Genomic DNA, 72,089 nt, shown 5'->3' with positions numbered 1-72,089 from the left:
GAAATATAATCCAAAGCTGTAAGCCCAACGCTTACTGAATTCCCCTAAAAAAACCGATACATAACAATTAGCACAAATATAATAACAGCATGCAACGGGTCCACAACTAACAGACTGGATTACCTATGAGCGCACACCATAAGTCTGGCTTGCCCTATGGGCCCACAACTTATGTCTGGCTTGCTCCCCGACCTGATCAGTCATCGGAATGAATGCCACTAAGCCCTCAGTACGAGTCTGGCATGCCCTCCCCGGCCCTCAACTTGTATCAGGAATGCTCATGAGTCCTCAATATGATTCTGGCATGCCCTCCCTGGCCCTCAGCTTATATATGGCATACTCCAGGGATTGTTGGCTACAACACAAAGTAGTACAACCTCAGCCCAACCCACACTATATGTCAACATATAACAGATAATATCACATACATATAAACAAAGAGTATCACAGGTAGTCCTACAGATCTACCATACTAGCATATCAAACCAACATGCATATCTAATCCATACTCAACATATCAACAAATATTAGGTTATCAAACCAATGGGCCGACCTTCGTGCCATCGACCCCTAAGTATAATGAGGAAAACTCACCTCACAATGTCAAACCACACTGAAACCTCCAGCTTCCAGCTCACGAAAATCCCGAACTACCAGAACAAAAAAAATGTCCAATTAAAGATTGGATTACCATCCTTGACGAAGGATCTATGCTTAGGATAAATGTCCACTTTACCCATTCCCCAATTGGGCCAAGGCCCAAGTCCAAATTTTGATCCAAAAAGTCCCAAATTACTTCAAGACCCAGAATTCGCCCAATTTTCGAAATTGGGCCCAACTCGTTATTGGGCCTTATCCTAAGGTCCAACTCTCCAATCAGTCTAAAACACTCATTCTCAGATGTCCAATGAGGGGCCAAGCATTCAAGCCCAAAAGGTGGCCCGAAACTCGAAGCCCAAAAAGAAGGCGTACGCGGGGTGTAATCCTTTGGTACGTTGGTCGTACTCCGCCTCGCATTGACCACCATCGGGGTGGTTGACTCAGTACGCGGGGTGTACGTCTCCTTACGCGGGGCTTACCCTTGCATTCTCAAAATCCCAATAGGTGCTTAATTTCTTAAGAACTTAAGCCCAAACTTTAGATCCATCGTCCAAATGCATCTTAGAGTCATAAATCTCCAACTTTATGACTCTAGACGTCCAAAAGCTCTTAATACAAGGTCTTAATCCATTAAGATCCTTCTACCAAATGCATGGGACAATTCTAGCCATTGGGAACTCCATTTTATGATTAAGGACCCCTCCAAGGTTCTGAAAGGACCACTCAAAACATCCAGAACATGCCATGCTCAAGATGTAGAATTTGGGACCAAAAAGAAGTATAAAAAGAACCCAACAAGAGATCTATCAATTCATTCATAAAGGTATGAAACTTATACCTTTAGATGATGGAGAAGGAAGCCAAATTCCCATATCCAAGCCTTGCTTCACGTTCTCAAGCTTCTTGATGCACCGCGTTTGACTCTAAATCACCAAGAACACACTTTAAGGCTGTCACTCACTCTCAAGGGAGCTAGGGTTTTTGTAAGGACAACTTAAGGACTTGGAGGCTATAATGACAAAGGCAAATGGTCCATAATGAGGTTTAAATACTACTTAGACCCTAAAATTTAGGATTTCACCCGGACACTAGTACGCCCAGCGTACATACGTGTACGCCCAACGTACTCACATGTACACTCAGCATACACCTCCTGCCCCAAAATTTACCAATTTGCCACTAGGGCTTATTAGGGCTAATACCAACCAACTACAAGGACTAAAATGACATATTTAAATACCAAAGGAAGGATTTGAAAATACTTAAAAGCCCGGGAATGTTACATTGTCTGTTGACTGGCTATATTTTTATCTATTATGTATATGTTGACATGTTATGTTTGGTTAGGTTGAGGCGGTCTTGCTTTGTGCTAAAGGCCAAGATACCCTGGGCGGTCCGGATAGACTGTAGGCCTTGTGAGGTGCTCGATTCAGGACGAAGGACCGAAGAGCGGTTTGGATGTGTTGTAGGCCCTACGAGGAGGTCCAGTCATGCCGAAGGCTCTAAGAGCGGTCCAGATAGGCTGTCGGCCCAGCGAGGTGGTCCAGTTAGGCTAAAGACTCAGTTATTCATGTTTTTGTTTGTTATGTTATGTGGTGGTACTTTGAGTTTATTGTTTCAGGTACTTCTGGTGATCGCGGGAAAGAGAAGGCGTGACCATAAACATCCTTTGTTTTATGTACTTATGATCCTTGGAATACTCTGATCTGAAATAACACTTTGAAAAAATATTATTTTCTAAACATTCTATGAATTGGGGTTGTTTTTAAGAAGTTTAAATTTGTGGATGTTACAATTCAAGTGTATTACCTAAAATATAATAGACTCACATCTCACGGTCATCGCTTAGCATTCTAAGTTTAAGTCTAGAAATCCTCCGAATTCCTAGTTCGCTTGAACTAATGCTCTGATACCAACTGTGACGACCACATTTCTTATCATCATTCTAGAAGTTGTTATTGTGGAATTGGTCCCAAAATATCCTTGACAAGATATAATATCAACAGTAAGGCATCTTAGAAGATTTTGCATTTTTTAAATTCTAGGATGTCATAACTGATACAGGAAACATAAGCATAAACGGAGGCTTACAATGTCTCAATATATTTACAGACAACATCTGTAACATCCCAATTTTCAAGGCCAAAAATTTCATTCTTAATTAAGTAATTTATAAAATAGTTTACCAAAACATTGCCAATGTTACATCACTTTATAAAAACATAATATCGTGTCTCAAAACCATGTCATCAAAAGTAATGAAAATCATAGTACAATCCCAGAAAACCCCATGTGGAAATCATGTGTGTGTGTGTGTGATGCGCTGCTACACCGTCGGCTCCTTCCCCTTGGACAAAGAGGTACCTGAAACCAAAACTGAAATTGTAAGAAAAAAGCTTAGTGAGTTCCCCCATCATACCACATACCAAACATCATACATATTGTCGGGCAGTTCTGGGGTGCCCGACCTACCCATGTTAAGCCATTCTAGGGTGCTGACCTACCCATGTTAGGCTGTTCTGGGGTGCCGATCTACCCTCCGGCCTATCTCATCCGGACACAGGGACTATTTCACCCCCTACAACTAGCATATAACGTCATATCATAATCATATTGTCAGATATTTCTGGGATGTCCGACCTACCCTTCGATCCTAGCGACCGAATCGGGGGACTAGTCCCCTCCTACCACTACTAGCACATATAACACATCATGCTGGCATATAACATATCAGACAATAGCAACCAGACAATTATCACAAAGACAATTGTCTCAACTAACAACTATTAGTGGGTCGGCCTTGGTGCATTAGACCCACTTCTACTGGAAGGTAACTCACCTCAATGTCGCGTAGTGTCTGAACTGTCCTCGGTGTGAAAAGCGACCTTCCTCGACTCCTCAATCCCTACACGAAAACTATTTTAAGTTATCAATTTGTACTTGTAACCCTAACCAGGGTCACTCAAATCCAGTCAAATTCAACCTCCAGTTGACTTGACTCGCCGAGTTGGTCGACCAACTCGTCGAGTCCCTATTCCTCCAAAACAATACTACACCTCGTCGAGCCTAGCAAGAACTCGACGAGTTCTCCTTCAAGCATAACATCGGGACCATCTTCAACCGACTCGCCGAGTTCATCCTTGAACTCGTCGAGTTCATCTCCCTCATATGAATCTGTCTAGTCTATGACTCGCCGAGTTGTATGAACAACTCGTCGAGTCCATCTTCATGGGTTGGGAGATTGCCTTGGACTCCCCGAGTTTGCTCAAACACTCGTCGAGTCCTATGATTACCATGTCTAAAATCTCGTTCATCTTTGTTGAGTCCTTCTCTAGACTCAACCAGATACCCCAAAACAGCAAAGGTCGGGGAACCACTACCCGACTCGCCGAGTCCCAAGAACAACTCGTCGAGTCCACTAAAGTCCATGTCCATAAACCTGATTTCCTGTTAAGCTCATCTCATCCAAAGGGTAGATCTGACCTCCTAGGGTCGATATAGCACGTAAAGTCACGAACTTTACGTCCATGCATGGGTCTTTAAGCTCTAAAGGACCACAAATGATGTCTACAAGATGCATGGGGCTCTCATGGCTATAAAGTTGGCACCTTTATGCCATGAGACCCCTCCAAAGTCCAAGATCTGAAGCCATAACTCCATATTACACCCCACAAATCGAAAATGGCTTAGAATGCCCTAAATATACCAAAATCCAAGCCCTAAAGATGATTAAACACATGGGAGGTCAAGATAGAAGATTTTTACCTTAAATGAGCTGGAAATGGAACACAATCTTTGGCTCTTCTAGCTTCAACTTGAACTCCCAAGCTCCTTTCCTCTTCTCAAGCTTCACAATCCACCAAAATGCACAAAATGGCTTTAGAACACTCAAACAAGGCTAGGGTTTCAAGTTAAGGCCTTCTCGAAGTATAAGGGACGATGGAGGCTGAGATGGGAAGAGATAAGTTGTTTAAATAGGGTGCAAACCCTAAAATTTAGGGTTTCACTCAAACAGCACCTACTCGCCGAGTCGGTCTCCCAACTCGTCGAGTAGATCACTTAAACTTCCTGCAGATCACGAGTCTACTCGACGAGTCGGGCCCCTAAGTCGTCGAGTCCCAGAGAAAGATATATGAATTTCTTGAATTAAATGCATACCAGGAATTGGGTGTTACAAATATCCCCCACTTATTTTAGACTTCGTCCTCGAAGTCTGCTCCTGGGTCCTGAAAAAGCTCGGGGTAATGCTCCCTCATCTCGTCCTCCGGCTCCCAGTTCCATTCCGAGCCCTTGCGATGCTGCCACTGCACCTTTACCAGCTCCACTCTCTTGTTCCTCAGATCCGTCGACTTCCTGTCAAGGATCGCCACTGGCCGCTCGATGTAGTTCAGGCTCTCATCCACCTGAATATCCTCTAATGGCACTACTGCCGAATCGTCCACCAGACACTTCCGCAACTGGGAGACGTGGAAAGTGCTATGAATCTGCCTGAGTTCGGCTGGCAGGTCCAACCTATACGCCACCTTACCCACCCGGGCTACAACCCTGAAACGTCGAATGACGCCCTTCCACTGTGACACTTTCAGGAGTACCATATCCCCGACCTGGAACTCCAGGTCCGATCGACGCTTGTCGGCATAACTTTTCTGCTGACTCTGAGCAATCTGAAGCCTGCTCCAAACCTGTTGGATCCTCTCTGTAGTCTTGAGTACCACCTCGGTACTCCCCATGACCCTCTGACCAACCTTACCCCAGCATATCGGGGTCCTGCACTTCCTCCCATACAACATATCGAAAGGAGGACGGTCGATACTCGCATGATAGTTGTTGTTATAGGAAAACTCTGCCAAAGGAAGGTAAGTATCCCAACTACCTCTGAAGTCTAAAACACACGCCCACAGCATATCCTCCAGAGTCTGGATGGTCCGCTCGCTCTGACCATCGGTTTGCGGGAGAAAGGCGGTGCTAAAGTGCAGACGAGTACCCAGCTCGTCATGAAACTTCCTCCAGAACCTAGAAGTGAACCGCACATCCCTGTCGGAAATCACTAAAACTGGCACCCCGTGCCGTGCCACTACCTCCCTGATATAGATGCCGGCCAACTTTTCGGCCGAACTGCTCTCCTGAATCGGAATAAAATGGGCGTTCTAGGTCAATCGATCAACGATGACCCAAATCGAATCCACTCCTCGTGCGGTCCTGGGACGCTTCGTGATGAAATCCATAGTAATATCCTCCCATTTCCATAGCGGGATATCCAGCGGTTGGACCTTGCCGTGAGGCCTCTGGTGCTTAGCCTTGACCTTCCTGCAGTTCATGCATCTCTTCATAAACCAAGCTACATCCCTCTTCATACAGGGCCACCAATAATTAAGACGAAGATCCCTGTACATCTTTGTTGCCCCGGGATGGATAGAGAACCTGGATTTGTGCGCCTCCTCCATCAATACCTGGCACACACCTCCATGATATGGGACCCACACCCTACGATGAAGAGTCAACAATCCACGACTGTCATAGTCGAAGGAGGAAACCTGACCCACGATACGCTCGATCTTCCGATGTTCCTCCTTCATGGCCTCCTGTTGGGCCTCTCAAATATGCTCCAACAGTAGAGTCACAACTGTCATCCTCATACAGATATCCCTGATTGGTGCTGCCTTGCGGCTAAGCGCGTTGACCACAACATTGGCCTTCCCCGGGTGGTAGAGGATCTCACAATCATAATCCTTTACCACATCAAGCCACTGACGCTGCCTCATATTCAGATTTGGCTGATCCGTGAGATACCTCGGGCTCTTGTGGTCCGTGTAAATGGTACAACGAACCCCATAGAGGTAATGACGCCAAATCTTGAGGGCGAAAACAACAGCCCCCAGCTCCAAATCGTGCGTCAAATAGTTCGCCTCGTGAGGCTTCAGCTGCCTCGAAGCGTAAGTGATAACATGCCCTCTCTGCATTAATACTGTGCCCAAACCCGAGATGGACGCATCGTAATATACCACAAAATCCTCCATGCCCTCCGGCAGGGCTAAGATTGGCGCATCTCACAATCTCTGCCTCAATGTCTCAAATGCGGCCTGCTGCTCAGGCCCCCAGCGAAAGACCACGGCTTTCCTCGTCAATCGGGTCAGGGGCACGGCTATCTTGGAGAAGTCATGAATGAATCTCTGATAATAGCCTACTAGCCCCAAAAAGCTCCGAATCTTAGATGGAGACCTCGGAACCTCCCACCTCATCACCGCCTCCACCTTGGCCAGGTCAACTGAAATCCCGTTCTGGTTTACAAAGTGCCCAAGAAACTACACCACGCGCAACCAGAACTCGCACTTGGAGAACTTAGGATACAAGCTCTCCCTCCTCAAAGTATCCAGAACCTCCCGCAAATGCTCCTCATGTTGCTCATGCGTCTTGGAATAAACCAAGACGACATCGATGAAAACTATCACAGACCGATCCAACATCGGCCGGCACACGCGGTTCATGAGATCCATGAATGCGGCAGGAACATTGGTGAGCCCGAAAGGCATCACCACGAACTCATAGTGACCATAACGCATCCAAAAAGCAGTCTTCTGCACATCCTCCTCTCTGACCCTCATCTAATGATAACTGGAACGCAAATCAATCTTGGAGAACTAAGATGCTCCCTGTAGCTAGTCAAAGAGGTCATAAATCCTCGGGAGTAGGTAATGGTTCTTCTCCATTACCTTATTCAGCTCCCGATAATCTATACACATCCGATGTGACCGGTCCTTCTTCTTCACAAATAAAATCGGGGCTCCCCAGGGCAAACTGCTCGGTCTAATGAATCCCTTGTCTAACAGCTCCTGCAGCTGTGTAGACAACTCCTGCATCTCAGGAGGAGCCAACTGATACGGTGCCTTGGCTATCAGAGCCGCACCAGGTACTAAGTCGATCCTGAACTCTACCTACCTCTCCGGAGGTATCCCATGCAACTCCACGGGGAATACATCCGTGAACTCTCGTACCACTGGCACATCGCCCACCGTCGCCTTACCCGCCTCCCGGGTATCCATAACATAGGCGACATATCCTGCACAACCCTGCTGGAGGTAGCGCCTATCCCTCGCGGTTGAACATAAGGTTGGTCCTGTTGGATTAGTGTCTAAGTCCATAACTATAATTGGTATGTACTTGACCCGACTCGGCATGGTCCATTTGGGTTGCATGGCATCGGAACATTTGGATAGACCGTTTATGAGGAAAAGACATTTTGTGACATATTAATATATTATAAGTTCTAATATATTAATATGAAATCATGTTATTTAATTAGTATTGATCAAGAATTAATTTGGACTTAATTTAGTGATCAAAAAGAGACTAATTAAATATATGGGGATTGATTGTGTAAATCATTCATTCTTATATATGTGGGCTTATGATCCAAGATTCCTTATATTGGGTTTAACCCATGTGGTGATCCATGGATACTCCATGGAGGTTAAAACCCATGGAGCATAAGGAATGGGTAAAGTCATGAGTTACATGGTGTAACCCTAATAGCCACACTATATAAGAACCCCTTTAGTTCAAGAAATTGGCACTAGTGATATATATGTGAGAGGGCTAGCCGATTTGAACATGTATGTCTTCTTCTCTTGGTTATTCCATGTGTTGGTGATGTTATGTGAACCATTTGAGGTGTCACACTTGGGGCACTAGGCTCTCGAGCTACATGGAGTCAAGCAACAACAACAAGGTATGTATTCTATCTATTTTATTATCCTAGTATCGGTGTTTTGGTATGCTAGTTAGGATAATACCTTGGATATTCATATTTGCATGTATAATAGAGAAAACATAGATCCAAGGTATTTAGGGTTGCATGTACACTTAGGAGTGTTAGAATGCTCAAAACCCAACAGTGGTATCAGAGCCAAGGCTTGTTTTCTTGTTATACTTGCAAAATTAGCTGAAAAATCGAATTGTATTAGTTTAAAATTTATGCTAATTACTTGAAAAAAATTTGATGTGAATTATCTTTGTTCATATGAGTTTATTAGATTAATAGAAAAGTTAATTGATTATGTGTTTTCAATCCATTTTAATCTAAGAGTTGATTCTAAAATGTGTTTTTGTAACTTGTCCTCAAGTTATATGAAAAGTCACATTTAAGTTTCATAAAACTCATAAAAAGTTGGCAATGGTTACAAAAATGAAGAGTCTTGTCCTCATTAAATGGTTTTATGACTCCATAACTTGTCCTCAAGTTATGGAGTTTCAAGAGTCACTTCATTAAATGATAAAATGTGTAACCTTAATTAGTTCCATAAGTTACAAAAATAAAGAAAAGTTACATTCTTTTATTAGTTTAAAGTCTTCCATAACTTGTCCTCAAGTTATGGAACTTGAAGAGTTTTTTTTTTAATTAAAACTACTTTAAACACATAAGTTATGGAATTAATTAGTTTTGAATATTTTCAAAACTTGCCCTCAAGTTTTGGAATTTGTAAAGTTTTCCCCATGGATACTTTAATTCCAAGTTAGCCCTTAGAATTTTAAAAGTTAAAATTCAACCCTTATACTTTATAGTATTATAAGTTAATAATAAATATATGTATAAGAGCAAGTCAGTCTTACCGTTAGTAGGCCTCATTCACGAAGCCGGTCTATAAGGGGGGTATAAGGTTACTGCCTATAAAATGGCAATTTAATGGGTGTCCACTCTCACCCACCGCTTCCTTGACTGGTGGAGGGTCGTTAGCCGAACGGGTAGGACAAGGACTATAATTCTCCCTTCATTAAAAGTATTAATGATAAATACTAAGTAACTAAACACTTATAAATTCCCAATCTTAGTTACTTAGTAAAATGTGAATAAGGTGCTAATCCATGAAATTACACTTTGCACTTTGTTTAAACCGTTAGTGGATCGTGTGTGGTTAACCGGCACACTAACCTGGATTTAACAAAGTAGGCAAAGGGTAACTTAATATTTATCATAGTATCGATGGAGCGTGTGTGGTTAACCGGCACATCGATTGAGGGGTAAACACTTAAGGGTACCAAGTAATTTGCATGGTTACTTCACACCTTGTTTTGTGATCCTCGGCATCCCAGTCACAAAACCTTAAGGGCATACTCGAGATTGAAACATGCCATTGAATAGTTCAATGAATCTCAAAGATCTAGGAGTTTCAAAAACCAATTAAAACCTAATAATATATATTTCGTTTTCATGGTGGAAATTGGTGAATCGTCATTCGCCTACCTTCAAATATTTTATAGCTTGGATTACGGCATCCCTCTTCCAAGTTATAAAAGTATTGTGTTGGATCCTAGCCTTAATATTTCATATTGGGTGTTATATTAAGGACTTTAAATCAACTATCTTGAGTATCTCCCAAAAGATGTCTGGTTTAGACATTTATGATCTTCCCAAATCTCTTGAAACAAGCTTTCCTAAATGAAGATGATGTCCCATGGAAATCATACTTCTTTCACCTCCTCCAATTATTCTCCCTAAACCACAAGTTCCTGAAAAGTTTAAGGTCACTCAAGCCCTATTGGCAAGCAAAGGTCTATGTGTGATCACATCTTGGAGATGTAGTCACATATTGACAAGCCGTGAGAGTTGGGTGTCAAAGTCTTGAGAAAGTTGGTGGCTCAACTACTTTCTAAGTCACATAGTGAGTTCTTTTGGAACACCTATGAAACAGACTATGACAAGACCCTTAATGATCTTATCTATTTGCTAAGATCAACTTCCTAAAAACTTTATGGACATTGACAATGATGACACTGGGAATCCAAAAAAGCATTCTCTTCCCAATGGAAATGGATCGGCCATAGTCAACTCGGTTGACCAAATGGTAAAGAGAAAAGCTAAGTCTGAGATAGTCCCATTACCAAAGGGTCCATATGTTTATATTGCCAAAGAAAGGGGCATTGGTTGCGAAGCTGCCAAATTTACCTAAGGATGTTAAAGTCAATAAGTTTGACTCTACTTCAGGTAAAGTCCACTTTCTAACTCTGCTAAGTTTCTATTCTGAGATTCTTGATACATGATGTGACTGGGTCACATGTTGATGTTTTAAGAATCAAAGAAAAAGTGAAGAAACTTAAAGAAAGAATATGCTGAATCTGATCGCGTAGATGGATTTCTATCACATAGTTTGAAGATCGGATTCTTGAGCTACTTCTTAGGAGTTATGATATTTTGCTTAGGAATAGATAACAACAAGTTTTCATATGGATTGTAAGGATGAGTTTTTCCGCAAAGTTTTAAAATAAAAAAAATTTGATTTTATTTATTTTAAAATATCCTTACAATGGCATTAGTGAAAATTTTTGTTGCTTATAAGATTCCATTAAGAGCAAGAGTGGAAATATGAATTTGATTCTTTCATTTGTGGTAGTGTCTAAATTTACCAAATAAGGAAAGATTCTCATCACCCAAGTTTCAGTTGGATAGAAACTTGGAATCATGCAAGTTGTATAGCATGATGAATGAGAATTTTCAAGCATTGGAAAAAATTAAGACTAACTACTTGTTCACATGGATGTGTGAGTCAAGTAAAGGACTAAGTGATCGAGTACACATTCTTGTGCACTGGTTATGTCCACCACAAAAGATCGATAAGACTATTCGTCATGATTTACTATAGCTCATTAAATATGGTTATACTTACAAGCTTAAGTGTAATTCTGAGACATTGGAAAAGGTTCCAATGTATGGCAGAGCGAATAAGAAGAATCAACTTAGGCAGAAAGATAAAAGTTTCTCAAATCTGAAAAGATGGGAGAGTACTTTAGTATCATGTTTTAAGATCATCTTAATGATTTTGAGACCTTATCACAATTCATCCTCTAAGTGCATTCTGATAGTTAAGAAGAGGAGTTATGAATTGTTGAAGTGGTTAAATCAAGAAGATGATTCATACTTCGTTCCAAAAACAATTCTTAGCGTTATACTCTAAGATTGTAACTTGAGTGACATGTCTTAAAGAAGGTTTAAAACACTTGTCAAATGTAAGAGTAAAAGTGTCCTACTCTTGTACATTTGAAATTGGTAAGTTGTGATGTTTTGGATAAAACAAAGACCAACTAAGGCCAATTGTGTGAAGTGTTTGTCTTGAATATTTGACAAGAGAGTCTTATATGTCAAGAGGACAGTGGGAGTCTTAAAATGTCTTGAAAGTCTCAAGAACTAATCAAGAATCAAAACCTGAGGTTCTTCACTAGCACACAACTTGAGGTTTATAACCTATCGTGTTGACATATTTTGTGCCCATTCCAGTTAAAGTTGTCTTTGCATAGGAGTTCTGGAAGTTCTCAATTGGTTGCATAACAACTTGGAAGCAATGGCAGACCCTTGAGCTGCCACATGGCAAGAAATTAAGATTGAGTTCAGTCCATATGAGTTTGAATTTGTCATTATCCTTGTCTTGTGACTATGGTTTTGACAATTCACATGGATAAGAACACATACACCATTAAATCTAAGTGTCATAAGGTTTCTCTCCGATTCATGAAAATGATGGTGAGGAAACACTTTCACTAAGTAGATTTTAGCTAGATAGCAATTATGATATTTGCATTCTCAAAGTCGTTAGTGGAGCATGTGTGGTTAACCGGCACACTAACATGGACTTGTGAGAAGTGGCAAAGGTCTAAACAATTGAGACTATGATTACGGCATCCCTTTTCATAGTTCTTAAAATTGTTTAGACACACAAGTGTGCTATCTAAGGCAAGGTGTATGATTTTGATAAAGTTTTATCAAAGCAATCTAGTATCAGAAATCTAAACTTTGGTAAGAAAGTCAATAAAGTTCTAGAAGTTCAGTTGATTTCTGAGTACATGTCAAAGCTAGTGGGAGCATAAGTGTTATGCTAATAATCATCGTGTTAGTGGGAGCATGATAATTATGATAAAGGTTGCAAGTTAGCAATGTTAATTATAGAAAACAAAAGGTTTCAATTGGGAAAAAGTTGTTTTGCTATAATTAAGGGAGAGGAAATTATACTTCATCTCAAATCTAAAAGTTTAGATTGAGGTTTTAAATCGTATTTAGTCAAGGATATATATATATATGAATTTCATGTTGGAATGGCTCAACATAAGGAAATTCTATATATGGGTCCATTATTTGCGTTCTAAAATTCGATTATGATTACAGCATCCCTTTTCATAATCTGAATTATGAGAACTTGGCAAATTGAAATGGAAATATTATAGCAAAAGACTGGTTTAGTCTTTATCTGAGACATCATGAATCGTGTCCCATATGCTTCGGATATAGGATCGATTACATGTGCTATATTCATCCTTTCTAAAATTTTCCAAATGTCTGGGGCATTAAGAAGGGAAAAGGTCTAGAACTGGATATGACTAAAAGGATTAAGCAATTGTCGAGGACAATCTAAGGTTTACCAAAGATTGGTTGCTCAAGGACAGTTGGAAGTATAGTGTTAATTCTGGAAGGACCATATTGACATAATCTGTAAGGAGGCAACTCTTGTTCAGAAGTGATAGTCAAAATGTAATATGGAAATGTTTCAAAGTTAGAAATTATTCAATCTGTGTAAGATTAGGAAACTTAATGCAAGAAGGATGTTTCCAAGGAGTTGATCTCCTTGGAATGCTCTGTAATGTTTGTTGTCAAGTCCTTGTGACTTTGTGCATAATCATTACAAGAGGATCAATGCATATAAGTTTAGAATCTAACAGATTTCAGTAAATGGCATGAATTTGGAATTCTTGCATTTGCAGTAAGGATTTAGGACTGTGAAAAGAGAATCATTGAAGTTATGTTCAATTGATCTATTTCACAAAGTAAAGATCATAGACAAACATAGTATGCATACTTGGTGTATGGCATGACTAGTGTTTAGAAAACATAGTGTACATGCTTGGAGCATGGGACAACGATTGTTTTAATTCAAGTATAAAGTTGATAGTTTGAAACAGTATACAATGAATAATGTGTAATCATATGGTGATAAATAAAAGGTGTTTTATTTATATTCATAAGTTCTGAGACCATATTGGATTCGATTATTATTGTGTTTCACTTTGCATGTTTTGACTTCCAGAATAACTAGGTCATTCTTCCTGAATGATTAAGTTATTCAAACTATCCACAATCGGTTATATGTTGGAAGTAGATATGAATCAAGACTGTCATGGGTGGGGCTTGTAGAGGTCTAAGATGTGGGACAAGGTGGTGCTACAACACTCATGAGTGCTCATAAGTTCTGAGTATTGGATTCAACCCGCGCTCATTGGAATCACTTCATGGATTTTATCACGAGTGATCATGAGACGATAATATCTTATATTCTTCAAACCTAGAGATATGAGTTGTTACTATGAGTTGGTTGTACATTGATTGCACGAAAACGCATTCGGTAACTCGATGTTATAAAACGTGCCTTTGTGTATGATTCAACAAGTAGTAGACACAAGCCATATGAGTCGAAGTTTATCCATTCCATTTACCTTCGGGATAAAAGCGATGTCTATGGGCCCCTCGATGATTTGGTGATGACAAATGTAAGTGCTCGGTCGGGCCTGGACTGATTTGATTTGTTCAATTAGTCAGTCGTCATAAATCGAAAATCGAGAAACAACAAATGGAAAGAGAGAATGATTATAATCCATGTCTCAGTCCATATGATATCTAGAATGGAGGAATATATGATCCCTTATCTAATGGACAAGTCATTGACAAAGGTCAGAGTTCATCTACAAGGTCAGAGTTCGACAGCGGCTTTTGAGAGCTACGATTGCCAGTTGGTTCCTGAAGTCATACGCAATAATAGTTTTAGACTTATCCAAGTGGGAGAATGTTGGATTAGTGTCTAAGTCCATAACTATAATTGGTATGTACTTGACCCGACTCGGCATGGTCCATTTGGGTTGCATGGCATCGGAACATTTAGATAGACCGTTTATGAGGAAAAGACATTTTGTGACATATTAATATATTATAAGTTCTAATATATTAATATGAAATCATGTTATTTAATTAGTATTGATCAGGAATTAATTTGGACTTAATTTAGTGATCAAACAGAGACTAATTAAATATATGGGGATTGATTGTGTAAATCATTCATTCTTATATATGTGGGCTTATGATCCAAGATTCCTTATATTGGGTTTAACCCATGTGGTGATCCATGGATACTCCATGGAGGTTAAAACCCATGGAGCATAAGGAATGGGTAAAGTCATGAGTTACATGGTGTAACCCTAATAGCCACACTATATAAGAACCCCTTTAGTTCAAGAAATTGGCACTAGTGATATATATGTGAGAGGGCTAGCCGATTTGAACATGTATGTCTTCTTCTCTTGGTTATTCCATGTGTTGGTGATGTTGTGTGAACCATTTGAGGTGTCACACTTGGGGCACTAGGCTCTCGAGCTACATGGAGTCAAGCAACAACAACAAGGTATGTATTCTATCTATTTTATTATCCTAGTATCGGTGTTTTGGTATGCTAGTTAGGATAATAACTTGGATATTCATATTTGCATGTATAATAGAGAAAACATAGATCCAAGGTATTTAGGGTTGCATGTACACTTAGGAGTGTTAGAATGCTCAAAACCCAACAGGTCCTTGTTGTGGCCTCTCGCCCTGAATCACCAGCTCTCCCCCACTTGGGGTCCTGATCCGCACCAACTGCTGCGCGCAGTCAATCACCGCTCCATTGGGGCTTAGCCAATCCATGCCTATAATAACCTTGTTCCCCCGCAAAGGTATGGGAACCAAGTCTACCAGGTAGCGATCCTCGAACAATCTCAAAACTAGGGATGCAAACGGGTGCGGATATTGGCGGATACTGTCATACCCGTCCCCGAACCCGACCTCCGATACCCACACCCATCCCCGCCCCAACCCCGCCAAATGCCCTACGGATTCGGGTGAATAAATCCCCGCCGGATTCGGGGAACCCGATGGATACCCGTTTAGTAATAAGTATTATTTTTAAAAAAAACATAAAATATAAAAAAACAACAATATTTATAACAATCACTTTATTCTGGTATATGAAAATATAAAATTGTTTAAAATATGAAAATATGAACTTTTTTAGTAAATAAACAATTAAAAAAACGGATTCTTAAGTAAAAGTTTTGACACATAACTTTCGCCATTTGAAATTGATGTATAGTAATTTCATTATTTGTTGCAGTTTGCTTACTAAATCGAAGAGTCACACTTCCACACGCATGCTAAACTCATCAATACCCTATGCCTCGGTTACTTAAGATGCATTTAATAAAAGCGATTTTTGGTAATTTTATTATTATTATTATTATTATTATTATTATTATATATATATATATATATATATATATATATATATATATATATATATATATCGGGTCTTTAACGGGTCGGATAATAGTACATCCGTCCCTGCCCCGTCCCCGCTTCGGGTAAGAAATCGAATACCCATCCCCGACCCGTTACTCGATAAGACGGGGAATACCCTATCTGTTAGGGTCGGGTCCCCACGGGTAGCGGGGAATACCTGATCCGCTTGCATCCCTACTCAAAACACAATCTCTGAAAACCTCTGATGCTCGCACTGACCGGTCGTCCGCAATCTCGACCTCTAGAGGGCATTCCAACATGCCCGGGGACTCAGGAAACCTCTTGCTAAGCGCAAGAGAGACAAACGATCAGGTAGTACCCAAATCAAACAGAACCTGAACTGGGATACCGTTCACATGGAACGATCCTAAACAGAGCGCATATATAACATATCAAAATCATAGCGACATAACATAAAAGATCAGAGAGAAGAAATCATACCTGTCACCACATCGGGTGCGGCACGTGCCTCCTCGGCTATCAAATGAAACGCTCGGCTCTGTACCACTTGAGCCTCTGTCTTGACCTTCCGGCCATCCGCCACTCGGGCTGTTGCTGAAGTCGGCACCACCACCGGCGCTGCTGCTGATGCTGCTAACAATATTGGGCAGTTGGCCTTTTTATGGCCCCTTTGATTGCAATGGAAGCAAATCAGATCTGATGTCTGAACTGTGGGGGCGGGGGCAGTACAATTCCTGCCAAAATGCCCCGTCTTACCGCACTTGTAGCAGCCTGACGATCCCGCTCTACAAGTTCCCTCATGCGGTCTGCCGCATTTCCTGCAGCGGCTCTGGCCCGGCTGGCCCTTCGACCTGATGTCGGATCCCTTGGGTTTCTTCCCCGAAACCCCCGTAACCTGCTCAGTCTCTACCTTCCTCTTCCTGAGGTGCTCCAAATCTATCTCCCTATCCCGCACCCTGGCAATCATGGACTCCAGGGTCGCGCAAGCTGAATAGCTGACATGCTCTCGGATATCAGCCCTCAACATATCATGGTAGCGGGTCTTCCACATCTCCTCATCCCCCGCATACTGGGGTACCAACAAAGCCCTCTTTCTGAACTTGGTGGTGATCTCCGCTACCGGCTCGGTCGTCTGTCTCATGTCAAGAAACTCCCTGGCCAGCTGCTGAAGTTCCACAGCTGGCACAAACTCAGCCCTGAACCTGGTCACGAAATCTGACCAAGTCATAGCCTCGATGGTTGGGGCTCCCAGTGAGTCACCGACTGACTCCTACCAATCCCTAGCTCTATCCCTCAAACAACCCGCAGCAAAGCGGACCTTAGACCCCTCCGGGCAGAAGCTCGTCAACTGCGTAGACTCAATGTCTGTGATCCATCTCCTGGCAGCGATGGGGTCCTTCACCCCGTGAAAGTCTGGCGCACCACTCCCCCTGAAATCCTTGAAGGGCAGGGTGCGCGTATCCGATTGGCTGGACGTCGAGTCCCTCCTGAATGCCTGGAGGCGATCCTCCATCAACTTGATAATCCCCTCTTTGATCGACCCGAAGATGATAGGGGTCGACTCAAGGATACCTCTAGTGATCTCAGACGCGATGAACTCGCATAAACCGTCATCAACCTGCTCGGATCCCGCACCCGAGCCTGATCCTGATCCTGACCCAGATCCTGAACCTCCTGCTCCACGTTGCATAATCGCCATACTGAAAATAAACACATAAACGTCAAGATCATACATACTCTCGAGAGGTCTCGCACACTCTCCAAGTTTCCTTGTTCCATCTTGGCCCTCCTTGACTCGAGTACGGATCCTCTGCTTCCAGTAGTATGGGCCCATAATACCTTCCACATCTATCCGTACTTTCCTCAAGGATTGCTTCAACTTCACCAAGTCCCTTTACCGATACTGCTTTCAACTAATATCATCCTAGGCTTTCCTAGGGCACCCTCAGACCTACTCTCCTCCATCAGCTGCACTAGGAGTCCCTACCAGCTTTCCCTAGCTATCTTGCGAATACTGTTACATATTCGCTTACTAGTTAGTTAAAGCTAGCCAGAACCCCTATAACATAAAGCAAGCAGCATTCGTGCATTGAGTAACCAAATCAAGCATAATCTAATCAGGCTATCATACTTCTGACTAACAACTCTAACATATGGCTCAATAAACTCCTACAACTGGCATACAAAGCATCCTTCCTAGATCCTTAGCCCTATTCTAGCATGCAGTTCTCATAATCCTTTAACAGGCATACAAGGCATCCTCCTACATCCTTAGCCCTAATCTAGCATGTAGTTCTCACAATCATATCATATAACATAACATAACAAGTATGGGTATCTTAAGGAAAACTTACTTGACCTCGGCCGGTCGCACGCATCACACACCTCATTCTTTCTCAAAATTCTTTAACTTAGATTTTAGAAACTATTTTCTTGTTAAAATCTTTCAAGCCCTCGATTTGAGTCCAGACACCCCCGAGGGTGTGTCCGAATCCCTCAAACCAAGGCTCTGATACCAACTTGTAACATCCCAATTTTCAAGGCCAAAAATTTCATTCTTAATTAAGTAATTTATAAAATAGTTTACCAAAACATTGCCAATGTTACATCAATTTATAAAACCATAATATCGTGTCTCAAAACCATATCATCAAAAGTAATGAAAATCAGAGTACAATCCCAGAAAACTCCATGCAGAAATCATGTGTGTGTGTGTGATGCGCTGCTACACCGCCGGCTCCTTCCCCTTAGACAAAGAGGTACCTGAAACCAAAACTGAAACTGTAAGCACAAAGCTTAGTGAGTTCCCCCATCATACCATATACCAAACATCATACATATTGTCGGGCAGTTCTGGGGTGCCCGACCTACCCATGTCAAGCCATTTTGGGGTGCTGACCTACCCATGTCAGGCTGTTCTGGGGTGCCGACCGACCCTCCAGCCTATCTCATCCGGACACGGGGACTATTTCACCCCCTACAAAGCATATAACGTCATATCATAATCATACTGTCAGACATTTCTGGGATGTCCGACCTACCCTTCGATCCTAGCGACTGAATCGGGGGACTAGTCCCTTCCTACCACTACTAGCACATATAACACATCATGTTGGCATATAACATATCAGACAATGGCAACCAGACAATTATCACAAAGACAATTGTCTCAACTAACAACTACTAGTGGGCCGGCCTTGGTGCCTTAGACCTACTTCTACTAGAAGGTAACTCACCTCAATGCTGCGTAGTGTCTGAACTGTCCTCGGTGTGAAAATCGACCCTCCTCGACTCCTCAATCCCTACACGACAACTCTTTTAAGTTATCAATTTGTACTTGTAACCCTAACTAGGGTCACTCAAATCTGGTCAAAGTCAACTTTGGTCAAAGTCAACCTCCAGTTGACTTGACTCGCCGAGTTGGTCGACCAACTCGTCGAGTCCCTATTCCTCCAAAACGATACAACCCCCACTCTATGGCTCGACGAGTTCTCCTTAAACCATAACATCGGGACCATCTTCAACCGACTCGCCGAGTTCATCCTTGAACTCGTCGAGTTCATCTACCTCATATGAATGTGTCCAGTCTATAACTCCCCGAGTTGTATGAATAACTCGTCGAGTCCATCTTCATGGGTTGGGAGATTGCCTTGGACTCGCCGAGTCCTATGATTCCCAGGTCAAAAATCTCGTCCATCTTTGTTGAGTCCTTCTCTAGACTCAACCAGATCCCCCAAAACAGCAAAGGTCAGGGAACCACTACCCGACTCGCCGAGTCCCAAGAAAAACTCGCTGAGTCCACTAAATTCCATGTCTATAAACTCGATTTCTGTTAAGCTCATATCATCCAAAGGGTAGATCTGACCTCCTAGGGTCGATATAGCACGAAAAGTCACAAACTTTACGTCCATGCATGGGTCTTTAAGCTCTAAAGGACCACAAATGATGTCTACAAGATGCATGGGGCTCTCATGGCCATAAAGTTGGCACCTTTATGCCATGAGACCCCTCCAAAGTCCAAGATCTGAAGCCATAACTCCATATTACACCCCACAAATCGAAAATGGCTTAGAATGCCCTAAATATACCAAAATCCAAGCCCTAAAGATGATTAAACACATGGGAGGTCAAGATAGAAGCTTTTTACCTTAAATGAGCTGGAAATGGAACACAATATCTGGATCTTCTAGCTTCAACTTGAACTCCCAAGCTCCTTTCCTCTTCTCAAGCTTCACAATCCACCAAAATGCACAAAATGGCTTTAGAACACTCAAACAAGGCTAGGGTTTCAAGTTAAGGCCTTCAGGAAGTATAAGGGACGATGGAGGATGAGATGGGAAGAGATAAGTTCTTTAAATAGGGTGAAAACCCTCAAATTTAGGGTTTCACTCAAACAGCACCTACTCGCCGAGTCGGTCTCCCGACTCGTCGAGTAGATCACTTAAACTTCCCGCGTATCATGAGTCTACTCGACGAGTCGGGCCCCCAACTCGTCGAGTCCCAGAGAAAGATATATGAATTTCTTGAATTAAATGCATACTAGGAATCGAGTGATACAACATCTCCTTGAATCTCTTAGAATATACACACATCATTATCCAATTATCTTTATTTAAAAACCTATGATTCAAATAAACTGAGTGGGTACATAGGGTTTTCAACCCATAATGTTATATTCTTTAATTATCTATTTTCCAACAAACAAATAACCCAGTTACCCATTCCCGCAATCCTCACTTCCTAGTCCTTTAAATAATGATCTCAAGGGATCTTTCCTAAAGGATCTTTATCAGCAACGATTGTTATATATCCTTCTTTAAACATCTAGACACAACAGTACAATAGTACTTTGGGCACAACAGTAAAATAGTGCATTGGTCATAACAAAAAATGTCACAACTTATTATTTTTCACATCATTTTACTAACTATTATATTCCTAGGTGAGTAGGCGCAACAGTGCAATAGTACTTTAGTTATAGCACAACATGCCACAACTTGTTATTTCGCTCAGTCCTTACCTTAGCCTCTCATTTATTATTTTACTCAGCCCTTTACTAACCTATCACAACCTCTTATCGTTTATTTCACACAACCCTTCACTACCCAGTCATATTTATATATGGTTTAATCAAGTAATAACTATATCATATAACATAAATATATTAATCACATCTAAAGAACACACATATAAATTAAGACTTTTGAATACTTGTATTTACGTGTAAACAGAAAGTAACTATGCACTCACTTGTTAAAGTGACGAATTGGAAATCAAACAAGGCTTCGCTCTAGGACTTAACTTTTCCTTTGATGTGACCTAGTATAATTATCATTATGTCTTAGTCTAATACTCCTTATGATTAATGATAATATAGATTCCTCCATAATCTCAATATATATTGATCTATAGATGATAAGAGACTACTAAGTAGGATCATATCAGAGGTAGGGTCCATTTGGTATACAGAGTATACTATTTGGAAATCCCACTTTAATACACTTATCCAGCCTAGATATCATCCCCATAAGTAGATCAATCAGTAATACGGCGTTGGATTTATTGACAAATCTTATTTATAAATTCATAACAACGACTATGAATTTAAATATAAATTACAATAAAATAACATAGAGTGTAATTTAACTTATTGAGATTCCCTAGACAAAAGTCCGGAAATTGCACTGACAGAGCTTCTACTCGAAGGCTACTACTTGTCGGGCACTTACCAATCACAAGGCTTGGCCTGTACACTAGAAACTAAAGAAATTTGGATTTAATACAAAGAGAACTCGATGGATTAAACTATAGGGTTGGGATATTAGAAGCATATACACTCTGTCGGGGCGTGCTGTGCAAATGTTCAGGGTTCTAACGTGTGGTTCTCTGAGTGTTGCCACGTGCCGTGATTTGGGTGGATATCATATACGTCGCTCAGCTTGTGAAGATATCTACAACTTTTATTTATACTTCGTCGACTAATTTTGATGTTATTTTAAAAAGTTATGTATTTAACATGCTTTAACTGTTAAATTCCGTTAATAATTCATAATTCTCTCATCTGACGTCCGTTCTCGACTGTCTTTATATCAGCGGACTCCTATTAACATGATCTTCGATTCTGATTTAGATTGTTTTGGCTAAAAATCAACTGATTTGTGTCCGCACTGTTGCGCTTACACTTCGAAAAATCATAACTTCCTCATACATAGTCAAATTTAGGCATTCTCTATATGCACCCTCTCGGTTTTACGATTACTACAACTTTCGTTTTGATTGCTTAGGGCGTGTTTGGCACGGAGCTTTTGGAAGAGTTTGGGAGCTTCTAGCTTTTATCTTTTGACAAAACGCTCCGGTTTAAATAAAAAGTTTCGTTTGGCAATGCGAGCGTTTAGCTTTTAGTTTAAACAAAACGCTCCAATTCTAAAAGCTACTTCATGTAGCGTTTAACAAAACGCTACTGAGCTTTTGAAATCAATTTCCATAATTACCCTTAAAAATATATTTATATATTTATTTATTTTTAATCAATTGTCCTTTTATGTAATTTTATATATTTCAAAGGCTTCCAGCTACTTTTGCCAAACATTCATATAACAAATAAAAGCTACAGCTTCCCGCTACCAGCTACCCGCTACACGCTACCAGCTACCCGCTACCAGCTAACCGCTACCCGCTTCCAGCTAACTGCTACTTTTGCCAAACACACCCTTACGCAAATAAGCAAATAATCAAAAAAATAATTTTTTTACGATACTCGTTCCCGTATTATGTAATCGCGAATCTTCGAAGAAGAATAACTTATTCATGCGAAGTTGGATTTCAGCGATTTTTATACGTATGAAATCATTGTCACATACACTATAACTTTAGTTAAGGTTATTTATCCTAAACAACCTTCTATAAAAAAACCATTTTTAACGTTATTATATCTTAATTGACTAACCAAATCGCCATGACTTGAATGATTCCTTCGAGATGAAGAACGAAGTTCGATTTCTTGAAAGTAGATTGGAGTTTGATTGCACAGTAGATGCTTTTTTTTTGGTATTCGACCACAATAGGAACGAACGAGGAGTAGGAGAAGGTTTTTTTTTTTGCGTAGCAAAGCCGATTAATCAACGGAATCGAATAATCGAATTTCTTATCACAGTAGGAAGCGAGGATGCTAGGGAGACGAATTCAACTTAAGTGTTTTTTTTTTAAACTTTGATGGTTGATATTGGGTTATAGGTGGATACGTCAATACGCAAGACTAGAGTGGGTGGATACGATCATCGATCAAGTGACTATTCACTTTTGGGGTCGGTCTTTTTGGACCGGTTAAACCTTTATTTGAGTAACCCGGACCAATAAACCGAGAACCGAATTCGGTCCTCGGTCCAAATGCACATCCGTAGCGAAAACGATGGAAATACACATGAAAAATGATTAAAAAAAATCCAAATTGAGAAGCATCAAAGAAGAAGTGAGGACCGAGCTAAATGATGATGAATGTTGATGAGGATTTTAAATGTCGGAGGTTGAAGAATGCAAGCACGTTAGATGAAAAAAGCAAGATAATGAGCAAAAAGATGTTGCCGGACAAATTGACTAAGCTTAAGTGTTTTGATCATATCCGACTTCTCGAACCTTTGATTAATGTGATTCAAGTTGATGCAGAATATAAAAAAGATTATCTACAACTTTTGTGATAAATGTTTTTGTCTTCTCTGTTGTTATCATAGCAGAAAATTACATGGTTGTTGAACCAAAAACACCATAGAAAACCAAATATTTATTTAACCAAGATCTTGGAACAACCATCCCACATAGAATAAAATATTAAACCTTCACCCTCTTAGCCTCCATACACACTAAACCCACATCGGCACTAGCCTAAAGCCCTAAACACTCCACCAAGCATTCTCCTAGCCCTTCCCATGCACACGTTATTCTTCCATACACTCTTAACTTTAATGTTTTTTTCTCCATAAGTTCCACGTCCACACCATCTCATAATCACGCAATCCTAATTAGCCAAGGAAACCTTACAATCCATTTGTCAATTCCCACGTTAATCAAACAACACTACCACACCAACTTCCTTTTATTCCCTTGTCTCACGCCTTTTACTTGTTGCTCACGAATCAACCACATTCCTAATTCCATTACAACACCTCTATAAGTGCATCCCACATCACCAATAACATAAACTCAACCCCGCCAATTAAGCTATAAATAGCGCAACAATTCATCACTTTCTAGGAATCTCTCGGTCAATCTCTCAACAAGCTGTTCAATGAAGTTAGCATCTGAAATCACACACAGGTAATTATGTTTTTAGGATAAAAACATTTTGTTGTTTATTTTTTCTTTTTGTAACGGGATAATTATTTTTTAATTACTTTACGAATGCATAGTTTTAATTTATATTTATATAAGACTTCATATAATTTTCATGTACATGGATTTGACCCGATCCCCAATAGACTTTGCATCTTTAGTTAGATAATTGATTATTTGTAAACACATAATTTAACCGTGACGTCCCTATGGATTTGACCCGATTCCCTACTAATCTTTTATAGGTTTATTTTTTATAGAGTCAACAATGCTCGATCGCAACCCGTGGATTTAGAAACAAAATTGTGTCCGACTATGTATATGCGTAGTACAGCGATGTTTTCATGGCCTTAAACATGCCCTCGAGCATCATGCCATCAAGTTTCTCAATATACATACAACCTTGGTTTTGCTAACACTTGCGAACCCTCTCTTTTTGTATCCTGATGCAGCCCTCATACAACTTATATTCTTTTGTATGTTGATGACATTAATGTGTTTACAACATCTTCAAATGATTTTTTTTAACATATCATGACCAGACTTGGCATCAAATTTTCCATGTTGACATTGGAGATTTTAACTATTTAGTATTTTTTGAGTATTTTGGTTTTTAGTGACTAGAAGGGCTTGTTTCTATCACAAGAAAAATAGATCCTTTCTAGTGCTGCTATGTTAAACTACAATGCAACTCCGACCCCGACCAACACATCCGCCAAGCTAGATGAGTTCATTTTAATTATCATGGATTAAACTCTCTATATAGAAGTATTACACAGCGCACTCCAATACCTCATGTTTATTTTGTAGGACATCCATTTTTTATTCAACAAATTTTCTTTTCATGCATGATCCACAAGATCCATACTTTATGTCTCTCAAGCATATACTTAAATATGTACCTGATACAATAGACTATGGAACGTATCCATTTGTATGTATCTATAACACATAGTCTTAATACATACTCATATGTTGTAGATGATGTTGACCGGACAAGCTTCCGAAATATCCAACAATCTACTTCAGGCCATTGTGTCTCTCACAGCTAAAACATTCTCTTTTGGTCCTTAAAATGCCAAGGACCATCTCTAGATCTAATGCATAAGAAGGGTATCATGGTGTTGTAATGTTATACCTGCAATTTATTTGATCCGCACTCTACTTCAATAACTTCATCAAATGACAACTACTACTAATTTTGTATATTGTGGCAATACTAGTGTCATGTACCTTGGATCAAATCTGGTGCAACATAAACATAAAAATAATATTGATATTGGCAATCACAAGTTCGAGACAATAAAAAATTAGGTCAATTTCATGTGGTACATGTTTCATCCTGGGTGTCTCAAAATGGTGATATATTCACCGAAGGTTGATTGATACACACTTAACTTCTCGATTTTCGGTTTGGTTTAAACATTTCAAATCACAATCATGTTCAAACTTTCAACGAGGTTTCGGGAAAGGGAGGGGGTAGTTTATATATAGAGGATTCATATTTGTTTGTGCACGTCTATTTGTTGTATCTGACCCATATTGGTTTAGGTCACAAAATCATTCATCTAATTGAGTATATATATTTTGGATGAATGAGAAAAAGAAATGAAATTATCCAAATAACAATTGTTGAATTTATCATGGTACATGAAAGACAAAAGGTAAAGCAATTTACATTCCCTCTTCCTATCTCCTTTCTCTTACAAAGCAACATTTCCGGTCTTCCGAAAAAAAAAATACAATTTGAGTTTTAAAGTCCTGAACAACTTACATTTTATACCAATACATTGCCAAGACCATTATCCCTCTTATAATTCCAAAACAAGTGTGAACATGTTATTGGATACCACCTTTTATACAAACCTTTAATTTAAACAAGTAAATAACATATAATGCAATGATCGTTCCTTTAAATAAAATGGTAATTAACATGTATATTTAGACATAAAAGCATAAATCGTTATTTTGTTCTTCTTGAAGTATTTATCTAAACTTTTCTTGGGCTACAAAGGAGACACGTTGATGCAAATTGAAGCACAATATGGTAATTGTTTATCGTATTTTTATTACTATTATCTCATCCATGAAAAAAATTAAATCATACTCTTGATCAACCCATAATTTGATATAATTCTTTTATCGTGTATGTGTTTGTGTATCATAGTCAAGGAAATTATCAATCTCCCATGAGACACATCACATCCTCCACTAGATGAAAACCATGGGACAGTGTAGTCCAACATGTATGGTCAATGGTTGCAAATATGTATGGTCAGGGGTTGCAAATTTCTAATGCACTCAATATTACTAACAAAAGCCTCTCAGTGACAGTGACAACTTTAGCTTTGTCATTGTACTCATCCTGCTTGAGTCCAATAAGCTTTATTGCCCAAAATGATTTCTTTCTAATTTCTTTTTACGCAATGCATATTCATGCACAAGAATTTCCAAATCTATTTTAAAAGTACATACAAGCTAATATTTCTATACTATTTCATTTTTCCACCTAATAATTTATTTTGTGACATGCATGAATCATGATAATGCTTCTCCCATAAACTTACAAAATTAGTTTCACTTCTCTTTTAACAATAGAAGGTCTCTGATCACCTCATTTACATTAACCCAAACACACATAGCTTTCCATATCCAATCCATTTTCAAATTTCTTTAACAAATTCTTTAATTCCAATTTACATGTGTAGAGCATTTTCAATGTAATGATCATCATCTTCTTCTTCTTCATGTTGAGAATTCTTCAGAGAATTACTCCTCCGGTAACCAGATTCTTCAACAGATGCAATAACTTCTTCTTCATCAACTTTGTGTTTCGGTTTGACAGATTCCTCATACCGAAAAGGAAACAATGCCTAAAAATCCTCAAAAAATTGTTTCATGGATCAAGGTGACGAATGAGCAACTAAAATGACAAAGCTACCTAAGATCAACCTCAGAGAGTCGTTCCTTAATAATTTTGATTGCATTAGTTAGCTGTAATCCTGGACCATATATGTTGACCACTCTGACACATGTTTTCCTATCCCGCTAATCAAATGTATCTAGCTGGAAATCGACAATGTTGCTAATCAAATCACATGTTTCATATATGTTTGATCAAGATTACGACATATTTGGAGACAAGTAGTAATAATTAACAAACCACTATCCAACAACATTTGTGTCTATATGTAAGATGTACCTTTATTGGGCTTTTATGGAACCAATATGTAGAAAATGGAATCCCAAGTTTGTGCTTGGATAGTGGTTTGTTAATAATTACTACTTGTCTATAAATATGTCATGATCTTGATCAAACAGGTGTCAATCGATTTCATGTGTTGCTATCAGCAACATTGTCGATTTCCAGCTAGATACATTTGATTAGCGGGATAGGAAAACATGTGTCAGAGTGGTCAACATATATGGTCTAGGATTACAGCTAACTAATGCAATCAAAATTATTAAGGAACGACTCTCTGAGGTTGATCTTAGGTAGCTTTGTCATTTTAGTTGCTCATTCGTCACCCTGATCCATGAAACAATTTTTTGAGGATTAGGCATTGTTTCCTTTTTGGTATGAGGAATCTGTCAAACTGAAACACAAAGTTGATGAAGAAGAAGTTATTGCATCTGTTGAAGAATCTGGTTACCGGAGGAGTAATTCTCTAAAGAATTCTCAACATGATGAAGAAGAAGATGATGATCATTACATTGAAAATGCTCTACACATGTAAATTGGAATTAAAGTTAGTTGATGAATTTGAAAATGGATTAGATATGGAAAGCTATGTGTGTTTGGGTTAATGTAAATGAGGTGATCAGAGACCTTCTATTGTTAAAAGAGAAGTGAAACTAATTTTGTAAGTTTATAGGAGAAGCATTATCATGATTCATGCATGTCACGGAATAAATTATTAGGTGGAAAAATGAAATAGTATAGAAATACTAACTTGTACGTACTTGTAAAATAGATTTGGAAATTCTTGTGCATGAATATGCATTGCGTAAAAAGAAATTAGAAAGAAATCATTTTGGACAATAAAGCTTATTGGACTCAAGCAGGATGAGTACAATCACAAAGCTAAAGTCGTCACTGTCACTGAGAGGATTTTGTTAGTAATATTGAGTGCATTAGAAATTTGCAACCCCTGACCATACATGTTTGCAACCATTGACCATACATGTTAAGACTACACTGTCCCATGGTTTTCATCTAGTGGAGGATGTGATGTGTCTAATGGGAGATTGATAATTTCCTTGACTATGATACACAAACACATAAACGATAAAGAATTATATCAAATTATGGGTTGATCAAGAGTATGATTTAATTTTTTTCATAGATGAGATAATAGTAATAAAAAAAACTATAAACAAAGACCATATTGTGCTTCAATTTGCAACAACATGTCTGCTTTGTAGCCCAGGAAAAGTATAGATAAACACTTCAAGAAGAACAAAATAACGACTTATGTTTTTATGTCTAAATATGCATGTTAATTACCATTTTATTTAAAGGAACGGTCATTGCATTATATGTTATTTAGTTTTTCTAATTAAAGGTTTGTATAAAAGGTGGTATCCAATAACATGTTCACACTTGTTTTGGAATTATAAGAAGGAAATTGGTCTTGGTAATGTATTGGTATAAAGTGTAAGTTGTTTGGGACTTTGAAACTCGAATTGTATATTTTTTTCGGAAGACCGTAAATGTTGCTTTCTAAGAGAAAGGAGATAGGACGAAGGAATGTAAATTGCTTTACCTTTTGTCTTTCATGTACCATGATAAATTAACAATTGTTATTTGGATAATTTCATTTCTTTTCTCATTCATGCAAAATATATATATACTCAATTAGATGAATGATTTTGTGACCTAAACCAATATGGGTCACATATAACAAACACAAGACGTGTACAAACAAATATGAATCCTCTATATATAAACTACCCCCCCCCCCCTTTCCCAAAACCTCGTTGAAAGTTTGAATATGATTGTGATTTCAAATGTTTAAACCAAACCGAAAATCGAGAAACTAAGTGTGTATCAATCAGCCTTCGGTGAATATATCACCATTTTGAGACACCTAGGATGAAATATGTACCACATGAACTTGACCTAATTTGTGATTGTCTCGAACTTGTGATTGCCAATCTCAATATTATTTATTATGTTTGTGTTGCACCGGATTTGATCCAAGGTACATGACACTAGTATTGCCACAGTATACAAAATTAGTAGTAGTTGCCATTTGATGAAGTTATTGAAGTAGAGTGCGTATCAAATAAGTTCCAGGTATAACAGTTACAACACCATGATACCCTTCTTATGCATTAGATCTAGAGATGGTCCTTGGCATTTTAAGAACCAAAAGAGAATGTTTTAGCTGTGAGAGACACAATGGCCTGAAGTAGATTGTTGGATATTTCGGAAGCTTGTCCAGTCAACATCATCTACAACATATGAGTATGTATTAAGACCACGTGTTATAAATACATACAAATGGATACGTACCATAGTCTATTGTATCAGGTACATATTTAAGTATATGCTTGACAGACATAAAGTAATCAGTGGCGGATCTAGTGGTGCTAGAACTACATTACAGAGGTGCTAATCCTTAGACGTTTGCAGAGGAAGATGATTAGAAGAAGAATTAGACTAGTATGTGTTCCTAACCCACCCTATCCTCAAAATTATGATTATTAAGATTTCCCGCACACGTTTTTTTACTTCGATTTCAAATGGGTTTCCGTAATGTTGTTTTTTTTTTTAATAATCAATCCAATCTGCAACCGTTAATAAGTTTTAATTCATTTGGGTATTCCTTATTGTTGGAAATTAGTAAGTGCCAAGGGTCATTTCATGATGCCTTACAAGTGTTTGATGTTATGCCTAAAAGACCATATCATATCGTAACTTACTGGGTTTCTTTGATCACGGTTTATATTAACTGTTAGGTGCTAAGGGCTATTCCTTATATGTGTAGCTAGTTGCTCTCATTGACTGATGGACCCCAAAAGATTGACTTACGAAAGATGCATAAACTTGTTTTGTTTCATTTCCCATAGACCCCCAAAAAGTTAACTTATGGTATCTTGTTTTAAAAAAATTACATGTTTTTGTGCTTCTGATGGTATCAGGGCCTCCATGCTTAAAAATAGAGAGTCGTGGAGAGCTTAAATTGTGTATTGTGAATTCAAAGTAAACCTACTATTTTAAAGTCAGTCATTAAAAGGTGGTATTGCAAAGTTTTAATGCATTCAAATGGCTTTAATTTCGTTATATAGTGGGATAGAATGTAAAACTATATTTTATAGGCATTCCTAGTACAAAAACTTTGTGTGGGTTTTAATTTCAAACTTTGTTTGGGTTTTAGTTGTTTATTTTTGAGTTCAAAGTAATGAGATCCTTTGTATGCATAGACTGTCAAAAATTTTATGCTACCCCTGACGAAAGTTTATGGTTCCGCCCCTGTTTGATAATATCTGACTTCCCAATGCTTCGATTAATGTGATTCAAGTTTAATGCAGAAAATAAAATAGATTATCTACAAAAAAAATTGTCTGCTCTATTGTTATCATAGCCAAAAATTGCAAGAAGTTGAACCAAAAATACCGTTAAAACCCTATATTTGTTGCACCAAGATCTTAGAACAACCATCCCACATAGAATAAAATACTAAATCTTCACCCTCTTAGCCTCCATACACACTAAACACACATCAGCACAAGCCTAAATTATCACCACCTTGAGTTCTCCTAGCCCTTCTCATGCACTCTTCATTCTTCCATACACTCTTAACTATCACATTTTTTTTCTCCATAAGTTCCACATCCACACCTTCTCATCGTCATGCTATCCTAATTAACCAAGGAAACCTTAACATCCATTTTTCAATTCCCACGTCATGATGAAGAATACATTCTCATCGTCATGCTATATATATACACTCACATAATACATAAAAGCATACTTTCACATACATATACCACATATACACCAAATACAAATACATTCACATACACACATAATAACATCCTACTTATACCAAATACGCATAATTTCACATATATAGATTATAACATCCTATTTATACAAAATATATAAAAGCATACTTTCTCCATAAGTTCCACATCCACACCTTCTCATCGTCATGTTATATATATATATATATATACACTCACATAATACATAAAAGCATACTTTCACATACACACATAATAACATCCTACTTATACCAAAATACACATAATTTCACATATATAGATAATAACATCCTATTTATACAAAATACACAAATATCACATTCATATACCACATATACAACAAACATACATACATTCACATACACATATAATAACATCCTACTTATTCCAAATACACATAATTTCACAGATATAGATAATAACATCATACTTCTACCAAATACTCATATACCACATATACATCAAACACACATACATTGACTTATACACACCAAATTTACATATAATCATACAAATATCAAATATACATACATATGGCAATTTTCAAATAATTGATACAACTACATATATTTTGCAATTAAACTAATATTTCACAATAAATAGAAGTAATAGAACCTGTGCTGTGCTGGCGTGTGGTGGTCTAGTGGTGGCGGTAGTGGCGGGTGGTGGTCGGGAACACAATCAACAAAACTGAAATTGAATTTTTTTTGCAATTAACCACTCCAATAAGCTTAAAATCAATGTTACAAGAGAAAAAGGACCGAAAATTGACCTGGAAAACGATTCTCTCTCGCCGGAAAAGCTTGGTTTCGCCGGATAAACCTTGGTGTCGCCGAGAAAACCTTGGTCTCGCCGGAAAAAGCTTGGTCCTCATCGGAAAATCCTTGCCTACCGATGGTATCTTCACCCAAAATTGATAAATGTGACAATATCCCACTCTAATTGACCAAAGTGACGAAGGAAGAGACGCAAACGAGAGAAAGAAACGGGATTTGCAGTGAAACAGAAGAGAAAATGGGAAAAGATCGACGTTTCTGGGGTTAAGTGTGTCGACCTTTAGCGGCGACGCCTTAACCGGCGACACCTTAGGCCTTAGCGGCGACAATTTTCAATAGCGGCGACTATCAAGAGGGAATTATTACCACGTCATTTTTCTATCTTTAGCGGCGACTATTTTAGGTCTTCAGCGGCGACAAAAGTCGCCGGTATTTCCTTTATCCCTTCCACGAGCACCCTAGCCGTTGGATTATAACCACGATCGGACAATTTGTATCTACCAGAACCTCAAAGAGCGGATCCGTATCATTCGGCCTTTAGCGGCGACACCAATAGCGGCGGCATTGGTCTTTAGCGGCGACTATTTCAATAGTCGCCGCTAAAGACCAATGTCGCCGCTAAAGGATGTATTTCTTGTAGTGTAATTGTTGTTTACGATCGAATCAACTACATTCCTAATTCCTTTTAATAGCGCATAAACTAGACCTACCAATTAACCTTTTAATAGCGCATAAATTCATCAGTTTCAAGTCGTTTCTCACTCAAACTCTCAACAAGCTGTTTAACCACGAAACATATGATCAACAACATCGTGAGAAATTTTGCATCTGTGATCATCCCCCGGTAATTATGTTTTTAGGATAAAAACTTTTTGTTATTTATTATTTCTTTGTGTAACGGGACAATTATTTTTAATTACTTTATGAATGCATAGTTTAAATATATATATATTTATATAGACTTCACATTATTTTTCATTTGTATTAAATAAACTAATTATTAGTTTTGATTGTAATACTAGTAATTGTATTTAAGAAGACATTTTCTAGAATAGTAATGTTCGCATGACTATTGGATTTTCCAGAAGGTTATATCGAAAGGGACTAGCCGACCGATTGACAAGCTGTTCTTTATTTTATTATCAACATATTAAATCATAATTAATAATTGATTTATTCAGTATAACTGAGTTACCTTAAAATGGACCATCGATATAACACATACCATGCCGAACTCACCTTAGTCTAGAAGCTAAGCTTTTTTTTTAGTCAAACCCTAGACCATACCTAGAGTAAAAAAAAACAATACTATTATGTGCATCTTTAGTTAGATAATCTAACCATAATCTAACCATGAAGTCCCTATGGATTTGACCCAATTTACCCTGCTAATCTTTTATTGATTTATTTTTTATAGAGTTAAAAATGGTCGATCACAACCCATGGATTTAGAAACAAAGCTGTGCCGGACTATGTATATGGCTACCACAACGTTCTTTTCATGGACCCAAACAACGCCCAAGCCCTCGAGCATAATACCATCAATTTCTCAATATACATAGGATACCATCAATTTTCTCAATATACATACGACCTTAGTTTTACTAACAACACTTGCGGTTGCGATCCCTCTCTTTTTGTATACCGGCGTGGCCCGCATACAACTTATATTCTTTTGTATGTTGATGACATTAATGTGTTAAACATCTTCAAATGATTTTTTTTAACATATCATGACCAGACTTGGCAACAAATTTTCCACGTCTAACATAGGAGATTTTAACTATTTAGTATTTTTTGAGTATTTTTGTTTTTAGAGACTAGAAGGGCTTGTTTCTGTCACAAGAAAAGGGCTTGTTTCTGTCACAAGAAAAATAGAACCTTTCTAGTGCTGCTATGTTAAACTTCAATGCAACTCCGACCCTGACCAACACATCCGCAAATCTAGATGTGTCCATTTTTCTTATCTTCGATTAAACTCTATATATAGGAGTTTTACAGTAGTACTCCAACACCTCATGTTTATTTTCTTGGACATCACATATGTGATTCAACAAATTTTGTTTTCATGCATGATCCACAAGATCCACACTTTATGTCTCTCAAGTGTATACTTAAATATGTACATAATACAATACACTATGGTATCCATTTGTATGCATTTATAACACGTTGTCCTAATACATACTCAGATGTTGTAGATGTTGTTGACCGAACAAGCTTCTGAAATATCCGACAATCTACTTCAGGTCATTGTGTCTTTCTTAGCTAAAACATTCTCTTTTGGTCCTTAAAATGCCAAGGACCATCTCTAATGCATACGCAAGGTATCATAGTGTTGTAACTGTTATACCTAAAACCTATCTGATACGCACTCTACTTCAATAACTTCATCAAATGGCAACTACTACTAATGGCAATGATGTTAAAGATCATCACTAGCCCAATAGAACAAATATTATTATCGAGAAGAATTTAGCTTGTTCTATAATGCTCTAGAAGATTCTAGAACATTATGGAAGACTATGGAAGACTCCGGAATATACCGGAAGAGTCTAGAATACTCTAGAACGACATGGAAGACCCTCGAAGGTTATGGATCATTCTAGAAGACGTCGGAGCAACCTAGACCTCTCCAGAACATGGTAGAACATTCTAGGAACATATGGAAGCTTATAGAGTATGTTAGATAGTTCTAGAGTAATCTAGTAGATAGTAAGTGTATACTAGTATCTAGAACCTTCCTAAGAGGCCTATAAATATGTATGGAGTTCATTTGCTCCTAACCATCCAAGAAAAGATTCAAAGAAAGCAAAGTGTGTAGTAGTCTCTCAAAGTGTAAAGTTCTTCTTAAGTGTCTTAATAAAAGTATTGTTGTTTCCCATATAAAGAGTCGTGTTCAACAATCTGGTATCAGAGCGAGGTTTCTTGATAGTGAGAACGAGTGATTCTCTTTGTATCGTGAGTAGTCTGTGACTCTGCAAGTTTGGTGTCGAAACTAGCTTGTTTGGTATTACCGAGGTACTGCCAACACAATGGGTGATCTCCAAGTTGTCGGAGGAATCAAGAAACTCAACAACAACAACTACAAAACGTGGGAAACATGTATGAAGTCCTACTTACAAGGACAAGATCTATGGGAGGTCGTTGGCGGAAGCGAAACTACGCCACCAGAGGAAGATGTTAATGGTGCTTTGCGCAAATGAAAAATCAAAGTAGGCAAAGCAATGTTTTCCTTGAAGACCACAATCGAAGAAGAGATGTTGGAGCATATTCAGGACGAGAACACGCTGAAAGAAGCTTGGGACACGTTTGTGACGCTTTTCTCAAACAATAATGATACGAGACTACAACTTTTGGAGAACGAGCTATTATCAATCTCACAACGTGACATGACGATTGCTCAATATTTCCACAAGGTCAAGTCGATATGTCGGGAGATTACTGAACTAGATCCGCAATTCGTCATTACAGAAGCTCAAATGAAGAGGATCATCATCCATGGACAGAGGCCGGAATATAGAAGCTTCATTACTGTTGTACAAGGATGGCCCGTTCAACCATCACTTGTAGAGTTTAAGAATTTGTTGGCCAGCCAAGAAGCTATTGCTAAGAAAATGGGAGACATCAAGCTAAAGAGTGAAGAGGAAGCACTCTACATGTCCAAGGATTGATGGTTAAAGAAAAAGTTTATGGAAAGCAATGTCGTAACTTCCAAAAAGGAAGTAGAGGATGAATAGGATGATGAGGCACTATATGCTAAAGAAAAGAATAAGACTGAAAGAGGAAGGCTAATGTTCATAGAGGCCAGGGTAAATGGAGGATACACCAAGACATTGGTAGATACCGGTGCATCTCATAATTTCCTTGCTGAAGATGAAGCAAAGGAAGTTGGGCATCAAATACACCAAAAATCCAGGTCGGTTGAAAGTCGTCAACTCTTTATCCAAGCCTATCACTGGTGTTACATATAGAGTACCACTTAAGATAGCAGAATGGGAAGAAACCATAGACTTGACAGTGGTGCATATGGATGACTATCGTATGGTATTGAGAATGGATTTCCTAGACAACATACGACCCTAGTCATTTGAGAGAGATGATACCATGTGTATCACTAAGGGTTCAATAATTCACATTGTGCCCTTAAAGAGAAATAGGATTGGGTCCCGAATCCTATCAACTATGCAACTGGACAAAGGTCTCAAGAAGAGTGAGACAAAGTTTATGACAACCTTGAAGGAGGAAGTTGTTCACTCGAAGATGGATGTTCTGAAGGAGAATAAGAACATGAAATCACCAGAGTTGCATACAAAATTGCATCTTAGACGAATAGTGGAACATGTGATAGAGAAACTGGATAAGGCAGATCAGAAGAAAAACACATGGATTCGTAAGAGCGAAGTAGAATCTCCCAACCGAGTAACATCTAAAAGAGATTATCAGATCAATAAGGGATCACGTCATAACATGTTAATATTCCGAGAATTTTCCAACGCATGTAAAAGGGACAACCCACATGCTTACAAGTTTGACAAAGGGAGGCATAAGAAACTATACAAGAGAGTTCAATGGGGCCAGGAACAATATTACGGTGCAACAAAAGACAACCACGAATGTCGTTGTCAACAACAGAAACAATATATGAAGAAACGTCTGCAACTGAAGAAAAACAAAGCATGTGGAAGAGAAAAAGTTCTCAAGGAAGAAGTCAATATGAGCCATTAATGACCAAGTGTCAGATGGAGTTCACAAAGGATTGAATACTAAAAAATTTGAGGACTTTAATTGTCAGCTCAACATGGTACGAAGAATGGGAGCTAGTGCTGAGATTGAGTGTTAAAGATCATCACTAGCCCAATAGAACAAATATTATTATCTAGAAGAATTTAGCTTGTTCTAGAATGATCTACAAGATTCTAGAACATTATGGAAGACTATGGAAGACTCCGGAATATACCGGAAGAGTCTAGAATACTCTAGAACGACATGGAAGACCCTGGAAGGTTATGGATCATTCTAGAAGACGTCGGGGTAACCTAGACCTCTCCAGAACATGGTAGAACATTCTAGAAACATATGGAAGCTTATAGAGTATGTTAGATAATTCTAGAGTAATCTAGTATATAGTAAGTGTATACTAGTATCTAGAACCTTCCTAAGAGGCCTATAAATATGTATGGAGCTCATTTGCTCCAAACCATCCAAGAAAAGCTTCAAAGAAAGCAAAGTGTGTAGTAGTCTCTCAACGTGTAAAGTTCTTCTTAAGTGTCTTAATAAAAGTATTGTTGTTTCCCATATAAAGAGTCGTGTTCAACAAATGCTAGTCTCATGTACCTTGCATCAAATATGGAGCAACACAAACATAAAAAGAATGTTGAGATTGGCAGTCACAACTTAGAGACAATCACATTGGGTTAAGTTTATGTGGTACAAGTTTCATCCACGATGTCCCAAAATGCTGATATATTCACCAAAGGCTTATACTCACTTTATTTCTCGATTTTTGGTTTGGTTTAAACATTTGAAATCAAAATCATAAGGTAAAGCTAATTACATTCCCTCATCCTATCCTTTCTCTTACAAAGCAACAGTTTCGGTGTTCCAAAAAAATATACAATTTGAGTTTCAAAGTCCAAAACAACTTACATTTTATACCAATACATCACAAAGACCATTTTCCCTCTTATGATTCCAAAACAAGTGTGAACATGTTATTGGACACCACCTTTTACACAAACCTTTTATTTGAAAAACTAAATACCATATAATGCAATTAAAATGGTAATTAACATGCATATTTAGACATAAAAACATTAGTCGTTATTTTGTTCTTCTTAAAGTATTTATCTATACTTTTCTAGGGCAACAAAGGAAACACGTTGTTTCAAATGGAAGCACAATATGGTCTGTGTTTATAGTTTATTTTTTATTACTATTATCTCATCCATAAAAAAATTAAATCATACTCTTGATCAACCCATAATTTGATATGATTCTTTTATTGTTTATGTGTTTGTGTATCACAGTCAAGTAAATGATCAATCTCTCATGAGACACATCACATCCTCCACTTGATGAAAACCATGGGACAGTGTACACTCAATATTACTAACAAAAGCATCTTAGTGACAACTTTAGCTTTGTCATTCTACCCATTCGTCCTGCTTGAGTCCCGTAAGATTTATTGGCCAAAATGATATCTTTCTAATTTGTTTTTTACATAATGCATATTCATGCACAACAACTTCCAAATCCTTTTTACAAGTATGTACAAGGGAGAATTTCTATACTGTAACAACCTAAATTTTGAAATAAAATTTTTCATTTTCAATTAAGCAAAACATTCCCATAAAATATGAAATATCAACGACAACTGTTTTCAAAATCCATAACATCGACATTTTATTTAAATATCAGAGTGTCCCCGTTTAAAATGTCGGAGAGTGCACGCCGCGCCATCAAGCCTTGCCCTTGCCCTTAGGCTCAGAAGTACCTGAAACAATCAACAAACTGTAAGCTAATGCTTAGTGAGTCCCCCAGATCATACCCCACTCACAATCCACATAATCACATAAACCATAACAGCTCTAACAGCTACACATAATACATAAGCCATGCATACAAACATATAAGGATGCCATGGAAACCTTCCAAGGTCTTATACCTAGTGCCACTTGAACCCCCATGTGGTTTTAACTGCCTGTCATGGGAACCTCCACATGGTCTTCCAGCGATGGGAACCCCCACATGGTCTTCCTGCCATGGGAACCCCCACATGGTCTTCACTAACCAAGAAAGTATCATACAAGATAATTATACCAATATACTAGGATGCCATGGAAACCCTCCAAGGTCTTACACTAAATGCCATGCGAACCCCCACATGGTCTTCCTGCCACGGTAACCCCCGGGGTCCTCCATGCAATGTTATACTAACAGAACGTATAATCAACCATCAATCCACATATCAGAAAATGTGCCAACCCTGGTGCGTTAGACCCATTGGTATAGTGAGAAGACTCACATCTAAAGAATTGTTGCACTGATAAGATAAATCCAAACTCGCAACTCCAACTCAACTGTCTACAACCACCATATGATTAACTTGTCAAAATCCCAAATTACCAAAATACCCTCAAAGTCAATCTAAGCCCACCATGGTCAAAGTCAAGGTAAACAGCCCATGTTAACCCCAACTCGTCGAGTGCGTCTATTAACTTCTCGAGTTCCTTCGGAGTTCATAAACCGAAATCTCAAGTTTACTCGCCGAGTTACTTGAGTAACTCGTCGAGTTCTTTAGTGTCCAGGAGACCGAAAACTCTAAACCGAAAACTCTAGGCCGAAAACTCAAATTCAGCTCACCGAGAACACTCAAAATCCCGAAAACGGGTAAACCCTGCCCAACTCGTCGAGTTCCTTCAGTCCTTTTCATGATCAGTCCTTTCCAATTGAATCCAAGGCTCCAAACTACAGATTTATCATCCTAAGGTGTAGTTATTACGTAAAGTTGCTAACTTTACATGCATGCAAGGCTTCAAGAAGCTTCATCACTTAAAACTATCCTTAGGAAGAGGTTTTAGGTCATAAAGACGGGTCAAGGCTTCATAAAGCTTGAATATTTAGGTCCAAGGAGGCCTAAGGTATCCAGATCTGAAGTCACAACTCCAAATCAGGCTCAACTCCAAAGATGACTCCCAAAATGCGTTAAAAATGCACTAAACTCCCATGGGAGGAGATCTAAGAAACAAGAGGTCAAGGTAGGTACTTTTTACCTCCAAATGGATGCTAATACAGGGTAGATGACGGATCTATAGCCTCCTCCTCACTTCAATCCCTTCAAACTTCAAGTTTCCTTCCAAAGAGCATAAGATTGACTCACCAAAGCTCATACACACTCAAGAAGCACTAGGGAACGGCTAGGGTTTCTATCTGGACAATAAGGACGGTAAGAGAGGCCACAAATGAGCCATAAGTTCCTTAAATAGGGTACCAACCCCTGAAAATTAGGGTTTTGCTTTACAGCATATACTCGTCGAGTTGGGCCTTCCAACTCATCTAGTAGATCCCAAATCCCGCGTCCAAAATGATCTCTACTCGACGAGTTGGAGCTCCCAACTCGTCGAGTTCCAGTCTAAAACCCTAAAATCCTGAAACGTAATTGATACCTGAAACGAGCGTTACATATACTATTTCATATTTCCACCTAATACTTGTTTCCGTGACATGCAAATTCTTCTCCCATAAACTTACAAAATTAGTTCCACTTCTCTTTTAACAATAGAAGATCTCTCACCTCATTTTCAGTAACCTAAACGCACATAGCCACCATATCCAATCAATTTTCAAATTCATCAACAACTTCTCTAATTCCAATTTGCATGTGTAGAGCATTTCAACGTAATGATCATCTCCTTCTTCTTAATCATGTTGCAAATTCATGCACGAACATCTTCTTTATCAAATTTGTGTTTCGGTTTGACAGTTTCCTCACACTGAAAAGGAAAAAATGCATGAAAATCCTCAAAAAAAATTTGGGTTTTGGTTTAGGGTGAGGAATGAGCAACTAAAATGACAAAGCTACATAAACTCAACCTCAGAGAGTTGTTCCTAAATAATTTTGATTGCATTAGTTAGCTGCAACCCTTGAACATATATGCTGACCACTCTGATACATGTTTTCCTATCCCGATAATAAAATTTATCTAGTTCGATATCGATAAAGTTGTTGATAGCAACATTTGATATCAGTTCACACAGGTTTGATCAAGATTATGACATTTTTGGAGACAATTAGTAATAATTAACAAACCTCTATCCAAGCACCAGCTTGGGATTCCATTTTCTACATATTGGTTCCATAGAAGCCCGTACAAGGTACATCCTACATACAGACATAACAAGACTTGAGAATTAAAGGTTTACCTAGCTACCTTCATTAGAGGAATGTTCATCGCGTGATGACATATGCTTGTTGGCATTAAAGTTGTTGAGACAAAACGAATTTTCATCATATGTCTACAAACAAATGAAGCACAATATTCTCATAAGACATACCATAAAAGAAGGCGGTGTCTACAAACACTACACATATTTATATGAATCTTCAAACTTTTAGTATCACATGAAAAGTGTTGGTGTCAATATTTATGTTGATGATCTCGGGCCAATCTCGGCACGAGTTTGGAATAAGCTCCGGAGGTCTGATTGTCTAGTTTTTATCGCTTTAATTTGATGTTTGTTTCAACTATTTGTGTACGGGAGAATATGATAGATCATTGATATAAAATCACTTTTAAATGACAAAGAAAAATGTGGGATCAAGAAGTAGTATCACAGAAGCTAAATGATGAAGGTTGATGAAGAAGTGCAAGATTGAAGGCCAAAGAATGTGAACGCTTTGATCAGTTGGATTTGTATCAATTTAATTTGAATATATTTAACTACATACATCCAATTTTACTTGGGAATGGTTCTAATTTGATTTTTTGTAATCCTTTGTGTAGAAACAAAAACGGCAGAAAAACATTGCAAATACACATAGCAATGATAAAAAAAATCAGAATCGAGAAGCATAAAGACTAGGTGACTACCGAGCTAAACGATGATGAAGGCTGATGAAGATTTACAATGTTGGAGGTTGAAGAATGCGAGCAAGTTGGTCGAAAAAAAAAAAGCAAAATAGTGAGTGAAAATATGTTGCATGCGGGACAAATTAACTATGCTTAAGTGTTTTAATAATATCCGACTTCTCAATGCTTCGATTAACGTGATTCAAGTTAATGTAGAAAATAAAATAGATTATCTACAAATGTCTTTGTCTACTCTATTGTTATCATAGCCAAAAATTGCTAGAAGTTGAACCAAAAATACCATTAAAAACCCCACATTTGTTTAACCAAGATCTTAGAACAACCATCCCACATAGAACAAAATATTAAATCTTCACCCTCTTAGCCTGCATACACACTAAACCCACATCGGTACTAGCCTAAACAATCACCACCATGAATTCTCCTAGCCCTTCCCATGCACACATCATTCTTCCGTACACCCTTAACTATCACATTTTTTTCTCCATAAGTTCCACGTCCACACCTTTTCATCATCATGCAGTCCTAATTAACCACGGAAACCTTAACCTCCATTTTTCAATTCCCACGTTAATCAAACAACACTACAACTTCCTTTTATACTTGTTGTTCACATTCGAATCAACTACCTTTCTAAATCCTTTACAACATTTCTACGAGTGTATCCCACATCACCAATAACATAAACTAGACCCTTCCCTTTAACCTTTAAATAGCACATCAATTCATCACTTTCAAGTCATCTCTCACTCAACCTTTCAACAACCTGTTTAACCACGAAACATACTATCAACAACATCCTGAGCCTCTTTGCATCTGTGATCATTCCCTCATCCCCCGGTAGTTATGTTTTTTTGGATAAAACCTTTTGGTTATTTACCTTTTTTTTGTGTAACGGGACAAATATTTTTAATTACTTTATGAATGCATAGTTTAAATAATTTTAAAATGCAAAATAAAAGGAAAAATCCAAAAATTCTTTTTTTAATTATTATTTTCGGAACTTTAATTACCTAAAAAATAAATAAATAAATATATAAATAATTACCGTTTTTTTTTTAAAAATACGTGAAATATTCTAATAGAATATTACACTGTAAATATTCTAATGTGATTTTTAGAATGTTAGAATATTCTAATTGATTTGTCAGATATGTATAATATTCGAATATTCTACTAGAATATGTAAAAAAAAATTATTTTTTTTATTTTTTTATTTATTTTTTTGGTATTTTTTTGGAAAATATAAATTCTGAAAATAATATTTGAAAAAAAAATTCGAAAATTTTTAATTATTTTGCATTTTAAAAATGTTTTTTTTAATCTACTAAATGAGTGACTAGGATTGCGTCTCACGGTCTCATAAAATTAGGCCGTCTCAAATTAACTTACCCCTATATATATATATATATATATATATATATATATATATATATATATATATATATATATATATATATATATAGAGAGAGAGAGAGAGAGAGGAGGGTTCAATTGAGAAAAAAAAAGTTAAGAATGGGGAACCATTCTCAGCCAATCATTTAATGAGCTTAAAAAACGCATGCTGTCAAACTTGTAAATAATCCAAATACATTAATGAGCGGTGGCAATTTTGTAAATAATCCAAAAACATTAAACCGTCAGGGCACTTGAGTAATTTGATAACACATCAAATCTCGACAGAAAAACACCATTTCCCTCTTCGATACACCATAACACGAAAACCATTTGCAGAAGAATCGATAAGAAGAAAACCATTTGCAGAAGCATCAAATAACATAAACGAAGAAAAATGTCTTCCGATGAAAACATGAACGAGACCATTTCCTCACTCTTGACAATGAAAGGTAACCATCGGCGTTTTTTCTCGAGTTTTTAACGATTTTGAATCATTTCTAAAATTATCACTTGATTACTTGAAATTTCTCGTAATCTTCGATAATTATTAGTTGATTTAGAACTAAAAATATTGTTTTCACACTGTTCATTCTTCAAAAAAGGTTGTTTACTTCAATTTTTTGTGAGAATCGTTCATTCTCGTAACCCTCCTTCGTTATTACTTTATTTACTTGAAATTTTTGTAAGAATCATCCATTATTACTTGATATATAAATGATTTTACATCATCTCTTCATTTTTCATCTTTATTCAAAACTATTCTGTCAAAATACAAACGTTACTTCACATTTCGCTTATGTTTTCCTAATATTAACTACTTACCCTTATAGAAACAACACCAACAGTGAAGAATACATATAAAAGAAAAACAAGAACAAATCAAAAAGGTAAATAAAATATGTTTTGTTTACTTCTGAACACAAGAGAAACTAATATTCAAATGTGAATATGTATGTTATATTCACATATGAATAGAACATAACTTGCTGCAATACATACATTATTCAACTGTGAATACAACAAGAATGACTTATATATGTTCTATTCACATATGAATATAACAAAACATATTCATATGTGAATAAAAAAAATATCAATACATATGTTTATTCAAATATTCAAATGTGAATATGTATGTTATATTCATATATGAATAGAACATAATTTGCTGTCATACATACATTATTCAAATGTGAATACAACAAGAATGACTTATATATGTTCTATTCACATATGAATATAACAAAACATATTCATATGTGAATAAAAAAAATATGAATACATATGTTTTATTCAAATATTCAAATGTGAATATGTATGTTATATTCATATATGAATAGAACATAATTTGTTGTCATACATACATTATTCAAATGTGAATACAACAATAATAACTTATATATGTTCTATTCACATATGAATATAACAAAACATATTCATATGTTAATAAAAAAAATATGAATATATATGTTTTATTCAAATATTCATTCGTGAATATGTATGTTATATTCACATATGAATAGAACTTAACTTGCTGCAATACATACGTTATTCAAATGTGAATACAACAAGAATGACTTATATATGTTCTATTCACATATGAATATAACAAAACATATTCATATGAGAATAAAAAAAATATGCATACATATGTTTTATTCAAATATTCATTCATGAATATGTATGTTATATTCACATATGAATATTACATAACTTGCTGCCATACATACGTTATTCAAATGTGAATACAACAAGAATTACTTATATATGTTCTATTCACATATTAATATAACATATATATATTCATATGTGAATAAAAAATATGAATACATATGTTTTATTCAAATATTCATTCATGAATATGTATGTTATATTCACATATGAATAGAACATAACTTGCTGTCATACATACGTTATTCAAATGTGAATACAGCAAGAATGACTTATATATGTTATATTCACATGTGAATATAACATACATATTCATATGTGAATAAAAAATATGAATACATATGTTTTATTCAAATATTCATTCGTGAATATGTATGTTATATTCACATATGAATAGAACATAACTTGTTGTCATACATACGTTATTCAAATGTGAATACAACAAGAATGACTTATATATTTTCTATTTACATATGAATATAACAAAACATATTCATATGTGAATAAAAAAATATGAATACTAATGTTTTATTCAAATATTCAAATGTAAATATGTATGTTATATTCATATATGAATAGAACATAATTTAATGTCATACATACATTATTCAAATGTGAATACAACAAGAATGACTTATATATGTTCTATTCACATATGAATATAACAAAACATATTCATATGTGAATAAAAAAATATGAATACATATGTTTTATTCAAATATTCAAATGTGAATATGTATGTTATATTCATATATGAATAGAACATAACTTGCTATCATACATAGATTATTCAAATGTGAATACAACAAGAATGGCTTATATATGTTCTATTCACATATGAATATAACAAAACATATTCATATGTTAATAAAAAAATATGAATACATATGTTTTATTCAAATATTCAAATGTGAATATGTATGTTATATTCATATATGAATAGAACATAATTTGCTGTCATACATAGATTATTCAAATGTGAATACAACAAGAATGACTTATATATGTTCTATTCACATATGAATATAACAAAACATATTCATATGTTAATAAAAAAATATGAATATATATGTTTTATTCAAATATTCATTCTTGAATATGTATGTTATATTCACATATTAATAGAACATAACTTGTTGCAACAGATACGTTATTCAAATGTGAATACAACAAGAATGACTTATATATGTTCTATTCACATATGAATATAACAAAACATATTCATATGAGAATAAAAAAAATATGAATACATATGTTTTATTCAAATATTAATTCATGAATATGTATGTTATATTCACATATGAATATAATATAACTTGCTGCCATACATACGTTATTCAAATGTGAATACAACAAGAATTACTTATATATGTTCTATTCACATGTGAATATAACATACATATTCATATGTGAATAAAAAATATGAACACATATGTTTTATTCAAATATTCATTCATGAATATGTATGTTATACTCACATATGAATAGAAATAACTTGTTGTCATACATATGTTATTCAAATGTGAATACAACAAGAATGACTTATATATGTTATATTCACATGTGAATGTAACATACATATTCATATGTGAATAAAAAATATGAATACATATGTTTTATTCAAATATTCATTCGTGAATATGTATGTTATATTCACATATGAATAGAAAATAACTTGTTGTCATACATACGTTATTCAAATGTGAATACAACAAAAAGGACTTATATATGTTCTATTCACATGTGAATATAACATACATATTCATATGTGAATAAAAAATATGAATACATATGTTTTATTCAAATATTTATTCGTGAATATCAAACTCATTTATCTTCTACTTACTATTGAATGAAGGTAAGAACACTAACATTTCCGATAAAGATTCACCAACAATGAGAGAAACAGGATCAATGCAGAAAAATCAAAAAGGTATAAAATACATATCATATCTTATAAATGAATATTCTATATTCATTTATGAATATAATATATTTTCTTTGTAAAATGTATTTCAATATTATTTATCTTCTACTCACTAATTCATGAAGGTAAGAAGATTTGTATTTCTGATAAAGACCCCACAACTATGATAGAAACAGATTTCAAGAGGAAAAATGTGAAAGGTACAAAATTCCTATCATATCTAATATATTCATATATGAATAAAATTGTATATCTTAGTTATAGTTTTGTAATAAATAAATATTAATAAATCAACGAGTATATATCATATTCATATATCAATAACTTATTCAAATATTATATGTTTTCATTCCCCAGATAAAAAAGAAACAAAAACACCAAAGAAAATAAAGCAGAAAAAGCAGAAAAAGTCCATCAAAAAGGAAAACTCCTGAAAAACAACAACTACAAGATTCAGACTCTGATTTTGAAAGTAGTCATCCATCAAAAAAGGCAAAAAAAAGGAGTTACCAATCAAAAAAGACAAAAAAAAAAAACCAGTGGTAAAGGAATTTTACTCAATGAAAAACAGATGTTCACCAGAGTCATTACTATCTATAATCCTTGGGATGAGCAAAGAACAAAAAGAATCTGTAAGATCTATAGGTTTTGGAGCTTTCTTAAAAATCAAAATCACAGATATACCACTGAAGCTGGGATTTTATGTTCTTCAAAAATTTGATTATGAGAGAATGGTGATAGATATTGAAGGAAAGGAACTGAAAGTAACAACAGAGTCTGTTCATGACATATTGGGCATACCAATTGGTGGAACCAAACTTACACAACTGGATCAATGGCCTAAGGATGATACAAGTTATGATGAATGGAAGCAACAATTTTAAAAAGATTCAATCATCCGACTGAGTGCAATCAAAAATTTTATTGTTTCTACCACACAAGCTGATTTCAATTTCAAATTGAACTTCTTAGTTCTTTTTGTCAACACGTTTTGCGAGCCAACATCAATGGAAATATGCAACTTGTTTCCTTTGAGTTATATTTCAAGAAAAACAGATATCAGCAACATAGACTGGTGCAGCTATGTTTTGGATTGTCTTGTCAGAACAAAGAACTCATACATACCATACTCAGATAACAACTACTTTGTTCGACCTTCAGCTTTCTTGGTGGTAAGTTATTATAATGTTTATACTCAATTTTTAATAATATTGATTATTCATAACTGAATAGCACATATTCATATATGAATAAGAAAAATATACTTGTTCACATGTAATGCTTTACATTACTTATTCATATATGAATAAGTAAAAAATAATATTACTTGTTCATATATGAATATATATATATATATATATATATATATATATATATATATATATATATATATATATTCATGTATGAATAAGTAATGGTTTGAATTACTTATTCATATATGAATATCAATTAGTTATCATTTATGTGCAGTTGTTCTATGTTGATAACATCCACTCAGAAGCTTTAACTGTAACACGTAAACGTCCAACAATTTGTTATTGGAGTTCAGAGAAGATTGGATATCGAGAGACATTTGAACAAAAAAAAGGTAGATTTGGACTTGGAGAATTAAATGAAGAATTTGTTAATGAACAAGATGAAGGAGATACAGATCTCGAAGACAGTGATTCTGATAAAGATGAAGATCATTCTGTTGAGGTAATTAGTTTGAACATGTTAATAATATATTATTACATTAAATTCTAATCATACTTCTTTTTTATTACATAGGCATATGAATCAAAAATATCTAAAATGCTTAATAGTTTCGAGAGGATGAAGGAAAAGCTGAATGCAAAGCTCAATGATGCGATAACAAAGTTCCCTGAAAAGGAAAGTTTTAGGATTTTCAAAGAAAAGATGACAAATATAATTGGTGAAGAAAAAACAGAAGGCACAACACTTTTTGAATTTCCAAGTAATCAAACTGGATTTGAAGGAATCAATTTGACACCAATAATCGGTCAAAAAATAAATGATCAAAAAGAAAATGAAGATAAAGAGGGAAATGGTGAAGAAGACAATCATAATGATGGAAGTCAACCAGAAGAAGATTATTTGCTTGATTCAAATGAAGCAGAGAATGAAGGAATAAAGAATGATGGAGATAATAATCAAAAAGAAGGTGAAACTGAAGTAAAAGAGAAAGATGGAAAGAACAATCAAAATGACAATGATGAAGAGAAAAAAGGTGATGATAATGAAGAAACAAATAATCATGAAGAGACTATTCAACAAACTGAAAATGAAAACTTGTTGGATAAAGTTGTTGACAACATTGTGGATCATGTCCTTGGAGTACAAATTTCAAGTTTAAATAGTCAAGAAGATGAAATCTGGAATGACCCTGAGATAAAAACTATTTTGGATGATATTGATATAGGTAAATTTTGTCTTACTTTTATTTTAAAAAAATATATAAAAATATTAATAAACAATAACAATTTTGTTTATTAAATTTTGACCAGGGTCACCAATGAGTAGAAGTAAAAGTAATACTCTTGCAGAAAAGGAAAAATCAAAAGGTGTACATGGAGAAGGAAAAGAAGTTGAAAAAACGAACGGAGATGATACAGGTAAATGAATGATTTAAAATATATTACAATATTTATATTGATTTTTTTAATAACATTGTTTATTCATAAGTGAATAATACACTATATAAATGAGTAAAAAGGTAAAAAAAAATATTCATCTATGATGTATATGTTTCAGGCAAGGAAAACTCTGAACATACAAATAAACAAGGAGGAGAAGCTAAGAACACGAAAGATGGAGGTGAAGATAAACACACAGAAATTGAGAAAGGAAATGCAGAAGATAAAGGTAAATAGTTGAATCACTAATAAATGAATATAATAAGTTTTATTATTCACAAATAAATAACACAATATACAAAAAAATAAAAATTTAATATTTCTTATTCATAAATAATGATATGCATTACTTATTCATAAATGAATACATTACTTATTCACATATGAATTACTTAATCAAAGTTCTTTATCTTTCAGGAAAGAAAAACTCAGAAAATGAAAACAAAAAACGAGAAAAAGCTGGAAAGACAAAAGGAAATAAAGGAGGTAACAATTTGGATAAACATTTCAAAATATAAACTCAAATATTATAATTAACTTACAACTATTTATATGATAAATCTCCTGGCATGCAGATACTCATCCAAGCTTTAGTCTAGGTCTCAGTCAAGATTCAGATCAAACTTCAAGTAAAAAATCTAATGAATCTTCACCAAAAAAACCACTTACAAAGAAACAAATCAAAGACGACCATCAGAAGGTTGTTATCAGATTAGAAAAGAAAAATGTTCTTAATCCAAATCCAATCTCTGTAACAATTCCTACTGAAGTAGGACCATCAAAGCATGATCTGGATCAACCAAGAGATAAGAAGCTTGATGATGCTTTCAAATCACCTTTCAAATGCAGAATAACAGACACAAAACCCAAACTGACACATCAGGAGAGTATTGTTTGTGAATGGTCGTTCAACTTACAAGGGAATACATCATAAGTAACTTTATTTTATATACATTCATATATGATTATTATATAGATAATAATCTATGACATTTTGATTATATATTTGCAGAGATGTGGTTGTCCAGACAAAATATGGTCAGATAATAGAAAGAGTAGTTATGGAAAGTCTATATGCAAACACATAGATTTTTGGAGAAGTTTTAGACACTTGGGCTGATTTACTTAACCACCAAGAACTGGAAAGGGATTTTGGAAATTCACCATAAAGACTCTTCTTGAATGTTGAAGTTTCTGTAAGTTTATGTTCTAACCTTAATTCCTTCCTTATTGATAAATGAATACACCAATATGATGTATTCATTTATGAATATTATATTTTTTTACAACTGAAATTCACATATGGTTATACAAATATGATGTATTCTTTAAGATAATTATATATATTCAACTGAAATTCACATATGATTATCTGTAACCTTAATTCCTTCCTTATTGATAAATGAATACACCAATATGATCTATTCATTTATGAATATTATATTTTTTTACAACTGAAATTCACATATGATTATACAAATATGATGTATTCTTTAAGATAATTATATATATTCAACTGAAATTCACATATGATTATATTGGTTACAGACTGCTTATCTAACTTCAACATTGTTTGATGAAAGAAAGTATGAAAAATTCAAGGAGAACTTTCATGACAGTACCAATGGGTAAAAAAAATCTTGAACATAAAAGATATTGACATGGTATGTTAATTAAAGTTGTTTTTTATATATATTTTATCAACAAAATACTTACCATTATATACATAAAAACATGTATTCTTTCCGGTTGTTAGAAGTGCTCACATTTTTGTGATTGTCTTCAACTTAAAGAAACCATCAATTGAAATTCTAGACAACAGTGCAGTTGAGGGGGATTATGAAGGGAAATACGGAGTACTATTGAAACCTTTGGTATGTATCCAATTCACAACAACATAAAAGAACCAATTTATTACATATCTAACTTTTATTTTATTTAATGATCAGAAAATTTTGTTTGTGAGATACTTTAAAGAAATAAACCATCCAAGAGCAAATGCAATATCAAAAGAAAGTATCAAACCCCAACGACTTGAAATTTCATGGAGAACAGTTAAAAACAAAGTTGATTGTGGGGTCTTTGCAATGAGACATATGCAGACCTATATGGGATAACCACTCTCAACGTGGAAACCAGGTCTTCATAAAGAAAGTGCAATTCAGCAAACTACTTTAGAGAAGCTCAGGCAAAGGTATGCACACATAATGCTAACTTCTGAAATTAACATGTTGAAGGCTAAGGTGTTGGATCTTGCTGAAAAATATCAAAAAGTTGAATTCAAAGTGCGTACTGATCATGCATACAAGGCTATGCAAACAATTCAAAAAAGGTTAAAAGAATATTGATGATTGCTTGTCAAGATGAAAGAATGTTGAAGTGTGATGCTATAGAACAGTTTGTGTTGAAGATGAATGGATTTGAAGTACATGTAAGATGATTCTGCGAAACAAGTTTTAAATGGTTTGTTAAATGTTATTGAACATCGTTTTAATATTTTGTGAAATGCTTATGAACAACTATTATTATCTTGTGTTGAATGATTATGTAATAGAACCAACTTTGCTTATTTCTGTCAGTTTTTTATATTTAAATATTTTCAAAGTTTATTTATGTTTATTCATAAATGAATACGAATATGATATATTCATTTATGATTAAATTAGGAGTAATATGTCAGTATAACAAAGTTCATATATGAATATAACAAATTTCATATATGAATATAACTAACTTATTAGTATAAACAAGTTTGCTTATTTCTGTCATTTTTTTATATTCAAATATTTTTGAAGTTTATTTCTATTTATTCATAAATGAATACGAATATGATATATTCATTTATGAATAACAAAGTAATATGTTAGTATAACAAAGTTAAGATATTAACATAAAAAAGTTCATATATGAATATAACTTATTTATTAGTATAACAAATTTCACATATTTGTATTCATTTATGAATAATTTACCATATCAATATAACTTATTTTATAGTAATTTAAAAAACAAATATCAACATATCAATTTACCATATGAATATAAATGTGTATTATTCATACATGAATATTATTGTTTATTGTTTTTATCTGTATATATTCATAAATGAATAAAACCAAAAAACATAAAAAAAAAAAAAACTAAAAAAAATCCCTAACTGTCTTTTGCTGATTTAGCAGCTCCAACTCTTTCTGGACAAGTACGTAAATTGTGTGGAACTCGTTTTCCACATCCTGAACACATTTTATGTTCTTTTTTAGAATTTTCATATGCTACTTCACCTGCACTTGGAATTATTTTCTTGATTCCAGAACCTTTATTGCTTTGAACTTCAGGAACATGAATATTAATCTCTTCTGGAATAGGAATAGTAACACCCAAAAGCTTGCATACGACTTCACCATCTGTCTTGCTTTTCAATCCAGGAGAAATATAATCACTCTCAAATTCCTTCAACAACATTTGTTGTTTCTAAGCAAACAAAGCCAATCTCCTTTTGTCATCTCTTACAATATCCAAACATGATTCAAAACTATAATATGAATCATTGACTAGCTTCACATTCTCACAATCACCTGAATCGGATTGAAGAGAACTAAAACGATAATTTCTTGATATCACATCCTTTCTCCATCTTTTCAAAATGTACCTTTCAGGAATTTCTTTAACACCACATCTCATCATTATTGTAAAAGCATGTCTGCATAAAGCACCCATACGCTTAAAATGTTCACAACTGCAATTTATTTCTTTCTCTTCGGCTTTTATTTCAACCTGATATAAAAACAAAATTTACACATTTACATTCATATAAGAATACTCATATCAACACTTACATATTCATATATGAATATTCATATTCATATATGAATATTCTCATATTCATATATGAATATTCTCAAATTCTTATATGAATATTATTACATTTTTCATAAAAAAACTAGTAAAATTACCTTAAATTCATTTTTAAATTCGATTTTACTGTTGTTGTGCTGCACAATGTAAACTTCCCAACCATCTTCAATACCAACATATGAGTATGTACAGAAAAAAACATGCTTTACATATTTCTTTTTGCACCTCAAAAAATAATGTACTTGTATAAACCTTTGATGCTTGCAGTTCTATTTCTCGAGGTGTTTGCATTTTATATGATACTTTCTTTGATGCCTTATCAAGCTCACGTTGAGTATTCCTTTGCTTTTGAATGGCAGTGTCATAATTCATCATGAAATTCAAAAGTAAGTTCCCACTTTCTGAGTATGTATTAAAGAATGAATTCATACTCTCTGACCTCGACGTAGTCTTCATCAAACCACACATTGGAATATCACTAAAATATCCAGGTATCCATGAATCACGTATTGTAAACATGTCTTTAAACCATCTTGTGTCTTCAAGATTGAATTCCTTCATAAGCAAACCCCACTTCACCTCAAAAACATCAGGTTTCATATTAATGTCCCAAACAAGCTTCGAAAACCTTTTTCTAAAGTCTGTGTTCGTAAATAAATCATTTGATATCTGTATTAAAAGAAAACTATTCATAAATGAATAAATAATAATACGTAAAATAACAATCAATACTCATAAATGAATATACTAATAAGTAATATATTTGAAATATATTAAAATAATACCTTTTTTCAACTTTTTCATTATATGCCACATATATAATCGGTGCTTTGAATTAGGAAACACATTCTCAACAGCTTGTTTTATTGCAGCATCTTGATCGGTTAAAACAAGTGTTGGTTCTTTCCCATGAGTTTTAAGAAATGCTTTAAGCAACCAAGAGTAAGACTCAATGCTTTCATTGCTTGGCAACCCCGATCCAACAGTAACTAGTTTTTTATGATGGTCAATAGCAGTAAATGGAACAAAAACTATTCGATACCTAACATACAAAAAAAATGTTCATTAAAGTCAATTTTGATGTATTCATAAGTGAATATAAAAATATTAATATATGAATAAGCTATAAAAAAAATTAGATAGAATAACTTACTTGTTTGTTCGGAAAGTCGCATCAAACGAGTAACATCACCAAATTCAGCATAATATGCCTTCTCCATTTCATCAGCCCAAAACATCATCTTGACAAATAAACTCAAATGAGTAATTTGGATAGTGAGCTTGACGGTCATTCATTGTGTTTACTGTCATTTGGGCATCTTTATAACCAATAACCCTGTTGATATCTCTCCTTAAATTTTTATAGTCAACTACTTTGGGCTTTACAAACTCATAACACCACTTGTACCTAATGTGTCACAAGATTTCTTTTTCTGTTTGCCACCACGATTACATATAACATGTTTCTTCTTTATAATATTGTTATTAAACCTTGACTGTGTGCTCAGTCTAACATCAAAACCACCAATTTCAGCACACTCAGAATACATTTTGATAGCTAACTTTAATGATTTGAAGATTAAACCCTTAAATGGAATAAGTTGAACAGGTTCATCTGGCTTATAGACATGTTCTCCAATTATATCATCACAATATTGCGCATCATGTACTGAACTTGAAGATTCACCACCTAAAATAATAATGCATGAATAAAACAATAATATATGAATAAAAAAATCATATATGAATACATGAAACTCATATAAATCAAACAAAAAACATTCATATATGAATAAAACATTCATATATGAATACATAAAATTCACGAGGATTCAAAATATATAAAATAAAACATAACTTATTCATATATGAATAAAAGGAAAAAAATAATAAATTCGAAATTACAATTATCATACGTTTATTCATATATGAATAAGACAACAATTTATTCATATTAACATATTCATATGTCAATAAATGATAATCAACAAAATTAAAAACAACAAAATAATTCAATAACTGATACCTTCAAAAAATGAGTTCTCAACATCTTCTTCTTCTTCACTCTCACTCATAGAAGAATACAAATCACAATCAATAACACTAGAATTCGACATAATAAACCAAATGATCTGTATAAATAAACAAAAACAATCTTAATATCGAATATATCTCACAAAAAAGTCGTAAATATGAAAACCTGGTTAATTTCGAATATATCTCACCTCAACGTACAAAATATCTGAAAGAAACTTAAATCAGATCGATAAGATGATGTAATTAAGCAATATCTCTCAGTTCAGAGCGTAAACACTACAACGATATATCCGATTAAAAATTAAATCAGCTCCGATTTGAAATAAATATCTCAAACTACTTAACAAAAATCCGATGAAATAACTCCAATACATATTCGAAACTTGATAATCTTCATAATGAACTCCGATGAAACAACTCCAAAACGAAGATAATAAGCGTAATTTCAAACAAATTATAAAAAGCAATAATCTTGATAATGAACTCCGATCTATCCGATTCAAACGATATACATACCTGATCAAATCGGAAACTGAATACGAAGAAGAAAACTTAAACACATATGCGAAACTTCACGATTAATGGAATGAATACGTATAGTTGCTAACGAGTTATATCAAGAAAAGAATCTTGATAATGAATTCCTCATATCCGATTCAAACGAGCTAAAGATATCATCAAATTGGAAACTGATAACAACGAACAGGTATGTAACGTCCCAAAATACGAGCCAAAAAAAAATTCATTTTTGAAACATATACTTAGCAAACATTAGAAATAAAACATTCACTGATCATATCATTTCATAAAAATGTCGCGTGTTCGGAAACCATTTTATAAAAACATAATAATGTCAGAGTACAAATCCCAGAATAACTCATGATGCGGAAATCAATGTGTGTGTATGATGTGCCGCTACCGCGCCAGCTCTTTCCCCTTCGACGAAGAGGTACCTGAAAACAAAACTATAAACTGTAAGCACGAAGCTTAGTGAGTTCCCCCATCATACCACCTACCATACAGTTACATAACATACATATATTGTCCGGCATATCTGGGTGCCCGACCTACCCCTTCGGTCCTCCCGACCGGATACTGTCTAGCATATCTGGGAGCTGGCCTCCCCTTCGGTCCTCTCGACTGGGTACTGACTAGCATATCTAGGTGCTGGTCTCCCCTTCGGTCCTCTCGACCGGGTACTGTCTAGCATATCTGGGAGCTGGCCTCCCCTTCGGTCCTCTCGACCGGGTACTGACTAGCATATCTGGGTGCTGGTCTCCCCTTCGGTCCTCTCGACCGGGTACTGGGGACTATTTCACCCCCTTACTACTACCACATAACACATTTATCACATAATCTATCTAGCATGGCTGGGCACGACCGCCCCTTCGACCCTATTGGCCGGTAATCTGGGGACTATCTCCCCCTACAGTCACTAGTACATAGCATCATGTCATTTTAGCACATAAACATATCACAGGTAGTAACAACCCTAGATGAATATCACAGAGACAATCATCTATCATGCAACTCCTACTGGTGGGCCGGCATTGTGGCCGTAGACCCACCGCTACTGGAAGGTAACTCACCTCAAAGTGGCTGCTGATCTGCGTGGGAACTGACTGACTTCTGCTGCTGCTGCTCCGGAAATCCTCCGGCTATAATTCCCACAAAAACACTCAGTCAAATACTGCTAACCGACCTCAGGGTAAAATGACCATTTACCCCTAACTAAACCAAGAGTCAAAATCAAAGTCAACTTCCAGTTGACCCGACTCGCCGAGTTGGCTTGCCAACTCGCCGAGTCCCTATCCACTCGATTGACCATAATCTCGTCTCTACTCGTCGAGTTAGGCATTGACTCGACGAGTTTCCCTCTAAACCGATGACCACTAGTCCTTCATCCTACTAGCCGAGTTATATGAACAACTTGTCGAGTTCATCTTTAACCGAAGAACATTCTATGCTGAGACTCGCCGAGTCGTATGAACAACTCGCCGAGTCTGTTCTTGAGGCTCGCCGAGTCAGGGCATTGACTCGCCGAGTTCCTCCATGAGTGAGTCTGGCTTTCGACTCACTGAGTCATCCCCCCCCATGACTCACGACTCCACTCAGCAACACAAAAAGGGGAAAACTCGAGGACTCGCGACTCGACTCGCCGAGTCCGATGAACGACTCGCCGAGTCGGCCACATGCCACTATTATATACTCGATTTTGCTTGGATCCAACTCATTCCATACGTAGATCTAGGTTCCTAGGGCTTGATTAACACGTAAAGTTTCCAACTTTACGTGTAAATAAACACCAATGAAGGTTTTAGGGCTCAAAATGCACTAAAAGAGTAGATCTAGGGCTTTCATGCAATATGGCTTCATAAAGGCAGTGGATCCGAGCTCCTGGAGCTCAATCATGCCTAGATCTAAAGGTTAATCAGCTTATCACAGACCCTAGTTCATACCCAAGCTTGGAAATGGCTCAAGAAGGACTTTAATGGAGCTCTAAGGGACTATAAGCATGAAAACAGAGGGAAACTGAGTTATACCTCAAGGAAATCTCTGAAATAACACCAAGATGCCTGGCCTCCTTCCTCTCCTCTTGATCTACTCTCCTTTCTCTCTCAAAGTCTTCAAGAAATCACACCAAGCACTTCAATTTCACAAGGAACGATGTTAGAACGATATAGGGGGCTCTGAGGGTGAATGGGGGCGAGCTTGGGGCGCATAAGGTTGGTTTAAATAGGGTGCAAACCCTTGGAATTAGGGTTTCACCAGACAGCGGGGACTCGCCGAGTCGCCAACTTAAACGTGTTCCATGTCCCGGCTCTACTCGGCGAGTCGGGCCTACAACTCGCCGAGTCCAAGGCTAAAAATGCAAAATACTTAGATAAATTTACATACCAGGAACCAGGTGCTACAAATCTCCCCCACTTATTTTAGACGTCGTCCTCGAAGTCTGCTGCTCGGTCCTGAACAGCTCGGGGTAATGCTCCATCATTTCTTCCACCTGCTCCCAAGTCCACTCTGAACCCTTTCGGTGCTGCCATTACACCTTCACTAATTCCACCCTCTTGTTCCTCAGATCCTTCGACTTCCGGTCGAGGATTGCGACTGGGCGCTCAATGTAATTCAGGCTGTCGTCAACCTGGATATACTCTAACGGCACCACCGCTGAATCATCCACTAGGCACTTCCGCAGCTGGGAGACATGGAAGGTGTTGTGGATCTGACTGAGCTCGGCTGGCAGATCCAGCCTATATGCCACCTTGCCCACCCGGGCCAGAACCCTGAAGGGTCCAATGTACCTGGGGCCCAATTTGCCCCGTTTCCTGAATCGGATGACACCCTTCCATGGTGACACCTTCAGGAGGACCATATCCCCGACCTGGAACTCCAGGTCTGATTGGCGCTTGTCAGCATAACTTTTCTGCCGACTCTGTGCAGTCTGAAGCCTGCTCCGAACCTGCTGGATCCTCTCGGTCGTCTTGAGCACCACTTCGGTGCTCCCCATGACCCTCTGGCCTACCTCACCCCAGCATATCGGGGTCCTGCACCTCCTCCCGTACAACATCTCGAAGGGAGGTCGGTCGATACTCGCATGGTAGCTGTTGTTGTACGAAAACTCAGCTAGAGGAAGATAGGTATCCCAGCTACCACCGAAGTCTAGTACGCACGCCCGCAACATAACCTCCAGAGTCTGGATGGTCCGCTCACTCTGACCATCGGTCTGCGGGTGAAAAGCGGTGCTAAAAGGTAGACGAGTACCCAGCTCGTCATGGAACTTCTTCCAAAACCTGGAAGTAAACCGTACATCTCTGTCTGAAATCACGGAGACTGGCACTCCGTGCCGCGCCACCACCTCTCGGATGTAGATTTTGGCCAACTTCTCTGCCGAGATACTCTCCTGGATCGGTATGAAGTGAACGCTCTTGGTCAACCGATCCACGATGACCCATATAGAATCCACTCCCCGTGCGGTCCTGGGAAGCTTGGTGATAAAATCCATCGTGATGTCTTCCCATTTCCACAGCGGGATATCCAACGGCTGCATCTTGCCGTGTGGCCTCTGGTGCTCGGCCTTGACTTTCCTGCAGGTCAAGCACCGCTCAACATACCATGCTACATCCCGCTTCATGCAGGGCCACCAATAGTCTAGACGAAGTTCTCTATACATCTTCGTTGCCCCGGGATGAATGGAGAATCGGGATTTGTGCGCCTCCTCCATCAGAACCTGACGCACACCCCCGTGATACGGTACCCACACCCTATGGTGTAGTGTCAATAACCCTCGACTATCATAATCGAAGGAGGAAACTTGTCCCACAATCCGCTCGCTCTTCCGATGTTCCTCCTTCATAGCCTCCTGCTGAGCCTCCCGGATCCGCTCCAAAAGCGGAGTCACCACTGTCATCCTCAGACAGATATCCCTGATCGGTGCCGCCTTGCGGCTAAGCGCATTGGCCACCACGTTGGCCTTTCCCGGATGGTAAAGGATCTCGCAGTCGTAATCCTTTACCACGTCCAACCACCGACGCTGCCTCATGTTCAGATTCGGCTGATCCATGAGGTACCTCAAGCTCTTGTGGTCCATGTAAATCGTACATCGAACCCCATAAAGGTAATGTCGCCACATCTTGAGGGCGAACACAACAGCCCCCAACTCCAAATCATGCATCGGGTAGTTCGCCTCGTGAGGCTTCAGCTGCCTCGACGCGTAGGCGATGACGTGCCCTCTCTGCATCAATATTGCGCCCAAACCTGAGATGGACGCATCGCAGTACACAACAAAATCCTCCATGCCCTCTGGCAGGGCTAAGATTGGCGCCTCGCACAATCTCTGCCTCAGTAACTCGAACGCTGCCTGCTGCTCAGGCCCCCAACGAAAGACCACAGCCTTCCTCGTTAGCCTGGTCAGGGGTAATGCTATCTTGGAGAAATCCTGGATGAATCTCCGATAGTAGCCAGCTAATCCCAGGAAACTCCAAATCTCAGATGGAGACTTCGGAACCTCCCATCTCATCACGGCCTCTACCTTGGCCGGATCTACCGAAATCCCGTTCTGGTTGACAAGGTGCCCAAGAAACTGCACCTCGCGCAACCAGAAATCACACTTGGAGAACTTGGCGTACAAGTTCTCCCTCCTCAAGGTCTCTAGAACCTCTCGCAGATGCTCCTCATGCTCCTCCTGCGTCTTGGAGTAAACCAAGATATCATCAATAAACACTATCACAGACCGGTCTAACATCGATCTGCACACGCGGTTCATGAGGTCCATGAACGCGGCAGGAGCATTGGTGAGCCCGAAAGGCATCACCACAAACTCATAGTGGCCATAACGCGTCCGAAACGCCGTCTTCTGCACATCCTCCTCCCTGACCCTCATCTGATGATACCCTGAACGCAAATCTATCTTGGAGAACCAAGATGCTCCCTGAAGCTGGTCAAAGAGGTCGTCAATCCTCGGGAGTGGGTAACGGTTCTTCACCGTTACCTTGTTCAGCTCCCTATAGTCTATACACATACGATGCGACCCATCCTTCTTCTTCACAAACAGAATCGGGGCTCCCCAGGGTGAACTGCTCGGTCGAATGAAACCCTTGTCTAACAACTCCTAAAGCTGTGTAGACAACTCCTGCATCTCAGAAGGAGCCAACCGATACGGTGCCTTGGCTATCGGAGCCGCACCAGGGACTAGGTCGATCCTGAACTCCACCTGTCGCTCCGGAGGTATCCCTGGCAACTCCTCGGGGAATACATCCGCAAATTCTCGTACTACGGGCACATCGCCCACCGTCGCCCTACCCGCCTCCCGGGTATCCATAACATACGCGACATAACCTGCGCAACCCTGCTGAAGGTAACGCCTAGCTCTCGCTGCTGAACATAAGGCCGGTCCTCGCTGTGGCCTCTCGCCCTGAATCACCAGCTCTCCCCCACTTAGGGTCCTGATCCGCACCAACTGCTGCGCGCAGTCGATCACTGCCCCATTAGGGCTGAGCCAATCCATGCCCATAATCACCTTGTTCCCATGCAATGGAATGGGAACCAAGTCTACCAAGTAGGGCTCCTCAAATAACCTCAGCACACAATCTCGGAAGACCTCAGATGCTCGCACTGATCGGTCGTCCGCAATCTCGACCTCTAGAGGGCAATTCAACATACCCGAAGACTCAGAAAACTTCTTGCTAAGCGCAAGAGAAACGAATGATCGGGTAGCGCCCGAATCAAACAGTACCTGTACTGGGATACCGTTCACATGGAACGATCCTAAACAGAGCACATATCAATAACATAAACATCATAAAAATAAACCAGAGGGAAAGAATCATACCTGTCACCACATCGGGTGCAGCACGTGCCTCCTCGGTAGTCAGCTGAGCGACTCCTCACCACTGGAGCCTCTGCCTTGCCCTGCCGGCCATCGGTAATCCGCAGGGTTGCTGGAGCTGGTGCCTTTACTGGCGCTGCTGCTGTCAACTGGGGGCAATTGGCCTTCTTGTGGCCCCTCTGGTTGCACTGGAAACACAGCAACTCTGACGTCTGTAACACGGGTGCAGGGGCGGTACAATCCCTGCTGAAGTGCCCTAACTTGCCGCACTTGTACCAGCCTGACGATCCCAACTTGCACGCTCCCTCGTGCGTCTTGCCGCATTTCCTGCAGCGGCCCCGCCCCTGTTGGCCTTTCGGCCCCGCATCTGGTCCCTTGGGCTTCTTCTCCGAAGCCCCCATAACATGCCCCTCTTCCGCCTTTCTCTTCCGAATGTGCTCCAGGTCTATCTCCCTCTCCCTTGCCCTGGCAACCATAGAGTCCAGGGTAGGGCAAGCTGAAAAACTGACATGCTCCCGAATGTCAGCTCGTAGCATGTCATGATAGCGGGTCCTCCTCATATCCTCATCACCCGCGTACTGGGGCACCAGTAACGCCCTCTCCCGGAACTTGGCGGTGATCTCCGCCACAGTCTCCGTCGTCTGTCTCATATCTAGGAACTCCCTGGCCAGCTGCTGAAGCTCGACAGCCGGCGCAAACTCTGCCCTGAACCTGGTCACGAAGTCCGACCAGGTCATAGCCTCGACAGCCGAGGCTCCCAACGAGTCACCAACGGATTCCCACCAATCCCTAGCTCGATCTCTCAAACATCCTGCTGCAAATCTCACCTTCGACCCCTCGGGGCAGAAGCTAGTCAACAGTGCAGACTCAATGTCTGCAATCCATCGCCTGGCAGCTATGGGGTCCTTCGCCCCGTGAAAATCCGGCGCACCACTGCCTCGGAAGTCCTTGAAGGACAGTGTGCGAGATCCTGACTGGCCAGATGCCATGTCGCTCCTGAATGCCCTGAGGCGATCCTCCATCAACTCCACTATCCCTTCCTTGATCGACCCGAAGATAATGGGGGTCGAATCAAGGATGCCTCTGGTGATCTCTGACGCGATGAACTCGCGTAGCCTCTCGTCTATTGGCTCGGAACCTGATCCCGAACCCGATCCCTCTCCTGAACTGCCAACTGCTGGCCTCGAGCGTAGTACCACCATTCTGCAATACATAACGACAACTGTCAGTGGTACTGATACATCTAAAGGGATCACGTCTACTGCAAGGTTCCTGGTCTCGCCTCAGCCTTCCTTAATTCAAGTACGGATCCTCTGCTTTCAGTAGTACGGGCCCATACTACCTTCCACATCTATCCGTACTTTCCTCAAGAACTGCCTCGACTCCACCAAGTCCCTACTACTACTGTTGATCTCATGCTAATCTCATCCTAGGCTCGCCCTAGGAAGTCGCCAACCCACTCTCCGCCCTCAGCTGCATAAGAAGTCCCTGCTTTCTTCCCCTAACTAGCTCGCGAATACTATTACATATTACTCAGACTAGATAATTCTTCGAATGAGGGATCCTACCCTACAACGGTTGGACTCAAACAAGAGCTGCGAAATAGGGCTAGACCCAACCCTCTGAAATTATTTAGTCCTTGCAATATGTATCTTAACATATTCGTTTACTAGTTAGTGAAAGACAACTAGAACTCCTAAAAGCACATAGCAAGCAGCATTCGGACATTGAGTACACATAATCAAGTATATACTACTCTGGCTATCATATCGACTGATCTGTACTAGCATACACTGCTAAGCTCATACTATCAGGCATAACCTAAACAGGCTATCCTACTACTGTCTACTTGGTACTAGCATGCAATTCTCATAAAGCTGGAACACATAAAGCAGGCACATAAGGCATCATTCCTAGATCCTTAGTCCTATTCTAGCATGCTGTTCTACTGAAACTGAAACTGATAATCATAACATAAACTTGTATGGGTACTTTGGGGAAAACTTACTTGAGTTCGGCCGGTCGCGCACATCACACACCTCGTTCTTTCTCGAAACTCTTTTACTCAGTCTTTAGAAAATCATTTCTTTATAAAAATCTTTTAATCCCTCGATTTGAGTCCAGACATCCCCCGAAGGTGTGTCCGAATCCCTCAAACCAGGGCTCTGATACCAACTTGTAACGTCCCAAAATACGAGCCAAAAAAAAAATTCATTTTTGAAACATATACTTAGCAAACATTAAAAATAAAACATTCACTGATCATATCATTTCATAAAAATGTCACGTGTCCGGAAACCATTTTATAAAAACATAATAATGTCAGAGTACAAATCCCAGAATAACTCATGATGCGGAAATCAATGTGTGTGTATGATGTGCCGCTACCGCGCCAGCTCTTTCCCCTTCGACGAAGAGGTACCTGAAAACAAAACTATAAACTGTAAGCACGAAGCTTCGTGAGTTCCCCCATCATACCACCTACCATACAGTTACATAACATACATATATTGTCCGACATATCTGGGTGCCCGACCTACCCCTTCGGTCCTCCCGACCGGATACTGTCTAGCATATCTGGGAGCTGGCCTCCCCTTCGGTCCTCTCGACCGGGTACTGACTAGCATATCTGGGTGCTGGTCTCCCCTTCGGTCCTCTCGACCGGGTACTGTCTAGCATATCTGGGAGCTGGCCTCCCCTTCGGTCCTCTCGACCGGGTACTGACTAGCATATCTGGGTGCTGGTCTCCCCTTCGGTCCTCTCGACCGGGTACTGGGGACTATTTCACCCCCTTACTACTACCACATAACACATTTATCACATAATCTATCTAGCATGGCTGGGCACGACCGCCCCTTCGACCCTATTGGCCGGTAATCTGGGGACTATCTCCCCCTACAGTCACTAGTACATAGCATCATGTCATTTTAGCACATAAACATATCACAGGTAGTAACAACCCTAGATGAATATCACAGAGACAATCATCTATCATGCAACTCCTACTGGTGGGCCGACATTGTGTCCGTAGACCCACCGCTACTGGAAGGTAACTCACCTCAAAGTGGCTGCTGATCTGCGTGGGAACTGACTGACTTCTGCTGCTGCTGCTCCGGAAATCCTCCGGCTATAATTCCCACAAAAACACTCAGTCAAATACTGCTAACCGACCTCAGGGTAAAATGACCATTTACCCCTAACTAAACCAAGAGTCAAAATCAAAGTCAACTTCCAGTTGACCCGACTCGCCGAGTTGGCTTGCCAACTCGCCGAGTCCCTATCCACTCGATTGACCATAATCTCGTCTCTACTCGTCGAGTTAGGCATTGACTCAACGAGTTTCCTTCTAAACCGATGACCACTAGTCCTTCATCCTACTCGCCGAGTTGTATGAACAACTCGTCGAGTTCATCTTTAACCGAAGAACATTCTATGCTGAGACTCGCCGAGTCGTATGAACAACTCGCCGAGTCTGTTCTTGAGGCTCGCCGAGTTCCTCCATGAGTGAGTCTGGCTTCCGACTCACTGAGTCACCCCCCATGACTCACGACTCCACTCAGCAACACGAAAAGGGGAAAACTCGAGGACTCGCGACTCGACTCGCCGAGTCCGATGAACGACTCGCCGAGTCGGCCACATGCCACTATTATATACTCGATTTTGCTTGGATCCAGCTCATTCCATACGTAGATCTAGGTTCCTAGGGCTTGATTAACACGTAAAGTTTCCAACTTTACGTGTAAATAAACACCAATGAAGGTTTTAGGGCTCAAAATGCACTAAAAGAGTAGATCTAGGGCTTTCATGCAATATGGCTTCATAAAGGCAGTGGATCCGAGCTCCTGGAGCTCAATCATGCCTAGATCTAAAGGTTAATCAGCTTATCACAGACCCTAGTTCATACCCAAGCTTGGAAATGGCTCAAGAAGGACTTTAATGGAGCTCTAAGGGACTATAAGCATGAAAACAGAGGGAAACTGAGTTATACCTCAAGGAAATCTCTGAAATAACACCAAGTTGCCTGGCCTCCTTCCTCTCCTCTTGATCTACTCTCCTTTCTCTCTCAAAGTCTTCAAGAAATCACACCAAGCACTTCAATTTCACAAGGAACGATGTTAGAACGATATAGGGGGCTCTGAGGGTGAATGGGGGCGAGCTTGGGGCGCATAAGGTTGGTTTAAATAGGGTGCAAACCCTTGGAATTAGGGTTTCACCAGACAGCGGGGACTCGCCGAGTCGCCAACTTAAACGTGTTCCATGTCCCGGCTCTACTCCGCGAGTCGGGCCTACAACTCGCCGAGTCCAAGGCTAAAAATGCAAAATACTTAGATAAATTTACATACCAGGAACCAGGTGCTACAGGGTAAGTTCTATGTAAAAAGTTGCTAATTTACAAAAATACCCTTAATGAAAATGGACACGCGCATTTTTTTTTAAGGTGAACATGTTGGATAAATGATTGGCTGAGAATGATTCCCCCATTCTCAACCTTTTTTATTTTCTCAATTGAACTTTTATATATATATATATATATATATATATATAATTTGTCATTTTTATTAAATATACTAATTATTAGTTCTGATTGTAATACTAGTAATTTTATTTAAGAACACATTTTCTACAATAGTCACGTTCGCATGGCCATTGGTTTTTCCAATAGGTTATATTAAAAGGGTCTTGCCGACAACTGTCTTGTTAGACTATTATTTATTTTAAGGATAATTACTAAACTAGCCAAATTAGAAAGGTAATTAATAATTTTTAGCCAAAAATTAGGCTTTGTCCCAAACTAGCCCACGAAACAGTAGTTTTATATTTTCGTCTACCGTTTCGCTATTTGGTCTACTGTTTCGTGTATTCTATAATTTTTTTTTTTGAAGTTACAAAACGGTAGGTTATTTCAAAACCTATGGTATTCTGTGACAAATATACGGTTTTCCAAACCATAGGCTACGGTTTGGGTAAAAAAGCTACGGTTATTATTTTTTTTTAATTTTTTTTAACTACGGTTTTGTGCCAGAAAGCTACGGTTTTGTGCAAAAAAGCTACGGTTTTTTTTTAGTATAGAGTATTTTTTGAGAATTATTTTGATTAAGAATATTGTTTATAAAATGTAGAGTTGTTTTTTGACAATTAATTTTTTTTTTTAATAGACGGTATTTTTTTGAGAATTATTTTGATTAAAAAAAATAGGGAAAAAAATATTGTTTGTAAAATGTAGAGTTGTTTTTTGACAATTATTTTGTTAAAAAATATTTTTTGAAAAATATAAACTAGTTTTTTAAGAATTAATAGAATAAATTTTTGCTAAATTGTAGATTATTTTTTTGAATTTGTTGACTGATTTTTTTGGTAAATTTGACTACTTTTTTAGTAAATTTGACTATTTTTTTGTTAATTTTGACTACTTTTTGTTAAACTTGACTACTTTTTTGTCAGAGTTGAGTAATGTTTTGCTAAACTTGACTACTTTTTTGTCAGAGTGGACTACTGTTTTGTTAAACTTGACTACTTTTTTGTCAGAGTGAACTACTGTTTTGAACCTGCCCTATATATATTAAATATTTCATATTTTTGGAATTATTTCGTATTTTGAAAACTGCACTTCTCTCTAGCTTCTTTATTCTCAAAATTAACATAATGAGTTGTAACGAGTATTTCGTATTGCTCATTACAGATGGAAGATGGGAGTTTGTTAATTTCCAATTATCATATGTTTGGCCACTCGGATACAATCCGAGAATGTTTTATTTAGGTGTTGAATTTTACGAAACCACCACGTTCACCGAATTTGTTCATTTGGTGAAGTGCAAGATGGGTCTTCCCGAAGAATCAAAAGTTAATCTGGCTTATCAACATCCAGAACAAGTCTATTATTGTGGTATTGTTGATGATCGTGACATTAGAAAACTGATCAAGGTAATCAATGCCGTTGGAGATAAATCTGTGTCTGTCTATGTGGTGGTTGAAGAAGGCACTTGGCGTAACGAAGTGGATGATAGAGGAAAGGCATCTGCAGCTAATGTATCAAGTGGAAAAGGGAGCAACAACCCAATAGGTAATTTTAAAAGTCCAAGTAAAAGTCAATATCATAGTGTTGCTGAAAATGTAAATGTATTGCCAGAACCGATTATGTATGTTACACCAGAGAATTATAAGTATATTGGTGATAATGATGTTGGTATATATGTTAATGATGTTGGTGTAATCATTACTTTGACCCAAAAAAGCACTAGACGTGGTGAATAAGGTTGGTAATGAATCTGGAAAACAAGAAGTTCCATTTTTGCATGATGGTGAACTAAAAGGATATGGCGAGTTTGCGGATTGTGACAAGTTGGATATATCCGGCCTAGAGAGTGATTCTAACGGAAAAGAATTTGATGATGAACCTAAACTTAATTTTTATTCCCGTTAAATAATGATGTTTGTAATGTATTTGTCATTGTCTATGTACTATATTTGCTATTGTGTTTGTAATATATTCGTAATATGTTATGTTTGTAATATATTTTTCAGTATGTTTGTAATATATTTGAAATATATTATGTTTGTAATATATTTTCCATTGTCTTTGTAATATATTTTCCATTTCTTCGTGCTGTTAAAAACGACATTAAATAACATAAGTTACCGTTTTTAGCTTACCATAAAAGTATGTTTTTAAGTCTGATTTTCATATTTTATATGTTGGTTACGTTCTTTGTACATATTTGTTCGTCGGATAATATCCGGATTTCAAATCCGATATCGTTACCTCATTGGTTATACCCTCCAAAGTATGTTTCGTGCTGTTAAAAATGACATTAAATAACATAAGTTGACGTTTTTAGTTTACCATAAAAGTATGTTTTTATGTCTGATTTTCATGTTTTATATGTTGGTTACGTTCTTTGTACATAGTTGTTCGTCGAATAATATCCGGATTTCAAATCCGATATCGTTACCTCATTGGTTATACCCTCCAAAGTATGCTTCGTGCTGTTAAAAACGACATTAAATAACATAAGTTTACGTTTTTAGCTTACCATAAAAGTATGTTTTTAAGTCTGATTTTCATGTTTTATATGTTGGTTACGTTCTTTGTACATAGTTGTTCGTCGGAAAATATCCGGAAAGGAAATTTGAATTACAAATAAACATAACATTAATAATAAAGATAACATAAAAACTGAAAGGAAATTTGAATTACAAATAAACGTAACATTAATAATAAAGATAACATAAAAACTGAAAGGAAATTAGAATTACAATAATAATAAAGATAACTTAACATATTACTAACGTGCAAATGGTGGTAAGACGACCATATTTTCAACTGGTATTTCCCAATGCAGAAGGATTGGAATAGGATTAACCGCCTCAGCTTGGAATGCATTTCGATACACCGCAGAAGTCAACTTATAATTTACCAATTGTTGTATTTTTTCAACTGTAAGCCTTCTTAGTGATGCTATACCATGTTCACATGGTATGCCGCATTTTTTCCATTTACCGCAAGTACAAATACCACATTCAACTTGTCCCGTTTCTATGGTTAAATTTAAACTCACTTCAAATTTGTCACTACCAATATGTGTAACCTCATATCCATTAAACGTTCATTCTTCTTTCAAGCACGTGTTGTGCATAAGGGGTAAGATGACCATGCATTCCCTCTGTGAAATTATTTGAGTTACAATCAAACAGGGGGTATATTAAGGTAAAAGTTAAATAACAAATATTTATTACCTCCAAATGCAGCTCGATAGGCGTACACTGTTTGTATCGACTGATGGACCACTTCAATGATTGACGTTATTGGTAACTCATGCGTGTTTGTTGTTAGCCAATTCAATCCAATCGGAATGCTGATATATTTCACATTGAAACGCACTTTAGAAAAAAAGGTTCGAGCCCATTTTGCAAGTGCAATATTTTCAAGCCAATGAAGATCATTCCCATTAACCTCATTTGTTAATTTGTTCAAACAAACATAAAATTCAGACACACTATAAGTTTTGCATGTCTTCCAGAACAACTGTTCCACAACGGTACTTCCTGTGGAAACCCTAACTTTATCGGCTATATTTTTACAACAATACACATGATATGAATCTGGGTATACCCGCTGAATGGCGTAGTCTATGGAATCAGACATATGGCTTATGAAACCAACTTCAATAGTGTCACCTAAGCATTCTTTTAACCTTCTCATGAACCAAATCCAAGCCTCGTCACAGTCTATGCTTCCCAAAGCGAATGCTATGATCAGGGGTTCATGATTACCATCCAAAGTAAGAGCAACATACATTGTCGTTATGTTGGCCCCAATAAGGGGTACATGACCAACAAATATTGTTGGTATCATGGATGTGAGAAAGGTAGTAATCTGTAAGAAACGATACCAACATTAGGCAAATATGAACTTGAAATAAATAATAACTTAGTATAGAGAAGGACATACTATGCATCCCAATGCGACAAAACAAAATTGAAACCGGTCTCTCATATCTTTCTTAATGATTGTGAAAGAGTTACGATTAGTTCTTTCAAGATTATGAAAGAATATTGGTAGGTTGGAAAAACTTTTTTTGTATACCTCATTGAATCCACCCATTTTGCCAATTGATATGTTTCAATGAATAAGGTGTCCACTATAAATGGATTTCATTTCAAATTGAATGCAGGGGTAATTATTCGTTTTTAGAGTAGTCATTTCAAAATAAGAATACATTATGCAGGGTCGAAAGTAGTCAAAGTATGTAAAACAGTAGTCAAATAATGTCAACGAGTATTAAAATTGTCAGATAACGTACACAAAAATCCTGTTTGAAATGACAAATCTTGTATTTGGAATGACAATACATATTGCAGGCTAGAAAGTAGTAGTCAAAATCTATAAAACCGTAGTCAAATAATGTCAGTAAGTAGTTGATAAGGTTCAAGTAGGTGTTGTCTTTGTAATATATTTGTCATTATGTTTGTAATATATTTGTAATATATTTGCCATTGTTTTTGTAATATATTAGCCATTTGTTAGTGTAGTTTTTGTAAAAAAAAAGTAGGTGTTGCATTTATATAAATATAACTTAAAAAAATAAAGTGCATTGTTTTTTAAGGTAGAGTTTTCTAAAATGGAAATGTTTTTATTAAAGGAGCATCTCACAACCTATTACATAATTAAATTGGTTTCCACATATTAGGAAACTGTTTGGGATACAAATTTTGTCCACGGTCGATAAAATCCCCTCTAATTCTAACAACATCTGTTAGACGGTCCCGTTCTGCTTAAAGCTTATGAAACTCCTTATTTACATCTCGAATCCACTTCTTAGCCTCTTTGATTTTTTTTGTAGTTTCAGCAATCCATTTTTCTTTTTCAATTACTTGATCTGCTAGCTCATTTGCTCGCTGGTTGAGTTCGCGACTAATTTGAGAGTCCCTTTCGTTGGCTTCTTCGGCGGCCTTCATATCTTGGAAAATGTCGTCAGGCATGGTCCATAACTATATTTGGTATGTACTTGACCCGACCCGGCATGGTCCATTTGGGTTGCACTTCACTGAACAATTTACGGATAATCTTTTGAGAATAGTATAAGTTATGATTTATTAATATATTATAAGTTCTAATATATTAATATAAAATCATATTATTTAATTAGTGTTGATCTATAATTAATTTAGAATTAATTTAGAGATCAAAAGTATGACTAATTAAATATGGGCTCTTGTATTTATATAGTGTGGGCTAATGCTTATTTGGAATGGGCTTGGCTTGCATGGAAAGTCCATAGATACTCCATGGAGCTTTAACCCATGGATCTCATGGAAATGAAAAGACATGGGTATTAGGGTTTACATGGATGTAACCCTAATCCACCACACTATATAAAGGAGGCTTTGGTTCTTGAAATAACACTAGTTGATGTGTGTAAACTAAGAGGGCCGATTTCAAGAAGTTTGTGACTATTCTCTCAAGTTTCCAAGTTTGTGGTGATTTGTGACTTCCATTTGAGGCATCCACATTATTGGTGCTAGGCTCTCAAACTCCAAGCAATCAAATACTACTACAAGGTAAGTAATTCTACTAGTTTTATTTGATTCAAGTACCCCATGCCATGCTAGTTAGGATAAGAACCTTGGAAAAATAATTATTTGCATGTATCTTAGTCAAACATAGATCCAAGGTTTCTAGGGTTGCATGTACACCATAGGAGTGTTAGAATGCTCAAAAGCCATCATGTCCATCGAGCATCATTCGGTCTCCGCTCATTCAAAAGTCTTCACCATATGTCAACATGCTGCATTTAAATTTAATTTAAACATAAGTAGCTTATAAATTATTTAAATTTTAAATATAAAGGAATGTCTTCATACCGCTTCATCTAAAAATCCCAAGTCACTTGCATAAAAAAGCAGATCCCAAAACTTTGTTTCCATTTTTTCATTGTATAACCGATGTTTCAAAAAAACAGCCGGTTTGTTTCCCATGTATAGAGCAGGGGCGTTACAACCTGGATTCACATACGGCTCCAATAAAAGTGTCGGGGGATCGCTGACAAATACGGGGGGGGGGGGGGGGGGGTGGGTCGTTGTGTATTACCCCACCTGTACGATATCGGGGGGTATTTTGAACCTACATTATA

General features: G+C 37.3%; 1 protein-coding gene across 1 annotated transcript; it reads right to left on the bottom strand.

The window, feature by feature from the left end:
- Positions 1–52,712: 52,712 nt before the first annotated feature.
- Positions 52,713–55,213, bottom strand: LOC145139930 (protein FAR-RED ELONGATED HYPOCOTYL 3-like). Its single transcript, XM_079073586.1, has 6 exons — positions 55,123–55,213; positions 54,588–54,786; positions 53,882–54,138; positions 53,339–53,737; positions 53,195–53,259; positions 52,713–53,015 (listed from the first exon to the last, which is right to left on the bottom strand). The coding sequence occupies exons 1-6, from the start codon at positions 55,211–55,213 to the stop codon at positions 52,713–52,715; spliced, it is 1,314 nt and encodes a 437-aa protein (XP_078929712.1).
- Between the last annotated feature and the right edge of the window lie 16,876 nt (positions 55,214–72,089).

Source organism: Lactuca virosa, chromosome 9 (genome assembly GCF_052849685.1).
Source record: "Lactuca virosa cultivar CGN04683 chromosome 9, Lactuca_virosa_CGN04683_v6, whole genome shotgun sequence".
Lineage (NCBI taxonomy): Eukaryota > Viridiplantae > Streptophyta > Magnoliopsida > Asterales > Asteraceae > Lactuca > Lactuca virosa.
The sequence above is the reverse complement of the archived record's forward strand: the minus strand, read 5'-3'. Positions and strand labels throughout refer to the sequence as shown.

Bases quoted from the DNA above. Each gene is read 5' to 3' on its own strand.
- LOC145139930 (XM_079073586.1), bottom strand. From the start codon at position 55,213: ATGTCGAATTCTAGTGTTATTGATTGTGATTTGTATTCTTCTATGAGT. The intron at 54,139-54,587 runs GTTTAATAACAA...TTTGTATGTTAG, and splicing joins AGACTGAGCACACAGTCAAG to GTATCGAATAGTTTTTGTTC. The intron at 53,738-53,881 runs GTATTATTTTAA...TTACGAACACAG, and splicing joins AATGAAAAAGTTGAAAAAAG to ACTTTAGAAAAAGGTTTTCG.